The 63220-nt window shown below is 36.4% G+C and overlaps 2 protein-coding genes across 2 annotated transcripts; both read left to right on the forward strand.

Annotated features, from left to right (window-relative positions):
• The first annotated feature begins 54002 nt into the window (after window positions 1-54002).
• On the forward strand, window positions 54003-54566 carry LOC148943290 (protein CFDP2-like). The gene has a single exon (XM_089101083.1). The coding sequence runs from the start codon at window positions 54003-54005 to the stop codon at window positions 54564-54566; it is 564 nt and encodes a 187-aa protein (XP_088957209.1).
• Window positions 54563-55468, forward strand: LOC148943291 (uncharacterized). The gene has a single exon (XM_089101084.1). The coding sequence runs from the start codon at window positions 54563-54565 to the stop codon at window positions 55466-55468; it is 906 nt and encodes a 301-aa protein (XP_088957210.1).
• Window positions 55469-63220: the final 7752 nt, after the last annotated feature.

Below are 63220 nucleotides of genomic sequence, written 5' to 3' on the forward strand. Positions count from 1 at the left end.
CTAATTTTAACAAGCAATATGTGATAAAATTCTTTTGATTTATTCCAATGGGTCTAGTTGTAGCAGTGGAGGGAACAATATTTGCAGTCTCAGTCGCAATCAGAGTAATCGTAGGGTGCTAGCCGTAATATTTGTAGTCATAAGAAGTCAAAGTTACCGTCAAAAGTAGTTACAGTGACAATTGCAAGCAGTCCCAGATAAATGAAGTCAAATTCACCGCTACTAGTATTTGCAGTTGCAGTCGTAAATAGTTGCGGCCAAGAGTTTTTGCAGTTACGTTTATTCGGAGGCATAAGTAGTAATAGTCATGATTCGTCATAGTCGTAAGTAGTCCCAGTTAGTAGTTGTCGCAATCACAAGCAGTCAAAGTCACAAATAATCGCAGTTACTAGTCGTCCTAGTCTTATGTAGTCACAGTTGCAATCCCAACTGTGTTCTGGATATTAATATTTGACACCAGTAGCAAACTGGTGTAAATTATTGCATCTACCTTCTGGAATACATAAATTATGCAATACCATACTTATCGTGGTATTGTTTAGTATTCTTTTGAAAGCTAATGGTGAGATTCTCGATTGCATCCCTGGAAAAATACAAATCCTGTAAAAATTATGATTCAATTATGTTTAATGTAGTAAAATAAGACTACTATCCCGTCCCAGAAAAAAAACAAAAAACATTTCTCCACTCCCCCTAAAAAAATATTTTTCTCTCCTTTGTTTACCACTTCATAAGCATATTTGCAAACCTGGATGATTGTCGTCTCCAGGATCCCTGAGATCTCAAGGCTATCACCTACAAAAAAATTATTTCTTCAATTAGAAAGCTGCTGGCACCTAGCCAGAATGTGTACCAAATCCTAAACTCTTTTATTGCATCTAGAGTAAGAGTAATTCTTATGTGAGGCCATCCTTTTTCTTTCAAAAGCCTTTTTTTCTATTTTTAATGGTAGACAATTCACTCGAATATAAAACACTATCCCTAATATCTGGGGTGGTAAATCTAATTAAGAATAATATTTGAAACCAAAAACCTCCTTAACCCGGGAATTCAGCATTTCTTACCTCTTTACCGCCTGGATCCAAAAGCCCCCCAATTCCAAATATAAGATAGCTCTGTCCAATCATATACTTTTTTTATTATATATGGCCTTGATCTTTTCCATTTCGTCAGTAGCAACTCCAAATCAGCTGCCCGTGCTAACGTATAGCAAAGATTAGCAGCATACCTATCGTCCGGTAGGCTAACATCCTGTATCCAATTCCATATCATTTGCGCCTGTCTACTTAATCTAAGCGAAAATAATTCTAGTTTTCCTTTCATAGCCCGACTATGTGTCGTTAAGTGGACATCAATTATTTTTTAAAGTGTTGCAGCTGTATTGTATCTAACTGTGCCACAGGGTCATGCCCCATGAGCTCGACTTCGTAATGTAGTGTAGGACACATTTCTGTATTAAAAACCTTTTTATACATCTTTAAGTTTTTTTCTACTTGAAGGATTTGAGTTACGTAGGAATGTTGATGAAACTACTTACCTCTCCTAATCATCTCTGTATATCATCTGAATATATTTTTTTTTTCTCGAAAACAGCTTGATAATTTTTTCTTTGAAAATTGGCATACTAACATTTTCTGGCCTGATGAAAAACGATATAGATAGGTCAAGACTTTGGTAAAATTCGTTTTATTCCTAAGGGTGATCGTATCGAACACTGTTTGGTATATATGAACTCATGCAAAATTATATAAGCTCGAGGTCATAATGAATGACGCACAGTGAAATCCACAGCGCGAAAAAATCAAAATTACAATGGAATGAAGGAGCTTGTTATTTTAGTGCCGCTCAACAAATAAGTAAGTAAAAGGAATGCTAAGATTTTTGATCATCTTCCATGAGAATACAAATCCTATAAACATAGTTCTCCATCTCCTGATATTCGAAACGCTTGTATGTATAGGGTTCTTGTTGTCACTTTTTTTCTAACACAAGGTCAATGTGAACTTTTTTCCAGTCTTCTCTGCAGCAATAGTTTTATTTTAACTGCATTATTACATAATTCAGTAACAACCAGGCGCGGTCCATTGCAAGTGCCCTTAAAAATATCAAAATTACCTTTTAGCATAATTATCGTGTTATTCTTTAGTGTTGATTAATGGGATGGAAAATCACCAATTTCAATTGAATTAAGAAACTCTGGCGTTAATTCAATTTTTCATACCTTTTATCCTTACGGAGACAAAACAAGACTAATTCGCAAAGTAATCAACATTACAGTGGTATGAAGGAACGCTTTATTTTTGCTCTGTTTAAAACAGAAATAAGTAAAATAACGTTGAGATTGTCTATCGTCTCCCGTGAGATACCAAAAAGTATCCCATGAGATACCATTAGACATGATGTAAGCTGCTCTCTGAATGCACAGGAACGCGTCTTCATTCACATGAAAAAAACTAAACTTTTTTCCAAAATTAAAATTCTTAAAAAATCTTCCCTGACAAGTGACCTATCAAGATCGTTTTTCAGGTCAGAAAATCTCAGTGTACAAAATTTCTAAAAAATATGCAATTACAATTAGATTAAGAATTTCTGGCGTGAATTCATTTCCTTCCTCTTTGTCCTAAGCCAAAGCATAACTGTTATATATGAATTCTCCTGGGAGGAGTTCGGTAATATTTATATTTATCTTACTAACGTGTTTTTGAGTGGAGCTAAAATAACGCCTCCCTTCATTCCATAGTATTTTTGATTTTCTAGACAATATCCAAATACTTACTCAATTAGGTTCTTATTTGGAGATCTTATCTCCAAATAAATCAATTTTGTTCAAGTCATTTTCAGGAAGATTTCCATTTCCCAGGTCCTGGATGTACTTTGCAAATACTTACTGTTTAGGGTCAACACGCTTAGTTTTTCACAAGATTTTTTTTTTAAATACTTCCAGAAATGAATTTTTTTGTTGACAGATCAAATGTTTCACTTCGGCTGCTTCGGAGTTGAACAGATTAGCACTAACGAAAACGGCCTCGAGTAAACAGAATTTTTTTTGCAAAAGGAAAGTTTAGATTTGCAATAAGCCACAACAACTGATCTATATTTTTGTTAATTACACTTTGGTAAGATCTGTGAGCTTTGTTTAAAACATGATTTATGCTACATATTGAATCTGATGAAGACTGAATTTTTCACCCAAATGTCTGGTTTGTTCTTTGTTCTTAAGACAGTAGAGTTAGTACAATCCCAGTAAACTCCATACATTTTACATTCCATTTTTGTCAACAAAGAATGTGGTAAAAGGTTATATACACTTACCGGTACAGCCTGGCCCATCTATGAAAAATTTCTTTTTCCCAAAATAGTTAGAATCCCAAAATAGTTTTTCCCAAATATATGGAAGCGCGGAAAACATTATTCATAATCTCAATAAGTTTTCCTTGCAGAAGCCGATACAAAAGTGCTCCAATAGCTGCTGACTCATCAGAATTTAGAAAGTACATATTTTGGTTATCTTCATAAATCTTAATATTGTATATATCATATCATTCCGTCCAAAAACTACAATTTAGTCTTACTGTTGTGACCGTATTTAAGTTAGATGCAATAATACGATAAGTAGGTTTGAACGCAATATATTACTTCGTCATGCATCCAGTATAAAATTTTCTGCCAACTGATTTTTGAATCTTCCATAAGACCTTTTGGATCTGCATATACATGCATCACGCAATATATTACTTCGTTGAACGCAATATATTACTTCGTCATGCATCCAGTGTAAAATTTTCTGCCAACTGATTTTTGAATCTTCCATAAGACCTTTTGGATCTGCAGGACATCCAAAAACATGAAATCTGGACGAGGAGTATTTGAATTACAGCGAGTATTTTGGAAAGTACTGATTCTTCAAGGCCATCAATCCGCTGTTAATCTTTGAATGTGAAACCGTGAGCTATTCTGTACATGATAGAGAAGCACTTTCAAATATTCATGCAACTGCACATAGAATTTACACTTGCACATCCTGGATGAGTTGCACGGTTCATGTTGTGATTTCAACCAATGAAAAACAACCAAAGGATTCATGATTCCCATGTACATGTCATCCCATTCCAATTAAAGTGTTCCGGTATTAGCCAATAATAGCAAAATTTTTGGTGCGTTTGAATTTGCTTAAAAGCCTGGTTATGTATAAAATATGCTCATAACATACATCCTTTTTGTCCATTATGTAACGACCTTTATTGAGATTGGTTAATAATTAGTATTGTTTACATAAATGCATGTTCAAGCGTTGAATGACATGACTCTTTCTTTCGATGTCTTTACCAAAAATTACACAATATATAATGTATATATAATGCATATATATACATATATATATATATATATATATATATATATATATATATATATATATATATATATATATATATATATATATATATATATATATATATATATATATATATATATATATATATATATATATATATATATATATATATATATATATATATATATATATATATATATATATATATATATATATATATATATATATATATATATATATATATATATATAAAAAGTAGTTATATATATATAGTATATATATGTTAACGTGAATTTCCACAAATTGGTGAATGTCGAATTTCGCCGGTGAATGTCCAAAATACCTTTTTTTTTCTTGGATTTAGTCAGCGTTGCCAGTCAACTTTTTAAGTTTCATGCAAGGTTTGATGATAACAAGTAAGGTTAGAATAGATTAGGTTTGGTTATATAAGGTTATGTTGGGTTGGGCTAGCTTAGATCTGGTTTTTAACCCATTTCTATTATTTAGATCAAAATTTAAAGTAACCTGACCTAATCTAACTTGACCTAACCTAAACTAACATAATCTAACCTAACTTTTAACTTTTACCATCATAGCTTACATCAGACTGAAAAGGCTCACTCGTAAAGCTAATTTAATCCAAGCAGAGAAAAAGGAATTTCAAACATTCACCGGTAAATGTTGACATTAACAATATTTCGGACATTCACGGACAAATATGTATATACAAATAATTTACTGGACCTGCTCATCTTGCCAACAGATTCAACATTGATCTTGCATTGGTATTTTGCAATAGCTTTTGGGTGACATTAGACTAAATAAAAATCACTACTTGCATCTAGTTTTTCTGAGTGGTATATGTGTATTGTCTCAGGAAAGGCTATGGGTACTAGGTCGAATATTTCAGGGAATATTGATGGGGTTGCTAAAATATATCAAAAGGCGCCAAACGAGTCTGGATTGGCAAAATGTGTTTCTGCATCATCTTAGGAATGACCTTGCCTAGGGCATCAAGTGAAAACTTTAAGGACAATATCTGTATATGCTTTAAGGACAAATATTTTCAATAATGTCTAAAAGGCGTATAGCAATATATCGAGAAGAGCTAAGGTTTATTCTGCTCAAACTTTTGGGACATATGATTGCGGATTCTGAGGTAAATCAAAAGACAGTGCTTGCCACTGGGTTGTTATAAGGGTGTATCTGCAATATCTCATTAAAAATCTAAACACATTAAGTTGAAACTTTTGAGGCATATTGAATTGAATCAAAGCGCCAAGGGGCACTTTTGCATCCAGGTCGTCGGAATGGTGTATCTGTTATATGTCAGAAACGGTTTAGGATATCATGTAAAAGGTCCTGAGGAATCTTGAGGGTTGAACTAAACTAAAAGAAACTATATACAACAGGGTTCTCTAAAAAGGTGGATCTGCAATACCACAAAATGGCAAAAGGTATTAAGTTGCAATTTTAAATACATGTTGGAAAAGATGTTGAACAAAACCAAATTACACTATGTCCAACTATGTTGCTTAACAGGTGAGTGTACATTATCTTAAAAAACTACTAACAGTGTTAATTTCAAAATTTCAGGAAATACTGAACCAACAAGACACCATGCGTACCAAGGTTTTCCAAAGGGGCGTATCTGTAATATTTTAAGATCAACTAAGGGTATTACGTCGAGGCTTCCAAAGAGTGTTGTTAGGAATTTTTAAATAAATCGAAAGAGAATATGCGTATGAATTTCGTCGAAAAAATGGATCTGCAACATCACAGGGACAGCTAAACATATTAAGTTTGAGACTTTTGGGGTGTGTTGAACTAAATCAAATGAATGTTCAGGGGGGATACTAAAACAAATAAAAACCTTCTAGGAGTGCTCAAATTTAAAAAGGGCGTATCTACACTATCTCAGGAACTGCTAATGATGTTACGTTGAAAATCTTTGGGCATGTTGTCTGGGGTGTTAAACTAAGTCAAAAGACAATACATTCACTCAGATTGTGAAAAAATGTATCTGCAATGTCTCAGGAACACATAAACATATTAAATATATTAAAACATAAGGTAAATTTCTACGAAATCATATTATTGAGTTACGAATAAAGTGACTGAACCATTTGATGCCTTTTTTATGCTGAGACCAACTATAACAAGAATTACCATTGGAAATGAGTTTCAGCCCCCCCCCCTATATATACCAAACCTAACCCAACCTAACCTAACCTAACCTAACCTAACCCGGAATTGGCATATATTGGGGGGGGGGCTGAAATTCATTTCCGATAGAAATGATTATTATATTCGTAATCAGCATAAAAAAAGGCATCGAATGGTGTATTCACTTTATTCCTAACTGAATAATATGATTTCGTAGAACTTTACCAAACATAAAACATATTAAACATGTTAAATAATAGGTAAGTAAATACAGCTTATCATGATATGTTGCAGGATAGATGAAAAAGTTCGCGGTCTTTACAGGTGAGATCAGCTTTAAATGGTTTTTGGCCATCAAATGTTTGGAATGAACATATGGGGATAGCCCTGGGGATAGGAAATGTAGTGAAATTAGTAGAGGCAGTGGTAGAAGACGTGGAATTTGAAAAATGGCTGTGCATAACTGCAGTCTCAACGTCATTGGAGTTTACTGCCAATTAAAGGAGATCTGGGACTAAAATATTTATTTTAAAATAAGGTTGAATAGCGATAAAATTACCTGGTATAAGTCAGGGAGGAGTAATTTTCTAGCACTACGAGAAAGATGAAAACATTTTGGGATGGCAATTGGTAAGAGCGATAGATGGTCTTCAGTCACGCCCCCATGCGTTGAGAAGCTGGTGAGTATCTTATTCACTTTAGGACCCTGTCACGGACTGCTGGGTTTAAGGTAAGACTTATTGTGAACTGAGGTAGTATCTAATGACGGTTCATTTCAAAAATGGTTTTGAATAATTTAGGGACAACTAAAAGCATTAGAAAGTAAATGAAATTGAGAATAAAACATACGAAAATTTTTTATGGAAAAGAGAGAGGGCCAATCCTTAAATTTTTTGATGTGTGGATGGAAGTTGCTTTTTTTTAATGCGTTGTTGAATTGTTGTTTTGAGCAGCTTTTTGTTTGCTGCCATGACCCTGTTTCGTTCATTAATTAGCTTATGTATTAGGCTTTGACAGCAATTGGATGGTAAAAGTAAGTATGTACACAATTTTCAAAAACTAGCAACTTTAAGTTGACTACATTTATCCTTTGTTTCGGGTATGGAGCATAATAAGTAGAAGAGTAGGTAGACTTTTCAGTGCGCTGGAGCGAAGTCAGCTTTTCCTGTCCTTGGTGAAAAGGTCAATGAAGCTAAAGCAAGACATTATTTGGAGTTTTGAATTTGTTTGTGGGACTCTTTAGAGAAAATGTGACATCCCATTATAGGCCAAAAAAGTTCATATTGAAATTGTGACGGTGGCAATGCAATTCAACAAAGCAAGCAGCAACCTCCAAATCAACCATCTTTGTTGGCTAATCTTTTATCGAGAAAATGGAGGACTCCACAGTGAATATTTACAGCCTGGGTCCTACGGACTTTTAAGTAATACTTATATAGTTTTCGGATCTTAATAGATTTGTTCTGTGTTTTGCCCCAGAGTTCAATGATGTCGAAATTGCGATGACGTTATTCTTCGAACATAATATGTCTTTCTGCTTCACTTTTTCAGGTCGCCGTTTTGATCTTTTCTCATTTGGTGGTCCAGTTTATTTAATTTAAGCAATTGTTAATTTACATTTTGTCCTCTAGGCATTATAAAACTGCTGAAAACACCTTTCCTAAATACTCATTACATTGGGAATTTTATGCTTAGGTATATTTTTTTGTGTATATTTTTCTGCATCATAGACACTAAGAACAATACAACCAATCCTGAGGCAAAAATGAAGTATGTATGCTTTTGAAACGTGCTCATAAATATGACGTCACTCACGGGAGTCTTTTTTCCATAAATTATGGCTCTCAAAAAATTTTCTCAAAATCGTGACCTATCTAGATCGTTTTTGCAGGTCACAATATCACAAATTCGCCCCCCCCTAAAAAAAATATAGAGCCATTATCGAAAAAAACTTATAAATTCATACCTACCTAACTATTGCTCATTTAAAGAGATTAGATATACATTTATATTCATTTTTCTGGAGGGGGGGGCTCTACTTCTATTCCCAATCCTTAGTCTTCCCTTTTTATATATCATAAAAGTGCTCCTTCTTCTTTCTATTCTTTGCTTTAAAGAATTTTAAGTTTCTGAATCATTAAGTTTTGCTTCACTTATGAAATATAATAAATCAGACAAGGCTTTAGATTATCCAAACCAATAAGGAATATACATCTTTCTACTACACAATGTAAAGGATATGTCATAGCGGGTTGGCCTATTCAATGGTAGTCGTTACTTAGTTTACTTCCTAGTTCCATTTCTTGGTCCTATAAATGTCCTTCTATTATTTCTTTATAGCATAGGAAATCCGGTAAAGAAGATTTTTATAAGGAAATGGGACACAATTATCGATCTTTTTTTTCTCTCAAGACCCCTATGTTGATATATTGTAGATTAGACCTAAGTTATTGGAGTGACAGACAATCTGTCAATGTTTGTTAACAAGTAACTACTTTCCTGGAAGAAGATAGAAAATATTTCTGAGTTTCAAATGAGATGAGAGAATCTCTGTTTCCTGATAAAAATTGACAAGGAAATTATTGTAAACCCTGAAAATGCGGTATCTCTATTCTGTATGATTTAAATCTCTATTCTGTATGATTTATTTGGTAGTTTCAAATGTTGATGGTACAATACCAAAGTATATTTACTAACAGTTCACATACGCCTACTAACGACTTTAGAAATCAGCACCGTACCGAAACCACATTGTTGAAATTGTTTTAGATTCTAGTGTAGAAATACCTCATTATTGACTATTAAATCCATACAGAAATTTTTTGTGGTGATCAAATAAAGAACATATTTTGAGATTAAAAAAATAATACAGAGAAAAATGTTCCCAAAATGTGGAATGTTAAAAACTGCGCCATTGGCCGACGAATGAAACGTTTTCGGCAACTAAGTTTTACATTTTCATATTTGATAATAATCAAATTAAATATATAGTTTCAAATGAAAGTAAAGAGTGACATTAAAACTTAAAAAAAGTAGGAGGCCCTCCTCATGATAAGCTAAATAGAGTTTGACTTATTTTTTATTCAGTCTGATTAATATATTTGTATATACGTTGAAAACTTTATTTTAAAGCGTGTGCAGGGGGTTTGCTTCTCCATGAGGTTTCAGACCCTTCGTATTAAGTTTAATTACTGTTCATTTTAAGTTTTGTGCTTCAGTCTTATTTTCACCTGTTTTTTAAATTTATTTTTATTAGTTTTTATATCATATTTCGTCCATCACAATATGGAAGAGGGTTGATTCAATACATTCCTTAACCACCTGTTCTGTAAGCTGAAGTTATCTTTTTTAACAATGCCTCAAATACGAGAATTTTTTCTTGCAAACTTTAAATAACCATAAAGCCCTAACCATAAAGCCATTTATGCCCTAAATTTTTTCCTCGAGAAGAGGGTGTATGAAATCCAAAAATCCTTTCTTGGGTCTTAACTATTTTTTTACGAAGGAAAGACTCCAGGGAAAAAAAAGATACAACGTAAATGTTAAGTTATATCACGGTGAAAACATTAATTTTTATGAATTTGTAGATAGGAGCCTGATATTCCTGCTTCAAGTTCCCAGCAATTTTAGAAGTGATATAGAATTTTTACCTGTATTACACATTTTTATATATTCTCTTCCCATTGAAAAGGCTCACCCTCAGTTTGTGTACACAATTGATTACAAACTGTTTCATTCTATTGCATAGCACCTATTTATTCTACTAATATTTTAAAATGAAAGGTTCATCCTCTCAACTCAGTGGGTGGGAACAGAGAGTGGAAAAGAGTGAATTAAAGAGTGAAGTGAATTGAAAAGGGTGGTTGAGGAACTCATTCAACTTTGTCATTCTAAAATGGTGCACTTAAAAGTACACTTTATCGATCCTTCGTCCTTCCCTCCAAGAAGTTGATACCCCCTCCACTCAGGTCAATGTCTGACCTGAGCCTGAATCAGGTCAGACACTGACCTGAGTCAGCCTATGCTTGAACTAACAGTATTTTGACTTTGGCTATTTAGTTTGTTTTACGAGTAAGCGGTAGGACCAGATAGTATGGGCACCAATGGCAGAGGAAAATTTTAATTTTATCTTTGAGAAACTTGGTATGGATTGTCAGCCAGGTTTCACCTTAGGTCTTATGAGGTTAAAACCAAAATTAACTTGGGCGGTCCTGTTTTTAGATGTCTACTGTTAAGAAAAAACAAAATACTAAGTTTCCTTATGACAGTTTCCTTTAAAGGGAAAATAGTTTGATTCGTAGTTGGATTGTGACAAAGTCTCTTCGTTAACTCAATTTTCACAATTTACAAATTATAGGCTTACAAACAAAAATCAGGAAGTACATCAGGAAGTACAAACAAAAATCAGAGATGTAACATTCAAAGCATAAAAGTAAGCATAAAAGTCCAGCAATGAATTTTTGTTTGCAAGAATGAAGCTATTAAAAATAATATTACGTTCATTAAGAGCCAGAGTTAGATGAAGGCTATCTAGTCTCTTATGAATAAAATTGATAGTCATTTAGACCGATTTGCTGTAAAATGACAAGGATTTTTCAAGAATGGAGAGATACCATAAATTGCAGATCTAAATGGAGACAAGTTTGAAACGAGAATGAAGATATATTAAATTTGTTCCATTTCCTTCTAAATCTTTTACCCTGGATCTCCTATATCAGAGTGAGCCAGAGTAGTATGCGTCGTCTGGATTCTGATACTCCTATAGCAATCTCCATGTTATTTGCATAGACATATAGCAATTACCATGCTATTCTGGGCCTTTACGTTCATTCCTATGCTGTTTGGGGCCTTCGTTATACTATGTTCCGTCTTGTACTTGTTACATAACATGTTATGAAGGACAAGTTGTTCTGACGCAATTTACCAGATTTCTAATTCAAGGTATATACATGTCTTTGTGACATTTTTGCAAAAATGGATAATGAGATTCGCAAATTGGATGAGCGAGGATAGTACGAATTGCTTGTGAAAAACCCCGGATGAATTAGTTGAAAATAAAGTTTTAACGGACAAGTTTTTCTGACACAATTTACAGACCAGATTTCTAGTTCATATATTTTTTGATAACTTGATAGGTGATTTGAATAAAAGGAATTCAAATATTTTGTCTATGAAATAGAAGCTAACTCAATTTGCGGAAAGGTATTCCATTTGCAGAACTCTGATCTGATTGAATTGTCGCCGACAATGAGATTTAATCACTGCTAAGCATATTGTTATTGCGAAAGGGTTACCCAATTTACTTCTTAGTGTTAAATGACAGATTTCCAAATACGAACATTTTGAAAATCAGACAAAAAAATTGGACACTATAATCAGAATTATTTGATTAACATTTAAAAAGGGTAATGAGATATGTGATCTGTATAATACACAAGTGATGTTTGATAAGTATTGTCAATTTAAAATAGGATCTAACGTTCCCTTCGTCCCCCCCCATTTCTGAGGGCTGGGAGAGGAGGGGTCAATTTTGGAGACCCGAAGGAGTTGTTCACTCAGGTAATTTGTTATAAATTTGAAAAACGCCTAACGAAGAATCGGAAATGTATTTTTTTCTTTACATGGTATTCGTTCAAAAAGCGAGGATTTCTGTTAAATAAATAATTCTTAAATTTTTTCCGTTCAATTGAAAGCGAGGGTTTATGTTAAATAAATAATTGTTATACCTTCTAAATTAGATTTACGGGGCTTTAGGGACTCTGTCGTTTTATTCCGTGTTTTTTCTTTACATGGTGTTCTTTCAAAAAGCGAGGATTTCTTTTAAATAAATAATTCTTATATTTTTTTTCCGTTTAATTGAAAGCTAGGATTTTTTTTAAATGAATAATTTTTATAAATTTTAAAATAGCTTTAAGGGGTTTGAGGGGCTCTGTCGTTTTATTGTGTGTGATATTTTCTTTAAATAGAGTTCGTTCAAAAAGTGAGGATTTCTGTTAAATAAATTCTTGTTATACATTTTAAAATAGCTTTACGGGCTTTGAGGGACTCTGTTGTCTTATTCCGTGTGATTTTTTCTTTACATGGTGTTCGTTCAAAGAAGCGAGGATTTCTGTTAAATAAATAATTGTTATACCTTTTAAAATAGCTTTACGGGGTTTGAGGGACTCATTTGTTTTATTCCGTGTGATTTTTTCTTTACACGGTTTTCTTTACATGGTGTTCGTTCAAAAAGCGAGGATTTCTGTTAAATAAATAATTCTTATACCTTTTAAAATAGCTTTACGGGGTTTGAGGGACTCTGTTGTTTTATTCCGTGTGATTTTTTCTTTACATGGTGTTCGTTCAAAAAGCAAGGATTTCTGTTAAATAAATAATTCTTATATTTTTTCCGTTCAATTGAAAGAGAGGATTTCTGTTAAATAAATAATTCTTATACCTTTTAAAATAGCTTTACGGGGGTTTGAGAGACTCTATGTAAATATTTATCGGGGTTTTATTTTTTCTGTTCAATTATTTTCAGTGTAAGCCAATATAATTACCACATTCTTTTATTCTAACTTAACTTGTAGGAATAGGACTTCTAGAATAAGGATTCATTCCCTCGACTAAATCAGTTTATTCATGTATAATGGTGAACAAAAGACTGTTAATTCACCGTATTCTTCTTCTTCTTATCTAGCTAAACATTGCGCTGTGTTTGTCACACCAACTAGTAAATATTTATCGGGATTTTATTTTTCCGAAAGACTATTAATTCACCGTATTCTTCTTCTTCTTATCTAGCTAAACGTTGCGCTGTGTTTGTCACACCAACTAGTAAATATTTATCGGGATTTTATTTTTCCGTTCAATTATTTTCAGTGTAAGCCAATATAATGCTAGGGGGAGTAAAAATGGTAGTTATTTAGTACCCGGTCAACAGGTGACTTGATATGCTTTATTAGAAGTAGGTTATTGCTAATGATACCTCCCCGAGAGATATTTTTATGGCTCTAACAATTGCACTCTATGCTTGCCCAGAGACACGATGTGGCTTTCCCACTATTGCTCTATGGCCGATTATCGACACTACCTAGTTTATTGCATGTATTAAATCAGTATTTTTTACACAGTGGAACGATAAACATATAACTAATATCTCTAAAAAAGTGAAGATGGAGCATTTTAAGAAAGTATGTTCACATGATAGTGTTATTTTATCATTGACTGCTGACAAGGAGAAGTATTTATACTATGAAATAAGTACAAGTGGTAGTACTATCGGAAACGTAGGCGTGCATTGTCATGACAGTAAGGAATTGAATTTCTTTGGAGTACCAAAAAATTCAACTCTTATGATGGTGGATATGCAACATTGAGATCTCCGGAGATTATTGCACTCAAAGAGAATGCCATCGTAAAAATAATAGTTGATAAAGAAGGGCATCTTCTTGCTATTGCTTGTGGTAACATGTTACCCAGTTTTAAACCATATCGTCAACTTTCGGTTATTAGCATTCAAATGAAAGCAAAGACGAAAAGAAAAGCCTACTCTTCTACTAATATCATAAACCATATTCTGTCTACGTGCCGGAACTGTTACCTGTGTAAAAATAGTGTGATAATAGACAGTGAAATTGCTAGAAAAATAAAAAGGGCATTGGGAGAAAATATCACTAAGGAATATAAAGATGAATCGATGAAAAACAAAGTACCAGCAAACATTTTTGCCATTGATCAAACAGTCAATGAATCAAATAATACCAAAGACGAAAAGCATATTCACCCTGTCGATGGCACACCTATAAAAATTGTGTATGAGTCAAAATGGAATAATGACTATTCTACTGATTACGAACTACGAGAAGACAATAGCTATTCTATCAAGAGAGTACATGGTGAAGCATTTTATGGAACAGGTTCAAAATGTCCAAATTTGTTCAATTCTACATGACATTATTTCATTAAAAATATATTATGCCTTACATTGTTATGTGTTCATTATTATTAGAGTAAGCTAGCATATCGAACGTTTAGAATGTCTTTTAAAAGATCGGAGATGTAAGAAAAGGAATTTACATACATCATATATTGGTTAGATAGGTTAACATAGAAAAAATCTAGGTATAAGAATGAATAAATTCTCTATCAACATCTATTGACAGATACTTGGGATAGCATTGACAAAATCAAAGTATCGTATAGTAGCAAACTCATTCTTGAATTCAACTCATGGGATTTCTCGAATTAAATATCAAAACAATAAAGAGTTTATTACTTACTTGCGATTTTATCATGATTTCTCGACGTAAATATCTGTATTGTGTCCAGGAAGCGAATTCAAGAAAGCGATTGTTACTTACAATTTCTTCACAATTTAATGAAAAGGATAGAACAATTCTAAAGAATAAAGACGGGTTAAGCTTAAAGATATTTATTGCTTAAACGTATTAACAGATTTTTTTTGAGAAAAAAAACACAACAACAAATGTTTACATAAAAATAGCACTGAGAGTTCACTCTTAAACAACCATAAACGATGGTTTTTTGATACAAAATAGTTTATAACATGTCTTTTTGATTAATCACGATCCGGTATGTTCTTATATATCCACTGTGAGAAGAACTTAACCTCGTCTTCAAAACACTGATAACCCCCCTCAAATTTAGGACACTTAAACTCTTCTAGACTGAAAAGTGGAATCCTAGGATCACACTTTTGAATTAAAACTTTATCTGTAGGTACATTGCCCTTTACGTAGAGTGCTCCAACCCCGAAAAAGCTGCATATTTCACTAACTTCCTCCTGAACATTTCTCAGTTCCTGACCAGCATTATTAAGTGGTGTAATCACTATCGTAGAATCCCAGTCTGTTTATAAGACGTAATGTAGTACTCCACAAGCTTTTATCATACTCAAACATGTTGTAGTTCACTAGCCAATGATAACAGTCGATTTCTTCGAGTTTTATAGACAATAATAAATATGCACATTCAAATATAACACCACAAGATGATTTTTTCAAACTGATAAATTCTGTGTCATACAGTCCTATCATCTTGGAAGTTATTAATGTAGTTGTTAAGCAGAAAAATACTTCATCAAACTTTTATACCTTCGCTCAAGGTTGAATGGAGTTATGGCCATGGGGGATGAGCCCTTAAACCATCTGAATTCATTGTGGGGAGGAGTCATAAAACCCTTGGAAGTCATTGCGGGGAAGAGTCATTGAACTCTCGGTATCTATTGCATGTAAATGAAGTCTGGAAATTTCAATAACAGAACAATTCTTTTTTTCTCTTTGTCTATGAAAAAATTCTCAGTATACAGAAATTTCATTAAAGAAATTATCAAAAAATTGTAACTTAGTAGCAAATTCTTTCTTGAATTCACCTGCTGGATAAACAAAAAGACATTTCGTTCAAGAAATTATGACAAAATTCTAAGTAAGTAACAAACTCTTTATTGTTTTCACGAGTTAGATATACGATGTAGAAATACAATTTTCACTTAGCTACACGATGTAGAAATTTAATTCAAGAAATTATGAAAAAATTCTCAGTAAGTAACAATTTCTTTCTTGAAGTCAACTCTTGGATACACAATACGGAAATTTCATTCAAGAAAATATGAAAATATTTGTAAGTAAGTAACAAGCTCTTTATTGATTTCACCTCTTGAATATACAGTACAGATACTTCATTCAAGAAACGTGATTAAAAATGTTTTGAAACTACATGCTATTTGCATGCCTTTCCTTGGCACCTTTCCAAACGAGCGGGGATTCCCCACTGGTTCCTACACATTGCAAAAAGTGAGCAGTACGAAAAATCCACGTTTTCAACCAGACTGGTTTTTTAGACAACACCCATTTTTAGGGACCAATAAGAGACAGCGGAGGTTGCTCAATATACAATAACTTGATTGGTTACACACCGCGACGGCGCATACATAGTGAGAGAGACATGCAAAGTCAACCTAGCTTTATTTCATTTTTTTTAAGGTTAATTTAGACGAGGTTACGTGCGCGCACGTCATTTCATTTTTTTTAAGGTTAATTTAGAAGAGGTTACGTGCGCGCACGTAACCTCGGCTAAATTAACCTTAAAAAAATGAAATAAAGCTATGTTGACTTTGCATGTCTCTCTCACTATGTATGCGCCGTCGCGGTGGGTAACCAATCGCCAATCAAGTTATCGTAAATTGAGCAACCTCCGCTGTCTCTTACTGGTCCCTACAAATGGTTGTTGTCTAAAAAACCAGTCTGGTTGAAAACATGGAGTTTTCTTACTGCTCACTTTTTGCAATGTGTAGGAACCAGTGGGGAATCCCCGCTCGTTTGGAAAGGTGCCAAGGAAAGGCATGCAAATAGCATGTAGTTTCAAAACATTTTTAATCACGTTTCTTGAATGAAGTATCTGTACTGTATATTGAGGTGTAATCAAATGAGGTGTAAGGGAAGTATCTGAGGTGAAATCAATAAAGAGCTTGTTACTTACTTACAAATATTTTCATATTTTCTTGAATGAAATTTCCGTATTGTGTATCCAAGAGTTGACTTCAAGAAAGAAATTGTTACTTACTGAAAATTTTTTCATAATTTCTTGAATTAAATTTCTACATCGTGTAGCTAAGTGAAAATTGTATTTCTACATCGTATATCTAACTCGTGAAAACAATAAAGAGTGTGTTACTTACTTAGAATTTTGTCATAATTTCTTGAACGAAATGTCTTTTTGTTTATCCAGCAGGTGAATTCAAGAAAGAATTTGCTACTAAGTTACAATTTTTTGATAATTTCTTTAATGAAATTTCTGTATACTAATAATTTTTTCATAGACAAAGAGAAAAAAAGAATTGTTCTGTTATTGAAATTTCCAGACTTTATTTACATGCAATAGATACCGAGAGTTCAATGACTCTTCCCCGCAATGACTTCCAAGGGTTTTATGACTCCTCCCCACAATGAATTCAGATGGTTTTAGGGCTCATCCCCCATAGCCATAACTCCATTCAACATTGAGCGAAGGTATAAAAGTTTGATGAAGTATTTTTCTACTTAACAACTACATTAATAACTTCCAAGATGATAGGACTGTATGACACAGAATTTATCAGTTTGAAAAAATCATCTTGTGGTATTATATTTGAATGTGCATTTTTTATTATTGTCTATGGAACTCGAAGAAATTGACTGTTATCATTGGCTAGTGAACTATAACATGTTTGAGTATGATAAAAGCTTGTGGAGTACTACATTACGTCATATAAACAGACTGGGATTCTACGGTAGAGTGATTACACCATTTAATAATGCTGGTCAGGAACTGAGAAATATTCAGGAGGAAGTCAGTGAAATTTGCAGCTTTTTCGGGGTTGAAGCACTCTACGTAAAGGGCAATGTACCTACAGATAAAGTTTTAATTCAAAAGTGTGATCCTAGGATTCCACTTTTCAATCTAGAAGAGTTTAAGTGTCCTAAATTTGAGGGGGGTTATCACCGTCCTGAAGACTAGGTTAGGTTCTTCACACAGTGGATACCTAAGAACATACCTGATAAATCCATAAGACATGGGAAAAACTATTCTATATCATGAGACCATCGTTTGTGGATGTTTAAGAGTGAACTCTAAGTACTATTTTTATGTAAACATTCGTTGTTGTGTTTTTTTTCTCAAAAAAAAAAATCTGTTAATACGTTTCAGCAATAAATATCTTTAAGCTTAACCCGTCTTTATTCTTTAGAATAGTTCTATTCTTTTCATTAAATTGTGAAGAAATTGTAAGTAACAATCGCTTTCTTGAATTCGCTTCCTGGGCAAAATACAGATATTTAATTCGAGAAATCATGATAAAATCGCAAGTAAGTAATAAACTCTTTATTGTTTTGATATTTAATTCAAGAAATCCCATGAGTTGAATTCAAGAAAGAGTTTGCTACTTACGATACTTTGATTTTGTCAATGCTATCCCAAGTATCTGTCAATAGATGTTGATAGAGAATTTATTCATTCTTATACCTAGATTTTCTCTATGTTAACCTATCTATCCAATATATGATGTATGTAAATTCCTTTTCTTACATCTCCGATGTTTTAATAGACATTCTAAACGTTCGATATGCTAGCTTACTCTAAAAATAATGAACACATAACAATGTAAGGCATAATATATTTTTAATGAAATAATGTCATGTAGAATTGAACAACTTTGGACATTTTGAATCTGTTCCATAAAATGCTTCACCATGTTCTCTCTTGATAGTATAGCTGTTGTCTTCTCTTAGTTCGTAATCAGTAGAATAATCATTATTCCATTTTGATTCATACACAATTTTTATAGGTGTGTCATCGACAGGGTCAATATGCTTTTCGTCTTTGGTATTATTTGATTCATTCACTGTTTGATCAATGGCAGTAACGTTTGCTGGTACTTTGTTTTTCATCGATTCATCTTTATATTCCTTAGTGATATTTTCTGCCAATGTCCTTTTTATTTTTCTAGCAATTTCACTGTCTATTATCACACTATTTTTACACAGGTAATAGTTCCGGCACGTAGACAAGATATGGTTTATGATATTAGTAGAAGAGTAGGCCTTTTTTTCGTCTTTGCTTTTATTTGAATACTAATACCCGAAAGCTGACGATATGGTTTAACACTGGGTAACATGTTACCACAAGCACTAGCAAGAAGATGCGCTTCTTTATCAACGATTATTTTTACGTTGGCATTGTCTTTGAGTGCAATCATCTCCAGAGATCTCACTCTCAAATATCCACCATCATAACAGTTGAATTTTTTTTGGTACTACAGAGAAATTCAATTCCTTACTGTCATGACGGTACATGCATATGTTTCAGATAGTGCTACCACTTGTACTTATTTCATAGTTTAAATACTTCTCCTTGTCAGCATTCAATGCTACAATAACACTATCATGTGAACACACTTTCTTAAAATGCTTCATCTTCACTTTTTTAGAGATATTAGTTATGTGTTTATCGTTCCACTGTGTAAAAAATACTGATTTAATACATGCAATAAACTAGGTAGTGTCGATAACCGGCCATAGAACAATAGTGGGAAAGCCACATCGTGTCTCTGGGCAAGCATAGAGTACAATTGTTAGAGCCATAAAAATATCTGTCGGGGAGGTATCATTAGCAATAACCTACTTCTAATGAAGCATATCAAGTCACCTGTTTACCGGGTACTAAATAACTACCATTTTTACTCCCCCTAGCATTATATTGGCTTACACTGAAAATAATTGAACGGAAAAATAAAATCCCGATAAATATTTACTAGTTGGTGTGACAAACACAGCGCAAAGTTTAGCTAGATAAGAAGAAGAAGAATACGGTGAATTAATAGTCTTTCGGAAAAATAAAATCCCGATAAATATTTACTAGTTGGTGTGACAAACACAGCGCAACGTTTAGCTAGATAAGAAGAAGAAGAATACGGTGAATTAACAGTCTTTTGTTCACCATTATACATGAATAAACTGATTTAGTCGAGGGAATGAATCCTTATTCTAGAGGTCCTATTCCTACAAGTTAAGTTAGAATAAAAGAATGAGGTAGTTATATTGGCTTACACTGAAAATAATTGAACAGAAAAAATAAAACCCCGATAAATATTTACATAGAGTCTCTCAAACCCCCGTAAAGCTATTTTAAAAGGTATAAGAATTATTTATTTAAGAGAAATCCTCGCTTTCAATTGAACGGAAAAAATATAAGAATTATTTATTTAACAGAAATCCTTGCTTTTTGAACGAACACCATGTAAAGAAAAAATCACACGGAATAAGACTACAGAGTCCCTCAAACCCCGTAAAGCTATTTTAAAATGTATAAGAATTATTTATTTAACAGAAATCCTCGCTTTTTGAACGAACACCATGTAAAGAAAACCGTGTAAAGAAAAAATCACACGGAATAAAACAACAGAGCCCCTCAAACCCCGTAAAGTTATTTTAAAAGGTATAACAATTATTTATTTAACAGAAATCCTTGCTTTTTTGAACTAACACCATGTAAAGAAAAAATCACACGGAATAAAAGAATAGAGTCCCTCAAACCCCGAAAAGCTATTTTAAACGGTATAACAATTATTTATTTAACAGAATTCCTCGCTTTTTGAACGAACTCCATGTAAAGAAAAATCACACGGAATAAAACAACAGAGTCCTTCAAACCCCGTAAAGCTATTTTAAAAGGTATAACAATTATTTATTTAACAGAAATCCTCGCTTTCAATTAAACGGAAAAAAAATATAAGAATTATTTATTTAAAAGAAATCCTCGCTTTTTGAACGAACACCATGTAAAGAAAAAATCACACGGAATAAAACAACAGAGTCCCTCAAACCCAGTAAAGCTATTTTAAAAGGTATAACAATTATTTATTTAATAGAAATCCACGCTTTCAATTGAACGGAAAAAATATAAGAATTATTTATTTAACAGAAATCCTCGCTTTTTGAACGAACACCATGTAAAGAAAAAATCACACGGAATAAAACAACAAAGTCCCTCAAACCCCGTAAAGTTAAAAGGTATAACAATTATTTATTTAACAGAAATCCTCGCTTTTTTGAACGAACACCATGTAAAGAAAAAAATCACACGGAATAAAACAATAGAGTCCCTCAAACCCCGTAAAGCTATTTTAAAAGGTATAAGAATTATTTATTTAACAGAAATCCTCGCTTTCAATTGCAAGGAAAAAATATAAGAATGATTTATTTAACAGAAATCCTCGCTTTTTGAACGAACACCATGTAAAAAAAAATCACACGGAATAAAACAACAGAGTCCCTCAAACCCCGTAAAGCTATTTTAAAAGGTATAACAATTATTTATTTAACAGAAATCCTCGCTTTCAATTGAACGGAAAAAATATAAGAATTATTTATTTAACAGAAATCCTCGCTTTTTGAACGAACACCATGTAAAGAAAAAATACATTTCCGATTCTTCGTTAGGCATTTTTCAAATTTATAACAAATTACCTGAGTTAACAACTCCTTCGGGCCTCCAAAATTGACCCCCCCCCTCCCGGCCCCCAGAAATGAGGGGGGGGGGGACGAAGGGAACGTTAGATCCTATTTTAAATTGACAATAATTATCAAACATCACTTGTGTATTATACAGACCACATATCTCATTACCCTTTTTAAATGTTAATCAAATAATTCTGATTATAGTGTCCAATTTTTTTGTCTGCTTTTCAAAATGTTCGTATTTGGAAATCTGTCATTTAACACTAAGAAGTAAATTGGGTAACCCTTTCGCAATAACAATAGGCTTAGCAGTGATTAAATCTCATTGTCGGCGACAATTCAATCAGATCAGAGTTGTGCAAATGGAATACCTTTTCGCAAATTGAGTTAGCTTCTATTTCATAGACAAAATATTTGAATTCCTTTTATTCAAATCACCTATCAAGTTATCAAAAAATATATGAACTAGAAATCTGGTCTGTAAATTGTGTCAGAAAAACTTGTCCGTTAAAACTTTATTTTCAACTAATTCATCCGGGGTTTTTCACAAGCAATTCGTACTATCCTCGCTCGTCCAATTTGCGAATCTCATTATCCCTTTTTGCAAAAATGTCACCAAGACATGTATATACCTTGAATTACAAATCTGGTAAATTGCGTCAGAAAAACTTGTCCTTCATAACATGTTATGTAACAAGTACAAGACGGAACATAGTATAACGAAGGCCCCAAACAGCATAGGAATGAACGTAAGGGCCCAGAATAGCATGGTAATTGCTATATGTCTACGCAAATAACATGAAGATTGCTATAGGAGTATCAGAATCCAGACGACGCATACTACTAGCCAGGATTATCGTTTGGTGGGAGGGGACTGGGAAGTGATTGGCACAAAGACAAAGAATAGGTTTAACCCCCTGAGAGACATGCGTTTATTTTGTGTCTCCAAAGTTAACAATCTTTTATTCTATGTATAGACTTTGGAAATTTGTTCCTTCTTTCTTCTGTTTTTATATCTAGAGCTCAGGCACAAAACGTCTGAGCTACCAAATAAATCATTTTTTCCCAGTTATCTCCTTTTGCGAACCCCTTTAGCCTATTATCATCTTTTAGTTTGTTGTACGAATACGCAGTACGACCAGAAAGCTTGGGGCACCAATAACAAAGGAACCATGATTTCATCTTTGATAAAAAAAAGCAAAAAAACAACCAACCCAATTTAGCGTAACTAAGGAAAGTCAAAGGACTAATTATAAAAACTCAAACGAAAACAAGAGGTTATGAGGTGTATTTCCAATAAAAACAATACCTCAGCAAATATTTTGGCTGTATTACTATTTGTCTTCCACTAGAAAATAGAATATTAAAGAAAGGAACCAATAAAGACTCAATATCCAGTTCCTTGTTAGAGAGGGGGAAAAAATGAAAACCAAAAATCACTTCATCGCTTTACTGAATTATATCTAGGACTGACAGAAAAATATGTTCATTCATGCCATATCTCATTAAAAAAAACTAATTTTTTCCCCATGAGTTGGACTTATTTTATTTTTTCGCTTTACTTCTGTGCCCTTTTTCAGGGAGGACGGCTATTAATCACAATATTCACTTAAATTTAATTTTCACTTAATTTTATTAAAACAAAAAAAGGCCTCATTTTAAATGAATTTTCTTATGATGGCTCAGCAGCGTATACTTCACCATCATAGGCAGCATAATAGCGCTGCCTAAGTAAGCCTATGGAGCGATATGGGCACAGTGTGGTTACCAAGGCACTTCATATAGAAGCAGCTGTCGTAGAAACTTGAGAAGGAGCTTTTGACTGGAAATATAAAGTTCTAGAGTCCTTTTTAAGAGTCAAAAGTGATTTGAGGGTAACTAGCCCCCGTCCACGCCAATTAATTCCCCAAACACATCCAAACAAAGTTTTGAGATATCCATTTTGTGAGATACCCACTCTGATAATCACTTCCGCAACCAACTCGCTTCAAGGAAGGTCAAGTTTCCATTACTCTTAATCTAGTTGTTCTCTGTAATCCTGACCGTCTTATTAAGAATTTAATCACCACATCTGTTGGTAATAGCGACCATATCGTAATTAATTCAAAGTTATGTTAGCCTACTAAACAACCCTCTTCCAAGCAACGAAATTATGCCAATTACAAACTAGCCAATGTTGATTGGGAACAGCTTATCATAAATCATATTGATGAGAGTTTGTCTAATGTGAAAACTGTAGTTTTGCATGTGGAAAAGTCGTGCACTAGGATTTTTTGGCTAAACATGCCAAAACTCTATCTTTTTTAACTACTGAAACAAACAAGCTAAATAGAAAATGTCGATCATGGTTTGTTACAGGAAAAAGAAAACCTTAGAAAATTATCAACTCTTCAAAACTTTCTGTCATTTGACAACCAACCATATCAAGCAGTTGAAGAGAAGGTTTGAGGAACAATTGGCTGAGTAAGTTAGAGATAATACTAAATCTTTCTTGCATTATGGCTCTTAAAAATGTTGCAGCAGACGCACAGTCAAAGATATCCTGCAAGACAGTCAACCGGTTGCTGATCTTGAGCTGAACGTTGAAATTTTTCAACCAAGAATTTGCATTTGTTTTTTCCCCACTTTCTATATATGATGTATCAAATAATATGGACTTATGTCCCTCAAAATGAATAAATCTGCTGGTCTAGACTGCACTGATCTTCGTATTCTCCGTGAATGTCAAACAGGCTTGTTTTAACCTCTTTCCTTACTGTTCAAGTTATCATTAAATCTTTCCAGACTACCTCTGGATTTGAAAACTGCAAATATTGTTCCTACATTTAAGAAAGGCAGAAATGACCTTGCCGAAAATTACCGACCGATTAGCATGACATCAGTTAAGGTTCTTGAAAGAATAATCAATTCTGCAGTTATTAGACATCTTGAAGCAATTAATCTATTGCAAAGCTCACAGCACGACATTCGTTCTGGAAGATTTGTTAATACCAATTCCCTTGAATCTTGCGATCATATCACGAACTTACTTGATACAGGGATGCCTGCTGACATGATCCTGCTTGACTTTTCTAAAGCTTTTGATAAAGTTTGTCACAAGCGACTAGTAATCAAATCATGTTCTTTCAAGCTTGAAGAGAAGTCCCAGCTCTAAATTCTAGGCTTTCTTTACATGCGATCTCAATGTGTTCAGTTATTTGATGATTCTGGTAGCCGGATTCCCTCTTCAATTAGGTATTTTTTGAGTGGAGTTCCTCAGGGAAGAGTTTTCAGTCCAACACTTTTTAATATCTTCTTCACTGATGCTCCTTCCACTATCGTCAATAAACTATCACTCTATGCTGGTGACCTGAAGCTCATTTGATCCGCCTTGTTCTGTGAAAATATTGCCCTTCTACAAAACAATCTAGGACTGCTTGGTCAATGGGCTGAGGCTTGGCTTCTCGAATGCAATATTGTCGATGAATCTACAAACCACCTAGATATGAATGAATTTGTTTGGCTTATTAACTACCTTCAAGCACTTTATTACTCCCGTAAAAAAGAAAGGTAACATGCAAGATATTGATCGTGTCCATCCCATTACTCTTGCTTCAGTTTTTTCCCAGTTATAAGAAAGCTTTTTAACTAAATGGTTGAAATTAGAAGATAATACCAAATGTTGACCAAAGAAAATTATGAAACTTACGCTCTACATCTACAACTTATTATCTTGTTCACCTTAATGACACAATATATAACACACTTTAAAAACCAAATACCTGGCTCAATGTTATTGCAGCGGGCTTGCAAAAAGCTTTTTATTTAATTAACTGTGCTATATTGGTAGAAAAACTGCCTAATGACTTTGGAATTGACTCCTATTTAAATAGAATAATTGCGTCTTTCTTTCTAATAGAGTGTAAATCCTCCAATACCCGAGTGTATGTTCAGATCCCCTCCCAATCAATAATGGCGTGCCCCAGGGAACCCCCTTAGGCCCAATTTTATTTCTTGCAATGATAACCTTGGTGTCTATTTTCTGGATAGATGGAAATTTGTTGATACATTTTAATCAGAAGTTTATGCATTTTTTTTTATATTTTCAACTGGTAAGTATGTCTTTAGGTACAAAGTATCTTTAACCACAATTCAGTGTCCTCGGGAATGTAATTGTAGGCATTGTTCCATATCACCACTATCATATGTAAATTAATGGCTAACATTTTTTACACTTCCGAGGTACTTGCAAAGCACCGTTTACTAAGCTCCTCCAAACGGTAGAATTAGCCAAGGAATATATGTTTAAGCATCCCTTGATACTTCAGGTCTATGCTGTTCTGCCAATCTTGCTTTTGAGAACAGAGCAGCAAAAAGTTGTCGACATAAGTATATCTCAAAAGTGTTAAAATATTATGCATGGCTTTCAAGGATGACAGCGATGTTATGCTTCTTGATTTTGAGTTCGAACCCAAATCGAAGGGCAATTGACTCCTTAAGTTTGCTTTTTCTTAGTACTAATGAAAGACATTTTTATACGTCATGGAAGGTTTATGCCTCAGAAAGGTATTTATAGATCACGGAAAGCACTATGGTATTATCAATACGAGAACCACATGGTCTTGTGACAATAGCATTGTCTTACTGATGTTCCTCGTTTAAAAATAGCCTAATAAATAACTTTTGGTAATTATCTTAGAAATGTGAAAATATTCAATATGACCTTTAAGCTTGATAATGACTTTACCACTTCAGTTTATTTTAACCAGGGGTAAAGCAGTCATAAAAATCTTTAATTTACAGAGATTTCATAACCTTGACCGGGAGTAAAAGAAAGTAAGCTTGAGTTTCGAACATTCGGGTACCTTTTACTATCTGTTACTTTTCTACAATATTCTATCTGTCTACATCTTCTTCTGTCTGATGCTTTTTCTAAAATCCTTTTATTTACTATCTGGGTTCTCACTAAACTCTTATCAGGATGCAATTAATTTTTTAGAGAAAACCCCCCCTCTTCATCCTCTTCATCGACGCAAATTTAAATTGGAAAGTTGTTAAAAAATTATACTATCTTCATTTGACATCCTAGATTTACCATGGTGATGACTTCTGACTGATTTTTGTTTCCAGGGTGATAAAAGGATTATGATCAAGCTTCAAGGATCAAAACATGGATCAACGAATAAAACATAGCATTTCGAGAGGAAGTCTTTATAATCCGGTAAAATTAGTATTTTTTTTTTGTCACAGCAAGTTCCTCATTTCTGTTCTTATTTTTTTCCCTCGAATTGGTAATTGAAAAATAGGACAGTTTTCCACACAAACTGGAAACAAAGATAGTTGTTCCCTTAAGTTAAATTTAAGAAAATAAAAGCAAAGAGAAAAAAAAATATTACTTTTCTTTCCATCAGTCTTAAACAGTAAAACTGAAGTCGGTTTTTTGGTATGTGGGTGGTTATTATTTTCCAACGGTTGTGCTAGCAGATTACTAATATCTATGCCCAAGAAATTTCAAGATATCTGAGATCGGGGTTTTCGCTTGGAAACTTTGGTAGCCTACTCAAGAAAATCAAAATACTAGTTAGGTGTAATGATTGTGCCTCCACATAAAAGGGGTATTGATGACGAAATTACTTTTTAAGACCATAACACCGAGAAATCACAATTCATTAATATATAAGGAAGGAAATTTGAAAAATTTAAAACAATAAATACAGTGAAAACATTAAACACTCTAAGCACACAAAAAACATTAAATACATTGGAGCAAAGCTCCACCTTCTTTCCCCAAAAAGGAAAACTTCGAAGTCATAAGAATAAAAAAAAATTTAGATAAAGCTCCCAGAACCACCGCCCCTTCACAGGTAGAATACAAGGTGTGAGAAAATGCATTAGTTTGATGAGGATATTATAATTTCTTCAAATTTCGATCGTTCATAGATTTTATCCAAAGAACTTTTATGATCCACGGACCTTCTCTTTTTCCGCAAATGAAAACCAAAGCAAATCCCAAATCCACTTCATAGGCTATGACTTGGTAATAATTATATTACCAAGTCATAGTAATGACATAGTTATGTCAAGTTATAGTTGTTACCAAGTCAACAGTTATATACTACCAAGTCATAGTTATAGGTAATAGTTATGTGGAAACCCTAACAAAGAGATTTTCTTGCTTGTATATCTCAGGGACACAGTTCACCAAAACAACCAAAAAATATAATTTTATGAGAACATTAATATTTGTGCATCGAGAAAATTTTATTTAATGGGGAAGGGGGATCCGAAAATTCAAAAGTTTTCCTGAGAGGCCTCTGTAGGTCAAAGCGAAGTTTCTGGGCTCAGAAAATTTGGCATGGAGAGGTTTCAAAACCTCCCCTTTATTTGGAGAACAATTTGGAGCATAATGATGAAATTAAGATTAATACACCTGCAATAGAGTGGCTAAATAGGAATTTAATTCATCCCAAAATTATTCAAACATTCCTTCTGCGATTACATCTGAGCATGTATGCCTTGAACATCTTAAGCGCTATTGGGAAATATCTTTGGTCCAGCTTAAAATTTTGGCTTTCAGCTATGTGTATATATATTTTGGTAAACTCATTTCTCATTTTATTAAGCTGTTTATATCTGGCTTTAAATATAAATAAAGAATTATCCAAACAAAATGGAAAATCAAACCAAACTTTGCCCTGGGGAGTAGTATAAGAATACTTTTATAGGCTTCAATAATGTCAATCAAAATATTTATTACTTATGGTAAGATTTACAATACAGAAGCCTGTTGCAGTTTCATTTCAAAGAAACATCTTCATTTATGCTTTAACTCTTTCGTATCTCGATTATACGCCTTTGGTATGCTTCAAATCTGTTTTAAGGCTACATTTTCAATATGATAAATTGAGCAATTTTTTTAGACAATATAGTGGCGTTTGGTTGATTCAACATTCCTTTCACCATGCCCTTCATCATTAGATCAACCCCCTTATCTTTCCCTTTAAGTTCCAACTTAGTATCCTCAGTCATTCCTGAGTTTCCACCTTTCCAACCTCCAAGCACATAAAATGTTTTGATGTAGTTCAAAACTCCCCTCATCATTCTCTGTGTGCTTTACTTGAACGCAATTGGTCTTTTTGAACAGCAAGGTCAAACAGACTTTCTTTTCCAAATACAAATTCTATCTCAACAGCCCTTGCTCTAAGGGCTGTGGAGGGGGTGACATCTTCAACATCCCGAGAGACATAGCTACTGGACTTTTATACTATATTAAAAAAAATGGCTATCTCAAAATTCCAATTGGATGTGTTTGGAGATTCGATGGGCTTGGAAGGAATCCTGTTTGCCCTCCAATCTCTTTCGAATCTTCAAAAAGCTACTAGAACTTTTGATTTTCAATCAAAAAGGCCCCTTTAAAAGTTTCTATGATGGCGCTGCACTGTCTGTGATATGGCAAATTTGCCCTTTTAAAAACCTGCATGCATGTAGTTTTTTTGTTTCCCCAAAAATTTTCCCTAAGAGTTTCGCCTTAATACCCTTAACCTCATTAGTTACGGCAATATTAATGATAGCATAAGCAGTGTCGTTACTAGCCAAAATATTGGGGAGGGTGGGGGGCTAGGGATCTTAGCGGCTGGCTGGTCATTTCTACCAACTGTTTTTGTCAATAATTAACATAATGTCCGTTTCGAATACAATATGTAAAATCACTGCACAAGTTGGTAGAGCAGCGGCATTTACCAGCCAAGATTTAGATTTTGGTACATATCATATCACTATTTAAATGTTGTTTATTTAGTTGTAGATGTTGTAGATGGTGCCCAATAGAATGTTGTAGATGGTGCCCAATAGAAAATTGTGGCACCATCCATAAAATCATGGCAGGAGTTGGTAAAACTGATGTGTTTACCAACTAAGTTCAAAATTTCTGTAGATGACATGCCAGTATTCTCTTGATCTTTATTGAATTGAACAAAGAATTTTAGCGGCGTCCCAAAATTCCTGGTGCTTCTTGCCACGATTTTACCACCTTTTTTTTACCGAGTGACCAAAACATTGGGGGAGGACATCCCCCTCCCCCTCATATTTGACGGCTTTGAGTATAAGGAGTATACACAGTGCATTTGACTATTTCAAAATCCGTCACAACATACCCAAAAAGTTTCAACTTGATAATATAAGCCGTTCCTGTGATTTTGCTGTTGCACCCTCTTGACAATCAGTATGCTCATAGTTTGTCTTTATTTAGTTCAACATCTTACTAAAAATTCCTTTAAAGTCTTATCTTAGCACCCTTACCTTCAGCGGTAGCAATAGTTGTATTAATAGCAAGCAGCATTAGTAGCAGTATGGAGATACCATCTTTGCTTGTTTTTCTCAACAGCCCCTTCAACGCTTACTAAAAGTTTTACTTAATACCATGAACTGATCCTAAGGCATTGATGATATATCCTTTTGACAGCCTGTATGCGCAAAAAAATGTGTTTTGATTTTGTTCAACACTGTTTAAACGCTCCCTGAAATTTTCATTTTTATACCCTTAGTGTGGCTACTAGTGTGATAATACTTATTAGTGTGGTAGTAGTACAAGTAGTAATAATAGTAGCATCAGTAGAAGTAGCAGTAGAATTATTAGGAATAGCCTTAGCTATTGCAGCAGCAGTAATAGTAGAAATGGTTATAGTACTAGCAGTAGTAGTATTATTACTAAAAGTAGTAATAGTAGGATGCAAATATTGCCTTTGGGTTAGTTCAACAGCCCCCCCCCCCACAACAAGCCCTGTAAGTTTAAACTTAGGCACACCAAGTCGTTCCTAAGATCTTTCTGATACGTTCTTTTGACAATATCATTCAGACAGCGTTTTATGAATTATTTCATTTTTTTAGACAATAGAGATTTTTTAGACATTGAGAAATTTTCTTAGACAATAGATAAGCTGTAGAATATTTAAAAAAAAGTTTACTTGATTATGTTTTTTTACGATTTAAAGTTTAAATGTTCTTTATGTGCCGCACCCCAGATAAAACTCCCCATTCATTTCAACTCCCCCCTCAATATTCCCGTAAAATTCCATTTCTATGCCCTTAACCTTAGTTGTAGTAGTAGTAACAGTAGTAGTAGTAAGAGAATTAGTAGTACTAGCTGTAGGAATAGTAGTAGTATTAGTAGTAATAGCACTAGTACTAGTAACAGTAGCAGCATTAACATATTATCTTTTAGTCAGTTCAAATCCTTCTAATGAAGCCCTGTAAGTTTCAACTTAATACAATTAACCGTTGCTATTATATTGGCGATATTTATTTTTGATAACCTGTATTTTATAGTGTATTTGAATTTAGTTCAACTTCCCCGTCAACACTTCCTGAAATTTTCACCATAATACTCTTAGCCATAGTAGTTTTTGCAGTTGAAGCAGTAGTTAGGATGGTAGCAGTGGTAGTAGTAGTACTAGCAGTGGTAGTAGTATTTATAGTAACTTGCATATTTTTGTTAATGGTTCTTCCCCTTGAACCATTGCCTGAAAGTTAGAACTAATCGATAGTTACCCTAAGAAAGTTACCCTAATCCATTCCTATGACTCACCCTTTTGACAATCTGCATGCACTTAGTGTATTTTGAGCTAGTTTAGATTTCCCCTCAATATTCTCTCAAATTTTTACCTTCATACCTTTAGTCTTATTAGTGCTAGCATCGCAGGGGTAGTAGTAGCAGTATCAGTAGTACAGTTGTATTAGTAGCAGCATTAACAGTAGCATTAGCAGCATTAAGAGCAGTAGTAGCATGGACATGTTGCATTTAGTCACTGAATGTGACCTCATTAAGCCCTGGAAGTTTCAGCTCGATACGGTAAGCCGTTCCAAAGATATTACTGATGCGCCCTTTTGACAATCTGTATGCAAATAGTATTTCTCTATTTAGTTCATCTTTTCCTTCAACATTGCCTCAGTATTTCACTTGAATATTTTCTTTCTCGGTAGCACTCACTAAAGAAGTAGTAGTTGTAATGGTAGTTGTAGCAGTAGTTGTAGTAGTAGTAGTAGTAGCGTGCAAATTTTGGCTTTTTGGCCGACTGATCAATTTCTGAGTTACGTCCTTTTGACAAACCCAATGCACATACCTCGTTTTAATTTAGTTCAACACTCCTCAATATTCTCTTAAATTTATTTTCTTGAATTTTCTTCATCAATCAGACTCTAAAGGTCAAGCATGTCCGCTTTTTTCAATAACAAGTGCTATATGTAAACGATGGGAAAAATTGCATAGCTTACAGCCCTCGCCACGAGGGCTGTGGGGGATTCTTGAAATTCCCAGAGAAACAGCTACTGGCCCTTCAACTATGTTGAACAAAAGATGTATCTCAAAATTTCGATTGGATATAACAAATTGATGGACGTGGGAGTGGGGCTGGTTGCCCTCCAACTGCTTTGCACCAGAGTTTTTAATTTACAATGTAACGAGCTCCTTTAGAAGTTTCTAAGACAACTCCTTCTATACGAAGTGCCTTGGTGAAAAATACATAAATAATATATTGGGGCCATATCGCTCTTTACTTAGCACTGTCCTGTTGCCTATAATACAAGCAATCTCTGCGTTATGCTTGATTTGTTTTTCCTGTATTTGTTTGGCTTGTATTGCTACTCTAAAAAAAAGGCATTAATTTACATCAGTACATTCGGGTTCCCATTTCACAACAAAACAAAAATATATAAAACATAAAGAAGATATAGAACGAGTTGAGAATAAAAATTGAAAGAAGTTAAAACTTCAAACCAATCTTTAGCTTAATTAATTAAAAAAACTTTTTCCACAAAACAAGTTTTTCAAAGAAAAATAAAGAACTCCATTTATCAAAAAAACGAGCAAACATAAAATCAAATAATCTACCAACTGTGAAACTAACAAAAATCAGCATCGATAAATAAATGAAACCCAAAACAAACAGAAATTACAATAATTAACCAAGTCAAACTCAAAAACGAGCAGAAATTAACAAAAGTTGGGCGCAAAACCCCTATGCTTTCCCAAGGCCAGAACAAAATTTGCACTTTACTGAAAAAATATAAATGTTTTTACTTTTATAACGTTAATAAATCAAATAATATTACCATTTTAATTACTAAATTGTAGTATATGTATATTAAATTGACAATGCACATTCATTTGTATTTTTCAGTAAAGTGCAAATTTTGTTCTGGGCTTGGGTGTTGGGTCTGGGTGTAGCAATCCTCAAAGACCTAATTTCCAGAACTTAAAACTACTTTGAATAAAATGGCTATCTCAAAGTTTTGATTAGATGTTTTTGGGGAAAAGGCGGGCGTGAGAGGCGGGTTAGTTACCTTCCAATCACTTTTGACTATTAAAAAGGGCACTAGCCCTTTGAATTTGCAATCGACTGAGCCTTTTTTGAACTTTCTACGACAACGCCATCTATAAGAAACCGTATATGTCCCCAAGGCATAACTTACAACCCTTGCCCTAAGGGCTTTTGGGGACTGCCCTCAAAAACATAATTTCTATCTGGAAATCAACTACGCTGAACAAAATCGGTATCTCAAAATTTCGATTGGATGTGTTTCGAAAATGGTTGGCGTTGAAGAGGTGTTAGTCGCCTTCCAATCACTTTCGACTATTAAAAAGGGCACAAGCCACTCCAATTTCCAATTGAATGAGCCATTTTTCAAGTTTTCTCCGAGTTTCCTTTTTCGAGTGTCCTCCTCATTATTTAGTCCCCGTTTCTTGTCTCGTTCTCGAGTGTCCCCGTTCTTTACTCAGGCAGCGCGATCGCGCTGCCTGAGTAAAGCGCGATCTTTTATGCCCCAGGGCATTACTTACTACCCTTGCACTGAAGGTTCTGAGGGGGTTATCATCCTAAAAGACCTAATTTTCAGAACGTTCAACTACGTTAGAAACAAAATGGATATCTCAAAATTTTGATTTGATGTGTTTTGGAGAATGGTGGGCGTGAGAGTTGCGTTAGTCGCTATACAATCACTTTCAACTACTAACTAAAAAAGGCGCTAGCCCTTTCAATTTCTAATTGAATGAGCCCTATTGAAGTTTCTACGACAGCACTTTCAATAAAAACTTTATATGCCCCAGGGCATAACTTACAACCTTTGCACTGAGGGCTCTGAGGGCGTTATCATCCTAAAAGACCTAATTTCCAGAACTTTCAACTACTTTGAACAAAATGAATATCTCAAAATTTTAATTCGATGTGTTTGGGAAAATGGTGGGCGTGAGAGGGGCGTTAGTAGCTATCCAATCACTTTCAACAATTAAAAAAGGCACTAGCCCTTTCAATTTCCAATTGAATGAGCCCTTTTGAAGTTTCTATTACATCGCTTTCTATAAAAGCCTTATGTGCCCCCAGGGAATAACTTATAACCCTTGCCCTGAGGGGTGTGGGGGGAGGGGTTGTCATCCTTAAGGACATAATTTCCAAAACTTTCAACTACGTTGAAGAAAATGGCTATCTAAAAATTTTAATTGGATGTGTTTGGGGAAAAGGTGGGCGTGAGAGGGGGGTTAGTTGCCCTCAAATCACTTTCGACCGCTAAAAAGGGTACTAGCCCTTTGAATGTCAAATTGAATGAGCCCTTTTTCAAGTTTCTGCGACAAAGATCTCAATAAAAACCTTATATGCCTCCAGGGCATAACTTATAATGCTTGCCCTGAGGGTTCTGGGGGAGTGTCCTCCTCAAAAACATGTTTTCTATCTTGAAATAAACTACGCTGAACAAAATGGCTATCTAAAAAATTTTATTGGAGGTGTTTGGGGGAATTATGGGTGTGGGGGGGGGGGCTAGTTGCCCTCCAATCAATTTCGACTATTAAAAAGGGCAGTAGCCCTTTGAATTTCCAATCGAATGAGCTTTTTTTTGAAGTTTCTATGACAACGCCTTCTTTAAAAATCTTATATGCCACCAGGGCATAACTTAAAACCCTTGCCCTGACGGCTTTGGGGGATTTTCCTCCTCAAAAACATATTTTCTATCTAGAAATCAACTACGCTGAACAAAATGGCTATGCCAAAATATGATTGGATGTGTTTGAGGAAATGATGGGCGGGGGGGGGCTAGTTGCCCTCCAATTGCTTTCGAATATTAAAAAGGGCACTAGCTCTTTGAATTTCCAATGGAAAAAAAACACATTGTGCCCACATCGTTCTTTACTTAGGCTGCGCTAGCGCGCGGCCTATGATAAATGTAGCTATGCCAGGGTTACTATAGGGTTACTTACTGAATTAAGAGTTACTTTGTTTTACAGTTTTTTTAGTTTTTCTGAATTTCAAGGATTTATTTTTACTTTGTAAGAATTTTTATGGGGGGAGGTAATTTTCCATGAAAGGGGAACCGGATTTCCCGGTATTAACTAAAAACAACAGAAATAAAATAAAAAAATAAGTTTCTTCAAATAAAAGTAAGGAGCAACAATAAAGCTAAGAACTGACAGGCATTATTGCACATATAGGGGCGTTCCCCCTTCTCATTACCTCGCCCTTTACGCTAAAGTTTGACTTTTTGTTCAATTTCTTTAAGAGTAACTCCTGGAACACAAAGGCCGTTTTATTAGAACAATAAGAACCTTTTTTAGAAGTACTTAAAAAAATTAAAACATGAAAAGCGTGGGGTTGAGAAGAGGGCGACCCCGTTCATACACAAAATAATTTCTATTCGTTTTAAGTTTTAAGGTTGCTCCTTACTTTCAGTTGAAACACTTATTTTTTAAAAATTAATTCAATACAAGCCTATTTTTTTAAACTCTGCAGCTTATCGGTTATTTAGAAAAATATCTCAATTGGTTATGTTGAAAAATATAGCCTATGAAACGTATGTCGTATTTAAAATTGTATAATACAACAACGAGATTGTATATTAGGCATCCCTTTATAATACAGGGTGTTCCAAAAGAAACAGTGCAGTAGGAACATGCTAATAACCCAAAAAGACAAAACTCACAGAAACATACTATATATTGCAAATATTCACAAATCTAATACCTTATCAACTAAAGTACAATTGAGGATTGGCTCGTGCAGTAAAATATGATCTACAATAACTGTTGAAAGTGTGCGCCATTCACCTGCAGACATAAACGAGCGCGACGCTGCATGTTTTGAAAAACACATTCATATTCATCAAGTTTCATGTTTTGAATAACACTTGTTATTTTATGCTTCAGTTCATCCGTAGTTCGAGGATTGTCTGCATACACTGAGCCTTTTATTTTGCCCCACAAATAAAAGTCAGGAGGTGTTAAATCCGGTGATCGAGGTGGCCACAAACCACGAGAGATCACACGATCCCCAAAGACAGTCACCAACTGCAGCCATACTGACACGAACCGTATGTGCAGTTGCACCATCTTGCTGGACCCAGCCTTGTTGCTTTTCTTGCTCCGTCAGTTGATCAAAAAATGGCTCCAGGATGTTATGAATGTAACAATCAGATGTTATGGTGTTTTCAAAAAGATAGGTCCAATTATACGCCGCCTTGACAAAGCACACCAAACACCAACTTTTTGATCGTGGAGTGGCTTCTGAAACAGAGCAGTCTTGAACACTTCCAGTTTCTTTGAACTTATGCAACAAAGCGGAAACACAATTTCGATGTGGCAAACGTTCTGCACCAAATTTTTCTTTAAATGACTCTTGCACTTCTTTTGTGAATTTGCCACCATCTCGGAGAACATTTTCAACAATAAATATCCTTTCTTGTAAGGTAAGCACCATTTTCAAAGGGTCCCTGAAACATTTTAAATGGTCCAACATTTTAAACATTATAAAGGGTCCCTAAACATTTTAAATGTATAAATATCCTTTCTGGTGTTCAATGCACTGTTTCTTTTGGAACATGAAAGCTGTTTTAATTGGCATGATTAAAGCATATAAAAATATCTTGACTCTGTGTTGAGGCAAGTACACAGGTAATAGAATCTGAAAATCCTCAAAGAATTTGTCGTTTTCCTTTGCGTCTGAATTATCTATTACTTATCCCATAGAAGATTATTTGTGTATTGACAAGACCATTAGTCAATACAAAGTCTTTTGCGAAATTTCCGCTATTGATTCCTTAAAGTCAGTTCATCTATCAACGTTTCTCTTATCTTCGTATAGTAAGACTAAAAAATTATCAAACAGTTCGTGGTAACGAACTGTAAGTAAGGAGCGACGGGGCTCAATGGTAACCGAAACTCTAGAAAATCGTATTTTGATACAAATAGATACATTAAAAGAATCAGATTTTAATGCTAATTTCAAATATATACGTTTCATCAAGTTTAGTTCTACCTATCAAAAGTGACGCGCCTGAGAAAATTTTGCTGATTTTCGAAAAAAAGGGGGAAAACCCCCTAAAAGTTATAGAACATTACTGAAAATCACACCATCATATTCTGCGTATCAGGGAACCCTATTGTAGAGGTTTCAAGCTCCTATCTACAAAAATGTGGAATTTTGCATTTTTTGCCAGAAGAAAGATAACGGGTGCGTGTTTATTTGTTTTTTTGTTGTTTTTTTTCCCCAGGGGTGATCGTATCGACCCAGTGGTCCTAGAATATCGTAGAAGGGCTCATTAGAATGGGAATTAAAAGTTCTAGTTCCCTTTTTAAGTGACCAAAAAATGGAGGGCAACTAGACTCCCTCCCACGCTCATTTTTTCCCACAGTCACCTGATCAAAATTTTGAGATAGCCATTTTGTTCAGCATGTTTGAAAATATTATAAGTATGTCTTTTAGGATTACTTAATCCCCCGAAGTTCCCGGAGGGAGGGATGAAAATTATGAACTTTACCCAATGTTAACCTATAGTATTGGTTATTGGGAAGTATACAGACGTTTTCAGGGGATATTTCTCCTGGTAGTGGGGGGGCGGGAGGGTGGATCGGGGGTTATTTGGGAGGATCTTTCCATGAAGGAAGTTTTCAGTGGGGAAGGGACATTGCTATGAAGGGGACGCCGGACTTCCCAGCATTATTTAAAAAAAATCAGAAATTAAATATAAAAAACAAGTTTTTCAACTGCAACAGCAGCAACATCAAAACTTTAAACGAACAGAAAATATTACATATATGATTGGGTTTGAATACTAAACTTGAGAGTTTAAAATTTGATAATGTGGAAGATGGGTGGAATAATTTTAGAAAAATAATTTGTGAAGTTGCTGAAGGTGTATTAGGGAAGAAAGCTAGAACTGCAGCTAAGAATATTAGTGAAAAAGCCCTATGTTTAATAGAAAGGAGAAAGGACTTGCACAAGAATTATCTGAGTGATAGATCGCATGAAAACAAAAGAAATGTAAGGAAAGTGGAGAAAGCATTGAAATATGAACTAAGGAGGTGTGAAGTGGAGGCCATGGATAAAATTGCCGAGGATTTAGAAGATGCAGCTAGACGGCATAATAGTAAAATATTGTACTGGCACGTTAACAAATTGAGAGGTAGTAGTCAATCCGGACTTTTCAAACAGTTCGTGGTAACGAACTGTAAGTAAGGAGCGACCCGGCTCAATGGTAACCGAAACTCTAAAAAACAGAATATTGATACCAATAGATTCATACAAAAAATCAAATTTTTATGCTGATTTCTAATATATCAACTTCATCAAGTGTAGCCTTACACATTGAAGTTTACGCGCCGGAAGCAATGTGCATGCTTTTCGAAAAAAGGAGGAAAGAACCCTTAAAAGTAATGGAACCATAATGCAAATTACACCCTGAGATTCAGTATACTACAGAATTCTATTGCGGGGATTTCAAACCCCTACCTGCAAAAATGTGGAATTTTACATTTTTTGCCAGAAGAAAGATCACGGATGCGTGTTTATTTGTTTGTTTGTTTGTTTGTTTGTTTGTTTTTTTTTCACGGGGTGATCGTATAGACCCAGTGGTCTTAGAATATCGCGGGAAGGCTCATTAGAACGGAAATTAAAAGTTCTAGTGCCCTTTGTAAGTGACAAAAAAAAATGGAGGGCAACTAGACCCCCTCCAACGCTCTTTTTTTCCCCAAAATCACCTGATCAAAATTTTGAGATAGCCATTTTGTTCAACATGGTCGAAAATATGATAAAAATGTCTTTTAGGATGACTTGATCCCCCAAAGTCCCCAGGGGAGGGCTGAAAGTTATGAACTTTACTCAATGTTAACATATAGTATTGGTTATTGGGAAGTATACCGCCTTGGTCCGCGGAGTTGTGGTCGGGGAGGGGGGGGCCGGCGAGGGTCGGGGGCTAGATGGACGGCTCGGTCCAGGCCGGAAAGAGTCAGGGGGGAAGGGACAGGGCGACGAAGGGGGCGCCGGATTTCCCAGCATTATTAAAGAAAAAGATCAGGAATTAAATAAAAAAAACAAGTTTTTCAACTGATCAACTGATTGTGATTAAGCGGTCATTTTTCAAGAACTGGAAAAAATTCGAACATAGTTTAAAGAGTAGGGTATTGACTAGGGGGCGAACCCTCTAATATACGTGTTAAAAATTTATGAATATAGAAGTTCGTGACGTAAGTTAATTCTAAGTTACGTATATTTATTACTAATAAAAACGTTCGTAAATAAAATTAAACAAGTTTCGTGAAAGCCATTTAACCAAATATAATATGCAAATTTTGTTTTAATTATTCATGTACGGTGAGCCAAAATCAAAACCTGCATTAATTCAAAAACGTTCAAAAATTAAATAAAAAAAACAAGTTTTTTAACTGAAAGTAAGGAACGACGTTAAAACTTAAAACGAACAGAAATTATTTCGTATATGAAGGGGCTGTCCCCTCCTCAACGCCTCGCTCTTTACGCTAAAGTTTGACTTTCTCACAACTCTATTTTTTTAAACAATAAAAAAACTTTAGCGTAAAGAGCGAGGCGTTGAGGAGGGGACAGCCCCTTCATATACGGAATAATTTCTGTTCGTTTTAAGTTTTAACGTCGTTCCTTACTTTCAGTTAAAAAAACTTGTTTTTTTTATTTAATCCCAGTTAAAGATAGGAATGGGGTGGCAATTAGCGATAAGGAAAAAGCTAAAGCGAGATGGGCCGAACAATTTGAGAACTTGCTTAACTGAGATAGAGTTGCAAGAAAAGATATAGAGGAAAATGTAAAAAATTGTGATACCTTGGATGTGAAGGAAGATTTGTTTTGTGAGGAGGAATTAGCGACAGTATTAAAAGGACTAAAAAATAATAAGGCTCCAGGTGCTGATAGGGTCGTAAATGAGTTTCTTAAATATGGTGGCTCTGAGGTTAGAAATAAGTTACTGAAGATTATGCATATGATTTTTGAAAAAGGGGAAGTACCTAAAGATTTTAGGAAAACCTTAATTAAGCCACTTTATAAGAAAGGTGATACAAGTGAGTGTGGTAATTATCGAGGCATTAGTCTGATCTCTGTAGGTAGCAAATTGCTTAGTAATATGATACTATTTAGACTGAGAGATGCCGTAGACAAAGTTTTAAGAGAAGAGCAGTGCGGTTTTAGAAAAGGTAGAGGATGGGTTGACCAAATTTTCACTCTTAGGTTAATAATTGAGAAGTGCCTAAGTTTTCAAACGCCTTCGGTCCACAGTTTTATAGATTATGAGCTAGCGTTCGATTCTGTTGATAGAGGAGCTTTTGTAAAAGTTTTATCCTTGTATGGTATACCAGACAAATATGTTAAAGTGGTTAGTGCCATGCACGAGAATAACACTGCTGCGGTTAAGGTAGGAAATGAGGTTAGCAGCTGGTTTTGTATTAAATCAGGAGTTAAGCAGGGTTATGTTCTATCCCCCTCTATATGGATTATTTTGATAGACTTTGTTTTAAGGAGCACAGGAAAGGCAATGGGAGACCACAGAATCAAATGGGGAGGAAAAAGTCTCCTGGACTTGGATTATGCTGATGATTTAAGCATCCTAGATGAAAGTGTGAGCAAAATGAATGAAGTTTTAGAGGTTTTGCGAGTTCAGGGTGCTAGTATTGGTTTGAAAATTAATGTTAGGAATACTAAGTCACTAAGACTAGGAACAAATGAAAATGAAAAGGTGATGTTGGGTAATGAAAAGATTGATCAGGGGGGTAGCTGTACTTACCTTGTTAGTATTATTAACGAAGAAGGTGGGAGCAGCGAAAATGTTAAATGTAGAATAGCCAAGGCTCAGGGTGTTTTTTCACAGTTAAAAAAAGTCTGGAAGAATAGGAAGATAGGTCTGCAAACCAAGATTAGAATCTTAGAAGCTATAATGATGACAGTGGTCAAATATGGCTCTGAAGCATGGACGCTCCGAAAAGCGGAGGAAGATTTGCTAGATGTTTTCCAGAGAAATTGCTTAAGGATTGTTCTGGGTACCCGGCTGACTGACCGTATTTCAAACAATAGGCTATACAAAAAATGTGGTTCAATACCGCTTTCTAGGTCTATAATGAAAGAAAGGTTGAGGTGGTTAGGGCATGTTGTGCGGATGAAGGATGACAGATTGCCGAAGATTGTTCTTTTCGGCCAACCATCTATGGCTAAACGGAAAGCAGGTCGTCCCCGTCTGGGGTGGGAGGACATCATAAAGAAAGATTTAAAGGAAATGGGAACTTCGTGGGCGGGTGTAAAAAGGGAGGCTTTGAATAGATTAGGGTGGAGGAGGAGCGTGCGTAGCTGTGTTGGCCTCAGGCGGCTTGGTGCTGCGATGAGTTGTTAGTAGTAATAGCAGTAGATTGGGTTCATCCCGTAGTCAATGCCTCGCTCTTTAAGCCAAAGATTTTTTAGTACTTTCATAAGAGCTATGTATTCTAATTAACGGCCTTTGTGATTAAGAGGTAATCTTTAAAGAATTGGAACAAAATTCAAACTTTCACTTAAAGAACAAGGTATTGACTGGGGGGCGAACCCCCTAATATACGTATTAAAATTATATGAATATAGAAGTTCGTTACGTAAGTTAATTCCTAAGTTACGTATATTTATTACTAATAAAAGCGTTCGTAAATAAAATTAAACAAGTTTCGAGAAAGCCATTTAAACAAATAAAAATAAATTAATATGAAAATTGTGTTCTAATTATTCATGTACGGTGAGCCAAGATCAAAACCTGCATTTAATCAAAAACGTTCAAAAATTAAATATAAAAAAAACAAGTTTTTTTTACTGAAAGTAAGGAGCGACATTAAAACTTAAAACGAACAGAAATTATTCCGTATATGAAAGGGGCTGTCCCCTCCTCAGCGCCTCGCTCTTTACGCTAAAGTTTGAATTTCTTACAACTATATTTTTTTTTTAACAATGAAAATTTTAGCGTAAAGAGCGAGGCGTTGAGGAGGGGACAACCCCTTTGATATACGGAATAATTTCTGTACGGAATAATACGGAATAACTACTGAAAACATATAAATGTTTTTACTTTTATGACTTTAATAAATCAAATAATATTAACGTTTTGATTATTAAATATCAGTATATGTATATTAAGCTGACAATGCACATTCATTTGTATTTTTGGTAAAGAGCAAATTATGTGCCGGCCTTGGGAAGGCGTAGGGATTTTGAATCCTACTCATGTTAATTTCTGCTCGTTTTGAGTTTGACTTGGTTATTTATTGTAATTTCTGTTCGTTTTGGGTGTCATTTATGTATCGATGCTGATTTGTGGTAGTTTCACGCTTGGTCGAATCATTTGATTTTATTTTGGCTCATTTTTGGTCAAATAGATTAAACCAAATTCTGCTACGGATTATAATCTAAAGTAATGGTTCGTTTACACATTGCGGAAATTCACGCCGATTTAGCAATCCGTGCGGAAATTCCGTCCGTTTTCGTGCTAGAAAAAATCCACAGCTTTCCGCAACGTTTTGGTCAAATCAGGACGGAATCTTGGCAAGATTTTTAAATGAATAAAATCATGAGTACAGATTATCAAAAACTACACGATCTTATAACTTTGGTTCAAGGCTACCCCAGCTTCTATGATCCTGCGCACCCAGGCTATAAGAAAACTAAGAAAAACGGGTTCATTTGGCTCTTTATTGCTCAACAGCTTTCAGAAGATAGTAATAACATAGGCCACTCTGTTGAAGTAATTTGACATCTTTCCCTTAAAACGCAGCGTTATTATAGCCATAGTTCGAAAGGAAACGGACGGATTTCCGCATGGATTTTCGAAATGTGTAAACGAACCATAAACTTATTGATATGGACTAATTATGGATTGTTTGGATTTAATAATACGGTAGCAACAACAGGTACAACATTTCCGTGTCTTCAGCAATTTTTTTTAGTTCGAATTCTAAAAAGGAGAAGAGAGGAAGGAGAGGGAAAGAAAATAAATATTTGGCTAATAAAATAATTTAATAGCCAAATTTCATTTATTTTTCGCTAATTCAGTGAAAGCCTCTGCAGAAGAGAGCGGGAACAAACACAAGAGCCACATTTGTATCGGCTGGGTATTGATCCTTAAACTGTTGGGAAAAGGTGATTTGGGTACCGGGAACTTCCCACAGGTTTTGTTAGCTGTACCTCGCCAGCATTCATTGTGTGTAGTCGCAAAATTATGCCAAGCGGATTAAACGGTTGTGACGTCATCGTCTCTGTGTGAAAATAGACTGGCCAAGTGCATCTAGTGTCCGCTGTAATAGATTGAAATATTTGGCGTTTCAAATTAAGATAATTGGATACGACTTGTGGACGGTGTTCCGGGTGTCAGAGTACGGTGGTTAATTGTCAGCAGGTCTCCACGGTTCGTCGGGCCACCGACCAATAAAGTGATAGCCAATGCCATCCGTGGGCCTGCCCACTGAAAGATAAGTTTCTTTTCATCATCTTTATCTGTTGCTAGTCAAATTCTGCTGCTTCTTGATACTTCTTACTGCCATCATGGATCCTGCGAATGTTAAAATCGGTGATTTACTCCTTGCCAAGTTTGCTGGTTATCCCCTCTGGCCGGTTCGAATCCTAGAGGAAATGAAGACGAAAACCGGTGACTGCAAATTTGTTGTTTTCTGCTACGGGAAAAAACACGATCGTCAGCTTATACCAGTCACTACTTTACTTAGTTTCGATGAGAATATGAAGGATGTGTCAGTGAAGAAAACTAAGGATGTAAATCATACGTTTGATGAACTAAAAAATCATCCCGATGTTTACCGGCAGTTTTTTAATAAAGGGCAAGGTTCAGCAGCAGATAGTCAGTTATCGGATCCCACTGCTGATCTCCATAGTCTTGTGGTTGCTACAGAGAGTGAACTTGCGGCTACTAAGCAAAATCTAGCGAAGGAAATTGAGATGAAAATTAATGAAAATCTGAATAAATCGACCTCGCAAACTGCAGCTAACATTCATGCTAAATTTCCGGTTGAAACAATGGTCTCTGAAATTTATGATGCGGTTCATGTTGAGTTTCAGCCTAAGTTTGAACTGATAGAAAAGCATCTGAAAACCTGCATGCACATGATCGACTTGCTACAAAACCGCGTTAACCAGCTTGAGCTCAAACTAGACGACATTGAGCAGGAAGGGAGAAACGATTCCCTGCTTTTTAACAGGGTCAAGCAGATTTCCTCACAGAGTGTACGTGATGCTATGAAACACTTGTTGTTCGTGAAGATGGGTCTGACTAACGTTACTGATTCAGACATAGTCGGTATTCAGCGGCTTAGTGCTGCATCTACTAATGATCAAAGACCAGATAAAGTTGCCCCTGTTCTCGTGCAGTTTCAATCTAAAGAGATAACCCGTCATGTTTTTAAAGCAAAAAAAAGCTTAGTGGCACAGGGCTATTTGTAGCCGAGAATCTCACAAAACGAAAGCCTGATCTTTTGAGCGCTTCGAGAGATAAGTATGGAAATCGTAGCGTCTGGTCCGATCAAGACCGTATTTTTGTGCGTGAAACTGATACTGCCCCGATCCGGCGTATCTGGTCGATTGACGATCTCATATAGTGCTTGTTTTTTTGTATTTTTTTCTGTTCTTTTTTTTCTGTGATCGGAGGGGTTTTCCACGGTAACCGACATGCAACGCGTGTTTATATTTTGGTAAAAATTTTGTCTCGCGGATTCTAATTGTCTCTTTGCCGGTATTAAAGTATTTGATTAAAATTGTGTTGCAAGTCGATAAGTGGAAAACGCCTTTTATTGTAAGATTTCTGTTATTTTTCTTCAGTTGTCTGTCGGCAATATGAATAAAAATTATTCCAGCTCCCGAATGGAACTTCTACAAAGTAAACCGTTTCGTATTGAGAATATTCTTTTTGTACCTATAGCCAGTGATCTAACTGGCCATATTTTTGGTCCGCTTCGCCAAAGTAAATACCTGTATTCAGCTGCTAGTGATTTTGATATTCGTAGTATTTTAGGGCTTAAAGTGGCTCAGTGGAACTGTCATGTATCTTCTAACCACCATGATGTTAATAATTTTCTTGAAATTTTTAAAGGTAATATTGATATTGGGATTTGTGAATCTTTTTTTACTCAGGAGAATTTTCTCTCGTCACATTTTTTTCCAGGGTATCAAATTGTTGGCAAATCAAGGACAGTAATGAGGGGAGGAGGTTTGGCGTTTATTGTGAAGAATGGTATTAATTTTACAGTTCTGAATGATTTTTGTTATTGGAATGAAGGTAAGCTGGAAATATTATCTATTGAAGCCCAGATTGATAAAAGAAAGATTTGATATCTTCGGTTTATCGGCCACCTAGTGCTACTCCGAATGATTTTTTTGGGGATTTTGAGCAGTTTATGACTAATGTGCTTCGAAGAAACCGCGAGTGTGTTTTTATTGGTGATTTCAACTTCGATCTGCTGAAACTGACCGGCCCTAATTTAGATTTTTTGAACTTGATGCTTTGTCATGGCTACTACCCAACTTTTACTATTCCGACAAGGATTACAGAAAATTCGGCAACTTTAATTGATAATATATTTGTTTCGTCTGACCTCATTACGCAATGCCATTCAGACGTGTCAGTTACTCCAGGTTCGGATCATCTCCCATCAGTTTGTACGATCAGATCAATCTCGAAGCCTAAAATAGCTAAGGAGAAATATCTCTCACGGGAGATGAAGGCCGAAAATCTGAAGAAGTTCAAGGATGAAGTGAGTGTGCTGTCTTGGCCAGAAGTGACGGATATTAATGATGATCCGTCTCGAGCATTTGATAAATTTATGGATATTCTTGGTCCAATCTATGATAGGTGCTGTCCTGTTCTTTAGATCCAGAAAAGAAAGAGAACCCCCTGCAAGCCATGTATTACCAACGAAATTACTGACCTAATGCAAGTGAGGGATGACCTGTTTAACACATACCTGAATTGTGAGTCTGATAGTAGTTGGGAAGCATTTCGTAAGGTTCGTAATAAAGTAAATTCCCTTCGCAGAACTGCAATGAAACAGTTTCATTCTGATAAGTTTGAACAACAACAAGGTGATATGCAAGGTACGTGGCAAACTATAAAGAATGTGCTCGGTGCTGGCAAATCTTCAGCTTTCCCAGAAAAAGTGGAAATTAATGGTCGAAGTGTCCATAATGAGAAGGATATTACAAATGAATTTTGCAAATATTTCTCTAGAATTAGTAGTGATATTTCTAGCGAGGCAGGAAAGAATAGTGACCAGTTTTCGGAACAGGTATTCCTTGACAACCGAGGTGAATCCCAGTCCTTTAGTTTTGTTGAGTGTAATCTGAATGACGTAAGTAAGGCTGTCAAGTCGATAAAGTCAAACTCTGCTGGAACGGATGGACTTAGCCTTAAGATGTTTAAAGTTGTAAGTGCTTACCTCCTACCAGTTCTCCTATACCTAGGAAACCTATCAATGAGAAAAGGCGACTTTCCACGTGCGTTAAAACAAGCTAAAGTGATTATACTTCACAAAGGAGGTGACAAGAATGAGTTGTCAAACTATAGACCAATATCAATTTTACCTTTATTTTCTAAGATTTTTGAAAAAGTTATTTATTCCCAAGTTTTTTCTTATTTAGATTCTTTTGGATTTGTTAGTGATAGTCAATTCGGTTTCAGGAAGCGTCACTCAACGTTGTACGCAATGCATCACCTTTTAGATAATTTGAATAATGGATTTGAAAGAAATTTAGTTCCTTTAACGGTATTTATTTATTTGAAGAAAGCGTTCGATACAGTTAATTTTAATATACTTTTGAAGCGGTTAAAAAGTCTTGGAATTAAAAATAGTGCTCTAAGTTGGTTTAAATATTATCTTTTCGGTCGGTCTATAAGTGTTGTGCGCAAAGATATTGTCAGTGAATTGATGCCTGTTACTTGTGGTGTGCCGCAGGGTTCCGTTCCGGGACCTATCTTGTTCCTAGTTTTCGTAGATACATTGCGGTATTATATAAGTGTTGGTGTTGTTACTTCATTTGCTGATGATACAGCTATAACTGTTATTGCAAAGTCTGTTCAAGAAGCTGTTGAAAAAGCTAACCATGCACTTCAGTGTCTCCGCGTATTTGTGAGTGTGAGTTGCCTCGCTGTTAATGCAAAGAAAACTAGTTACATGATTTTTAACAGAACTGGGACTTTTTCCCCACTGGATTCGGTAGTTGTATATGCCTCTGAGGTTATTCAACAAGTACATGACCTCCGTTACTTGGGTTTTCATATCGACTGCAATCTCAGCTGGAAAAAAAACCAGTAACATAGTATCAACTAAAGCTGCCAGAGGACTCGGGATACTGAGAAAACTGAAGCATACCTTTCCTCTGACAACCCTCAAGCTCATTTACAGCGCTATTGTAGACCCTTATATTGGGTACGGATGCTCGGTATGGGCCAGTAACTTCATCGGCCACTATAAAAAGATATTAATTGTTCAGAATAAAGCAATCAGAGTACTCGGAGAGATGTGCCATTGTGAAAGCACTGCCCAATCTTGCAAAAAATTTGGCATTCTGAATGTTGGGCAGCAGCTTGATTATCAGTTATCACTGTTTGTCTATCAGTGTCTGAATATGTTATCTCCTGTGTACTTTTGGAAAGTATTTTCCCGCAATTCTCTCTACCATGAATATTCTACACGAAATGTTGACCATTTGGTCAGTGAGATCCGACATTCAACAAGGTCAAGTTTTTCTTTACGGAACATAGGTGTTTTGGTATGGAATGGTCTCCCGGATGGTATTAGAGCGGCCGATAACTTAGTTTCATTTAAGAAAAGTTAAATAATTTTTTTGTTGAAAAAGGAGGATAATTTTTTGAGATCGGGGGGAGGAAGAGGGAAGGAGGGGGGAGGAAGAGGGAGGGGGAGGAGGAGGGGAGAATGGTTAGAGTGTGACAATGTAAATTTTTTTCTTGATTTTTTTTCCTTACCTTCGATTTTTTTTTGAAAAAATAACAATTTATTAATAATTATTATTGTTTTTATTTATTTTTGATTAAAGGGCGGTTAGAAGATACAGCCACCAACAGGATTTTTTTTAATCTTAGTGTTTTTGTCTAGTTATTTCTGATGTTGGTTGAATGTTTTTTTTTGGTAAAGTAAAAATGTCTATGTCTATGTCTAGAGTTCTTAACTTTTCTTTGAAAAACTTATTTTGTGGAAAAATTTTTTTTTTAATTAATTTCTGTTCATTTTATATTGACATAGTTTTTTTGTCAGGGAAAAAGAAAATAATAATTTAAATCTTTTTTTTAAGACTTTATAGTTTGGCCTGCTATTCGTACGCTGGAGGAAAATTTTCAGTAATTTTTAACAACATACACCCTTTTAAAAATCTGGACACAAATAGTAGTGTTTAATTTAGTTTCATACCTCCTCTAGTTGATCTGAAATAAAAACTTGATACCATTTGCAAAAAAAATCTGTTTACTTTCTTTGATAGCTTGGATTTGGTTAAATTTTAAGAGCAGAAGTAGCCCCGACAGTTTGAACATAATACCCTCTGTCGTTCTTGGGATACTGCTGGGATGCCTTATTGGGAATTAGTATAAACACAGTGCATTTTGATTTATTCTTAAGGCAACATTTAGTTTTTAAACATAATAGGCAAATGAGAAGATGGGCGCGGGAGGGGGATAAGTTGCCCTCCAATCACTTTCGACTATGAAAAGGGCATCAGCCCTTTCTATTTTCAATCGAATGAGCCCCTTTCGAAGTTCCTACGACAACTCATTCGATACGAAGTGCCCTGGTAAAAAAAAATAATAATACATTGTACCCACATCGATCTTTACTATAAAATTGTTAAGCCTTCCAATCAATCGACTTTTAAAAAGGGCACTAACCCTTTTAATTTTGAATCAAATGAGCCATTTTTAAGTTTCTACGGAAACGCTTTCTATAAACACCTTATATACCTCAGGGCATAAATTACAACCCTTGCCCTGAGGGCTCTGAGGGGGTTGTCATCCTCAAAGATCTAATTTCCAGAGCTTTCAACCACATTAAACAAAATGGCTATCTCAAAATTTTGATTGCATGTGTTTGGGGAAATGGTGGGCGTGAGAGGGGCGTTAGTTGCTCTCAAATCGCTTTCAACTATTAAAAAAGGCAATAGCCCTTCAATTTTAAATCGACTGAGACCTGTTGAAGTTTCTACGACAACTCTTTCAATAAAATCCTTATATGCCCCCAGGGCATAGCTTACAAACCTTGCCCTGGGGGCTGTGGGGGGGGGTTCAACCTCAAAGACATAACTTCCAGAACTTTCAACTACGTTGAAAAAAATTGCAATCTCAAAATTTTGATTGTATGTGTTTGGGGAAATGGTGGGCAATGTTTGGTGGGAAATGTGTTAGGGGAAATCACTTCCGACTATTAAAAAGGACACTAGCCCTTTCAATTTCCAATCGAATGAGCCCTTTGTGAAGTATTTAAGACAACACTTTCTATAAACACCTTATATGCCTTGCCCTGAGGGCTGTTAGGGGGCTGTCATCCTCAAAGATATAATTTCGGGACCTTTCAACTACGTTGAACAAAATTGTTATCAAAAAATTTTGATTGGATGGGTTTGGTAAAATGGTGGTCAATGTGTGGTGGGAAATGTGTTAGGGGAAATCACTTCCGACTATTAAAACGGACACTAGACCTTTCAATTACCAATCGAATGAGCCCTTCTTGAAGTATTTAAGACAACACCTTCTATAAAAACCTTATATGCCTTGCCCTGAGGGCTGTTAGGGGGCTTTCATCCTCAAAGACATAATTTCCGGACCTTTCAACTACGTTGAACCAAATGGCTATCTGAAAATTTTGATTGGATGTGCTTGGGGAAATGGTGGGCATGAGAGGAGGGTTATTTACCCTCCAATCACTTTCGACTATTAAAAAGGGCACTAGCCATTTCAATTTCCAATCGAATAATTTCTTTTGGAGTTTATCGAGCTTAATCCCCCCAGGGCATAACTTACAACCCTTGCCCTGAGGGCTGTGGGGGGAGTGTCATCCTCGAAAACATAATTTCCGGACTTTTTAACTACATCGAACGAAATGACTATGTCAAAATTTTGATTGGATGTGTTTGGGGAAATGATGGGTGTGAGAGGGGTGTTAGTTATCCTCGAATTATTTTTAACTATGAAAAAAGGCACAAGCCCTTTTAATTTCCAATCGAATGAGCCCTTTTTGAAGTTTCTACAAGATCACTATCTATATAAACCTTATATGCCCCCAGGGCATAACTTACAACCCTTGGCCCGAGGGCTCTAAGGAGGTTATCATCCACAATGACCCAATATCTATAACTTTTAACTACGTTGAACAAAATGGTTGTCTTATAATTTTTATTGGATGTGTTTGGGGAAAAATCGGCGTAAGAGGGGGGTTAGTTGCCCTACGATTATTTTTGACTTTTGAAAAGGGCACTAGCCCTTTGAATTTCTAATCGAATGAGCCCTTTTTCAAAATTCTACAAAAAAAAAGCTTTCAATAAGAACCTTATATGCCCCCAGGGCATAACTTACAACCATTACCCTGAGGGCTGTGGGAGGAGTGTCATCGTCAAAAATAATTTCCGGACCTTTCAACTACTTTCAACAAAATGGCTATCTCAAAACTTTGAACAGATGTGTTTGGATTAATGGTGGGCGTGGAAGGGGTGTTAGTTTCCTTCCAGTCACTATGGACAGTTAAAAAGGTCACTAGCCATTTCATTGAGCCCTTTTTGAGATTTCTATGACAACACTTTCTATAAGAAACCTTATATGCCCCCAGGGCATAACTTACAAGCCTTGCCCTGAGGGCTGAGGTGAAGGGGTGTCATCCTCAAAGACCAAATTTCCAGGACTTTCAAGTACGTTGACCAAAATTGCTATATGAAAATTTTGATTGGATGTGTTTAGGGAAATGATGGGCAATGTGTGGTGGGCAATGTGTTTGGGGGAAATCACTTCCGAATATTAAAAAGGGCACTAGCCCATTCAATTTCCAATCGAATGAGCCCTTTTTGAAGTTTTTAAGACAACACTTTCTATAAAAACCTTATATGTCCCAGGGCATAACTTACAAGCCTTGCCCTGACGGCTGTTAGGGGGTTGGCATCCTCAAAGACATATTTTCCGGACCTTTCAACTAGGGTTAACGAAATATTTATCTAAAAATTTTGATTGGATGTGTTTTGGGAAATGGTGGTCATGAGAGGGGGGTTATTTGCCCTCCAATTACTTTGGACTATTAAAAAGGGCACTAGCCGTTTCAATTTCCAATCGAATAAGTCCTTTTAAAGTTTCTACGAAAACGCTTTTTATAAAAAAAAACTTAATACCCCCAGGGCATAACTTACAACCCTTGCCCTGAGGGATGTGTGGGGAGTGTCATCCTCAAAAACATAATTTTTGGACTATTTAACTAATTCAAACGAAATGGCTATGTTAAACTTTTGATTGGATGTGTTTGGGGAAATGATGGGTGTGAGAGGGGTGATAGTTATAATCCAATCACTTTCAATTATTAAAAAGAGCACAAGCCCTTCTAATTTCCAGTCAAATGAGCCCTTTTTGAAGTTTCTACAAGATCACTATGTATAAAAACCTTATATGCCTCCAGGGCATAACTTACAACCCTTGGCCCGAGGGCTCTGAGGAGGTTATCATCGACAATGACCTAATTTCTAAAACTTTTAACTACGCTGAAAAAATGGCTGTCTAAAAATTTTGATTGGATGTGTTTGGGGAAAAGGTCGGCGTGAGAGACGGGTTAGTTGCCCTCAGATTACTTTTGACTAGTCCTTTTTGACTAGCCTTAAAAAGGGCACTAGCCCTTTGAATGTCCAATCTAATGAGCCCTTTTTCAAAATTCTACGACAAAGCTTTCAATAAGAACCTTATATGCCACCAGGGCAAAACTTAAAACCATTACTATGAGGGCTGTGGGGGGAGTGTCATCCTCAAAGAAATAATATTCGGACCTTTCAACTACTTTGGACAAAATGGCTATTTCAAAACTTTGATTGGATTGGATGTGTTTGGATAAATGTTGGACGTGGAAAGGGTGTTAGTTGCCTTCCAGTCGCTATCGACTATTAAAAGGGCACAAGCCATTTCAATTTTCAATCAAATGAGCCCTTTTTGAGATTTCTACAACAACGCTTTCTATAAAAACCTTATATGCCCCCGGGACATAACTAACAACCCTTGCCCTGAGGACTGTAGGGGGTTTGTCATCCTCAAAGACCTAATTTCCAGAACTTTCAAATATGTTGAACAAAATTCCTATCTCAAAATTTCTATTGGATGTGTTTGGGGAAAAAGTGGGTGTGAGAGGGGGGTTATTTGCCCTCCAATCACTCTTGACTATTAAAAGGGCACTAGCCCTATGAATTTCCAATCGAATGAGCCTTTTTTGAAATTTCTACGACAAAGCTTTCTATAAAAATCTTACTTGCCCCCAGGGCGTAAATTACAATCCTTTCCCTGAGGGCTTTGGGGGAGTGTCCTCCTCAAAAACACAATTTCTATGAGAAAATCAACTGCGATGAACAAAATGGCTATCTAAAAATTTTGATCGAGTTTGTTTGGGGAAATGCTGGGTGTGGAGAGGGTGTTAGTTACCTTCCAATCACTTTCGACAATTAAAAAGGGCACTAGCCATTCCAATTTCCAATCGAATGAAACATTTCCAAATTTCTACGACAACTCCTTCGATACAAAGTGTCCTGGTCTAAACGAAAAAAAAATAATACATTATACCAACATCGTTCTTTACTCTGTACCTTATATCCCCCCAGGGCATATCTTACAACTGTTTCTCTGAGGGCTCTAAGGGAGTATTATCCTCAAAGACCTAATTTTCAGAACTTTAAACTACTTTGAAAAGAATGGATATCTCAAAATTCTGATTGGATGGGTTTGAGGAAATGGGGGGTGTAAGAGGGGGGGTATTGCCCTGCAATCACTTTCTACTATTAAAAAGGGCACTTTCAATTTCCATTGAATGAGCCCTTTTTGAAGTTTCTACAACTTCGCTTTCTATAAAAAACCTTATATGCCCCCAAGGTATAACTCACAAACCTTGCCTTAAGGTCTTTGGAGGGGGGGGGGGGCTATCCTTAAAAACTCAATTTCCAAAACTTTCAGCTACGTTGAATAAAATGGCTATCAAAAAATTTTGATTGGAAGTGTTGGGGGAAAAGGTGGGCGTGAGAGGGGGGTTAGTTGCCCTCAAATAACTGTTGACTATTAAAAAGGGCATTAGCCCTTTAAATTTCCAATCGAATGAGCCATTTTTCCGGTTTTTACGACAAAGATTTCAATAAAAACCTTATATACCCCCAGGGCAGAACTTATAACCCTTGCCCTGAAGAGTGTCCTGCTCAAAGGTATAATTACCAGAACTTTCAACTGCGTTGAACAAAATGGCTATATCAAAATTCTGATTGGATGTGTTTGGGGAAATGGTGGACGCAAAAGGACGGTTAGTTGCCTTCCAATCAGTTTCGACTATTAAAAAGGTCACTAGCCATTTCAATTTCCAATCGATTGTGCCCTTTTTGAAGTTCCTACGACAACACTTTTTATAAAAACCATATATGCTCCCAGGGCATAGCTTACAACCCTTGCCCTGAGAGCTGTGGGGGGATGTCATCCCCAAAGCATAATGGGAAAATTACATAACTGTGGGGGGTTGACCTACCCAATAACTGTAAAAATATAGTTACTAGACCATTCAGCTATGCTGAACAAAATGGTTGCCTTAAAATTTTGATTCGAAGTGTCGGGAAACTTATGAACTAAAGAGGAGGGTTGAATGCCCCTCCAATAACTTTCAACTCTTAAGAGAGCACTAGAACTTTTAATTTTCAATCAAATTAGTTCCTTTAAAATATCAATGATACTATTAGCTATGCTAGAGTATCACTGCCAATGTCCTTATATGCCCTATAGTACTTATATGCCAGAATCCAGGCCTAGGGTCGGTTGGGCTTGCAACTCTCCTCCCGAAACCCATTGCAACGAATAGCTTAGAAACTGCCTCGGATGGCCAACCTCCTTCTATCCCATCACGACCCTTGCTTGCCCCTGGACTGAGAAATGACCAGCGTTTGAATCTTATTGACCAAGGTGGCCTCTGAATTGCCACCTGGAATGTGTTGACATTAAATTTTCCCGGAGCTAAGACGCTTCTGGCGATGGAAGTGAAGCGATTCCGCATCTCTATTGCTGGAATAATAGAAACTCACCTAGTCGGGAATGGAAATGATCCCATAGGTGAGGGATACCACCTTCTCTGGTCTGGCCAGACAACCACCAGAAGAAATGGAGTCAGACTAGTTCTTGATGACAAATCCAAGAAGTGTCTATTGTCATTCACTCCCGTCTCGGATAGAATCGCTAATGCTCGACTCAATCACAAGCAAGGAAAAATGACGGCCCTTGTTTGTTATGCCCCGACAAACGAAGCTGACACCGAAACAAAGGACACTTTCTACTCTGCCCTGACGAATGAATTGTCTAAGATATCCCCGCACGATATTGTCATTCTCCTGGGTGACCTTAATGCAACTGTGAGCGACAACCACGACTTGTGGCGACAAGTCATTGAGCCAGTTACTCCGGATTCCCTAAATGACAATGGTCTAAGGCTTCTGCAACTCTGCAGCATGCACAACCTTGTGATTACGAATACCATGTTTGCAAGGAAGGACATTCACTCTATACATGGTACAGCAATGACGGCCATACTAAAAAAATGATCGACTACATCATCGTGTCACAGAGATCAAGGTCTTTGATCAGTAACTGCAGGACGTATAGGGCAGCTGAGATTGGCAACACTGACCATCGCCTCGACGTCTCTAACATGCGACTAAGGCTCAAAGCCCATCGCTCAGAACCAAGACCTGCCAAGATCGATGTCTCTCGCCTCTGTGATCAGAAGATACGGTCGAAATATGCGATTGATGTCTCGAACCGCTTCGACGCACTCCTGCCATTTGAAAGTTGTGAAAACGCACGGCTCTCGTTCGAAAAGAATGTCCTGCAATCAGCGACAGCAAATGTGGGTCGGAAAAAGCGTGCTAATAAAGCGTGGATTCAGTCGGATACGCTTGACATCATAGAGCAGAGACGCAAGGCGAGGTTACTCGGTGACATGCCCATCTATAGAAGTCTTAATGTGGTCCGCAACAAACCGATACAGCGAGACAAGAAACTGTATGTGGAAAGGAAGGCACATGAGATAGGGGGTGCAGCCAAGAAAGGTGACATTGGCAGTCTCTACAAGCATTTCCGCGATCTAACAGGAGACGTAGCCCCCTCGGTTGCATGTGTTGTCTCTGTGGAAGGTCAGCCGCTTAGTGACGAAGCTGCCCAGGTCAGTCAATGGAAAGACCACTTCTCGGGCCTCCTCAACGCCAAAGCCGTAACGCAGACTGACCAGGACCTCATCAGCCTGGCCACAAGCACCCAGGAACTGCTGACAAGTGACACAGAAACACCTTTCACGTCATCAGAAATCTACACAGCAGTAAAACGTTTGAAGAACAACAAAGCGGCAGGCGTATGTGGAATATCTGCTAAGCTCCTGAAGTACGCCAGACCGGCGATGCTACTTTGGCTTCATATGCTGTTTTCTGTGGTTTGGTGCACAAAGTGAATCCCAAAGGACTGGTGAGCTGGTATAATCCTGCCCTTATGGAAGAGAAAGGGGAGCAAGAGCATCTGTTCGAACTACAGAGGCAAAACGCTACTTTCAGTGCCTGGAAAGCTCTTTGCTTATGACCCTGCTGGATAGATGCACGAGTATCCTCAGAAGAAAGAGGAGAGTCTAGCAGGCGGGGTTTATGCCTGGGAGATCCACTATCGAACAAATCGTTACCATGCACCAGTTAATTGAGACGATGAAGGAATTCAGGAGGAAAGCATATGTAGCCTTTGTGGACTTCAAGGCTGCGCTTGACTCGGGGGATCGCAACTCACTCTGGCTGATACTTCGATCAACTGGTCTACCGGATAAATACTGCAAGCTGTTTGAAAAGCTTTACGACCTGGGCAGCTTCGTCACTAAGCGGCTGACCTTCCACAGAGACAACACATACAACCGAAGGGGCTATGTCTCCTGTTAGATCACGGAGATGCTTGTAGAGACTGCCAACGTCACCTTTCTTGGCTGCACTCTCTAGCTCATGTGCCTTCCTTTCCACAAACAGTTTCTTGTCTCGCTGTATCAGTTTGTTGCAGACCACATTAAGACTTCTATAGATGGGCATCTCACCGAGTAACCTCGCCTTGCGTCTCTGCTCTATGATGTCAAGCGTATCCGACTAAATCCACGCTTTACTAGCACGCTTTTTCCGACCCACATTTGCTGTCGCTGATTGCAGGACATTCTTTTCGAACGAGAGCCGTGCGTTTTCACAACTTTCAAATGGCAGGAGTGCGTCGAAGCGGTTCGAGACATCAATCGCATATTTCGACCGTATCTTCTGATCACAGAGGCGAGAGACATCGATCTTGGCAGGTCTTGGTTCTGAGCGATGGGCTTTGAGCCTTAGTCGCATGTTAGAGACGTCGAGGCGATGGTCAGTGTTGCCAATCTCAGCTGCCCTATACGTCCTGCAGTTACTGATCAAAGACCTTGATCTCTGTGACACGATGATGTAGTCGATCATTTTTTTAGTATGGCCGTTATTGCTGTACCATATATAGAGTGAATGTCCTTCCTTGCAAACATGGTATTTGTAATCACAAGGTTGTGCATGCTGCAGAATTGCAGAAGCCTTAGACCATTGTCATTTAGGGAATCCGGAGTAACTGGCTCAATGACTTGTCGCCACAAGTCGTGGTTGTCGCTCACAGTTGCATTAAGGTCACCCAGGAGAATGACAATATCGTGCGGGGATATCTTAGACAATTCATTCGTCAGGGCAGAGTAGAAAGTGTCCTTTGTTTCGGTGTCAGTTTCGTTTGTCGGGGCATAACAAACAAGGGCCGTCATTTTTCCTTGCTTGTGATTGAGTCGAGCATTAGCGATTCTATCCGAGACGGGAGTGAAAGACAGTAGACACTTCTTGGATTTGTCATCATGAACTAGTCCGACCCCATTTCTCCTGGTGGTTGTCTGGCCAGACTAGAGAAGGTGGTAACCCTCACCTATGGTATAATTTCCATTCCCGACTAGGTGAGTTTCTATTATTCCAGCAATAGAGATGCGGAATCGCTTCACTTCCATCGCCAGAAGCGTCTTAGCTCCGGGAAAATTTAATGTCAACACATTCCAGGTGGCAATTCAGAGGCCACCTTGGTCAATAAGATTCAAACGCTGGTCATTTCTCAGTCCAGGGGCAAGCAAGGGTCGTGATGGGATAGAAGGAGGTTGGCCATCCAAGGCAGTTTCTAACCTATTCGTTGCAATGGGTTTCGGGTGGAGAGTTGCAAGCCCAACCGACCCTAGGCCTGGATTCTGGCATATAAGTACTATAGGGCATATAAGGACATTGGCAGTGATACTCTAGCATAGCTAATAGTATCATTGATATTTTAAAGGAACTAATTTGATTGAAAATTAAAAGTTCTAGTGCTCTCTTAAGAGTTGAAAGTTATTGGAGGGGCATTCAACCCTCCTCTTTAGTTCATAAGTTTCCCGACACTTCGAATCAAAATTTTAAGGCAACCATTTTGTTCAGCATAGCTGAATGGTCTAGTAACTATATTTTTACAGTTATTGGGTAGGTCAACCCCCCACAGTTATGTAATTTTCCCATTATGCTTTGGGGATGACATCCCCCCACAGCTCTCAGGGCAAGGGTTGTAAGCTATGCCCTGGGAGCATATATGGTTTTTATAAAAAGTGTTGTCGTAGGAACTTCAAAAAGGGCACAATCGATTGGAAATTGAAATGGCTAGTGACCTTTTTAATAGTCGAAACTGATTGGAAGGCAACTAACCGTCCTTTTGCGTCCACCATTTCCCCAAACACATCCAATCAGAATTTTGATATAGCCATTTTGTTCAACGCAGTTGAAAGTTCTGGTAATTATACCTTTGAGCAGGACACTCTTCAGGGCAAGGGTTATAAGTTCTGCCCTGGGGGCATATAAGGTTTTTATTGAAATCTTTGTCGTAAAAACCGGAAAAATGGCTCATTCGATTGGAAATTTAAAGGGCTAATGCCCTTTTTAATAGTCAACAGTTATTTGAGGGCAACTAACCCCCCTCTCACGCCCACCTTTTCCCCCAACACTTCCAATCAAAATTTTTTGATAGCCATTTTATTCAACGTAGCTGAAAGTTTTGGAAATTGAGTTTTTAAGGATAGCCCCCCCCCCCCTCCAAAGACCTTAAGGCAAGGTTTGTGAGTTATACCCTGGGGGCATATAAGGTTTTTTATAGAAAGCGAAGTTGTAGAAACTTCAAAAAGGGCTCATTCAATGGAAATAGAAAGTGCCCTTTTTAATAGTAGAAAGTGATTGCAGGGCAATACCCCCCTCTTACGCCCACCATTTCCTCAAACACATCCAATCAGAATTTTGAGATATCCATTCTTTTCAAAGTAGTTTAAAGTTCTGAAAATTAGGTCTTTGAGGATAATACTCCCTTAGAGCCCTCAGAGAAACAGTTGTAAGATATGCCCTGGGGGGATATAAGGTACAGAGTAAAGAACGATGTTGGTATAATGTATTATTTTTTTTTCGTTTAGACCAGGACACTTTGTATCGAAGGAGTTGTCGTAGAAATTTGGAAATGTTTCATTCGATTGGAAATTGGAATGGCTAGTGCCCTTTTTAATAGTCGAAAGTGATTGGAAGGTAACTAAGACCCCTTCCACGCCCACCATTTCCCCAAACACATCCAATCCAAATTTTGAGATAGCCATTTTGTTCATCGCAGTTGATTTTCTCAGAAATTATGTTTTTGAGGAGGATACTCCCCCAAAGCCCTCAGGGCAAGGATTGTAAGTTATGCTCTGGGGGCAAGTAAGATTTTTATAGAAAGCTTTGTCGTAGAAATTTAAAAAAAGGCTCATTCGATTGGAAATTCATAGGGCTAGTGCCCTTTTAATAGTCGAGAGTGATTGGAGGGCAAATAACCCCCCTCTCACACCCACTTTTTCCCCAAACACATCCAATAGAAATTTTGAGATAGGAATTTTGTTCAACATATTTGAAAGTTCTGGAAATTAGGTCTTTGAGGATGACAAACCCCCTACAGTCCTCAGGGCAAGGGTTGTTAGTTATGTCCCGGGGGCATATAAGGTTTTTATAGAAAGCGTTGTTGTAGAAATCTCAAAAAGGGCTCATTTGATTGAAAATTGAAATGGCTTGTGCCCTTTTAATAGTCGATAGCGACTGGAAGGCAACTAACACCCTTTCCACGTCCAACATTTATCCAAACACATCCAATCCAATCAAAGTTTTGAAATAGCCATTTTGTCCAAAGTAGTTGAAAGTTCCAATATTATTTCTTTGAGGATGACACTCCCCCCACAGCCCTCATAGTAATGGTTTTAAGTTTTGCCCTGGTGGCATATAAGGTTCTTATTGAAAGCTTTGTCGTAGAATTTTGAAAAAGGGCTCATTAGATTGGACATTCAAAGGGCTAGTGCCCTTTTTAAGGCTAGTCAAAAAGGACTAGTCAAAAGTAATCTGAGGGCAACTAACCCGTCTCTCACGCCGACCTTTTCCCCAAACACATCCAATCAAAATTTTTAGACAGCCATTTTTTCAGCGTAGTTAAAAGTTTTAGAAATTAGGTCATTGTCGATGATAACCTCCTCAGAGCCCTCGGGCCAAGGGTTGTAAGTTATGCCCTGGAGGCATATAAGGTTTTTATACATAGTGATCTTGTAGAAACTTCAAAAAGGGCTCATTTGACTGAAAATTAGAAGGGCTTGTGCTCTTTTTAATAATTGAAAGTGATTGGAGTATAACTATCACCCCTCTCACACCCATCATTTCCCCAAACACATCCAATCAAAAGTTTAACATAGCCATTTCGTTTGAATTAGTTAAATAGTCCAAAAATTATGTTTTTGAGGATGACACTCCCCACACATCCCTCAGGGCAAGGGTTGTAAGTTATGCCCTGGGGGGATTAAGGTTTTTCTTATAGAAAGCGTTGTCGTAGAAACTTCAAAAGGAATTATTCGATTGGAAATTGAAACGGCTAGTGCCCTTTTTAATAGTCGAAAGTAATTGGAGGGCAAATAACCCCCCTCTCATGACCACCATTTCCCAAAACACATCCAATCAAAATTTTTAGATAAATATTTCGTTAACCCTAGTTGAAAGGTCCGGAAAATATGTCTTTGAGGATGCCAACCCCCTAACAGCCGTCAGGGCAAGGGTTGTAAGTTATGCCCTGGGACATATAAGGTTTTTATAGAAAGTGTTGTCGTAAAAACTTCAAAAAGGGCTCATTCGATTGGAAATTGAATGGGCTAGTGCCCTTTTTAATATTCGGAACTGATTTCCCCCAAACACATTGCCCACCACACATTGCCCATCATTTCCCTAAACACATCCAATCAAAATTTTGAGATAGCAATTTTGTTCAACGTACTTGAAAGTCCTGGAAATTTGGTCTTTGAGGATGACACCCCTTCACCTCAGCCCTCAGGGCAAGGCTTGTAAGTTATGCCCTGGGGGCATATAAGGTTTCTTATAGAAAGTGTTGTCATAGAAATCTCAAAAAGGGCTCAATGAAATGGCTAGTGCCCTTTTTAACAGTCCATAGTGACTGGAAGGAAACTAACACCCCTTCCACGCCCACCATTAATCCAAACACATCTGATCAAAGTTTTGAGATAGCCATTTTGTTGAAAGTTGTTGAAAGGTCCGGAAATTATCTTTGAGGATGACACTCCTCCCACAGCCCTCAGGGTAATGGTTGTAAGTTATGCCCTGGGGGCATATAAGGTTCTTATTGAAAGCTTTGTCGTAGAATTTTGAAAAAGGGCTCATTCGATTAGAAATTCAAAGGGCTAGTGCCCTTTTCAAAAGTCAAAAATAATCGTAGGGCAACTAACCCCCCTCTTACGCCGATTTTTCCCCAAACACATCCAATAAAAATTATAAGACAACCATTTTGTTCAACGTAGTTAAAAGTTATAGATATTGGGTCATTGTGGATGATAACCTCCTTAGAGCCCTCGGGCCAAGGGTTGTAAGTTATGCCCTGGGGGCATATAAGGTTTATATATATAGTGATCTTGTAGAAAATTCAAAAAGGGCTCATTCGATTGGAAATTAAAAGGGCTTGTGCCTTTTTTCATAGTTAAAAATAATTCGAGGATAACTAACACCCCTCTCACACCCATCATTTCCCCAAACACATCCAATCAAAATTTTGACATAGTCATTTCGTTCGATGTAGTTAAAAAGTCCGGAAATTATGTTTTCGAGGATGACACTCCCCCCACAGCCCTCAGGGCAAGGGTTGTAAGTTATGCCCTGGGGGGATTAAGTTTTTTTTATAGAAAACGCTGTCGTAGAAACTCCAAAAGAAATTATTCGATTAGAAATTGAAACGGCTAGGGCCCCTTTTAATAGTCAAAAGGGATTGGGGGCAACTAACCCTCCTCTCATGCCCATCTTTTCCCCAAGCACATTCAGTCAAAATTTTCAGATAGCCATTTGGTTCAACGTAGTTTAAAGGTCCGGAAATTGTGTCTTTGAGGATGAAAGCCCCCTAACAGCCCTCAGGGCAAGGCATATAAGGTTTTTATAGAAGGTGTTGTCTTAAATACTTCAAAAAGGGCTCATTCGATTGGTAATTGAAAGGGCTAGTGTCCTTTTTAATAGTCGGAAGTGATTTCCCCTAACACATTTCCCACCACACATTGACCACCATTTTACCAAACCCATCCAATCAAAATTTTCAGATAGCCATTTTGTTCAACGTAGTTGAAAGGTCCGGAAATTAGGTCTTTGAGGATGAAAGCCCCCTAACAGCCCTCAGAGCAAGGCATATAAGGTGTTTATAGAAAGTGTTGTCTTAAATACTTCACAAAGGGCTCATTCGATTGGAAATTGAAAGGGCTAGTGTCCTTTTTAATAGTCGGAAGTGATTTCCCCTAACACATTTCCCACCACGCATTGCCCACCATTTCCCCAAACACATCCAATCAAAATTTTGAGATAGCAATTTTGTTCAACGTAGTTGAAAATTCTGGACATTAGGTCTTTGAGGATGACCCCCTCCCCCTCCAACCCTCAGGGAATGGTTTGTAAGTTATGCCCTTGGGGTATATAAGGATTTTATTGAAAGAGTTGTCTTAGAAACTTCAACAGGTCTCAGTCGATTTAAAATTGAAGGGCTATTGCCTTTTTTAATAGTTGAAAGCGATTTGAGAGCAATTAACGCCCCTCTCACGCCCACCATTTCCCCAAACACATGCAATCAAAATTTTGAGATAGCCATTTTGTTTAACGTGGTTGAAAGCTCTGGAAATTAGATCTTTGAGGATGACAACCCCCTCACAACCCTCAGGGCAAGGGTTGTAATTTATGCCCTGAGGTATATAAGGTGTTTATAGAAAGCGTTTTCGTAGAAACTTAAAAACGGCTCATTCGATTCAAAATTAAAATGGTTAGTGCCCTTTTTAAAAGTCGAGTGATTGGAAGGCTTAACAATTTTATAGTAAAGATCGATGTGGGTACAATGTATTATTATTTTTTTTTTTACCAGGGCACTTCGTATCGAATGAGTTGTCGTAGGAACTTCGAAAGGGGCTCATTCGATTGAAAATAGAAAGGGCTGATGCCCTTTTCATAGTCGAAAGTGATTGGAGGGCAACTTATCCCCCTCCCGCGCCCATCTTCTCATTTGCCTATTATGTTTAAAAACTAAATGTTGCCTTAAGAATCAATCAAAATGCACTGTGTTAATGCTAATTCCCAATAAGGCATCTCAGCAGTATCCCAAAAACGACTGAGGGTATTATGTTCAAACTTTCGGGGTTAATTCTGCTCTTAAAATTTAACCAAATCCAAGCTATCAAAGAAAGTAAACAGATTTTTTTTTTTTGCAAATGGTATCAAGTTTTTATTTCAGATCAACTAGAGGAAGTATAAAACTAAATTAAACACTACTATTTGTGTCCAGATTTTTAAAAGGGTGCATGTTGTTAAAAATTACTGAAAATTTTCCTCCAGCGTACGAATAGCAGGCCAAACTATAAAGTCTTAAAAAAAAGATTTAAATTATTATTTTCTTTTTCCCTGACAAAAAAACTATGTCAATATAAAATGAACAGAAATTAATTAAAAAAAAAAAAATTTCCACAAAATAAGTTTTTCAAAGAAAAGTTAAGAACTCTAGACATAGACATAGGCATTTTTACTTTACCAAAAAAAAAAATTCAATCAACATCAGAAATAACTAGACAAAAACACTAAGATTTAAAAAA

Source organism: Artemia sp. Qi Xiang Cuo, chromosome 15 (genome assembly GCF_049724085.1).
Source record: "Artemia sp. Qi Xiang Cuo chromosome 15, ASM4972408v1, whole genome shotgun sequence".
Classification (NCBI taxonomy): domain Eukaryota; kingdom Metazoa; phylum Arthropoda; class Branchiopoda; order Anostraca; family Artemiidae; genus Artemia; species Artemia sp. Qi Xiang Cuo.

Excerpts from the sequence above, each read along its gene's own strand:
- LOC148943291 (XM_089101084.1), top strand. The coding sequence starts at position 54,563 with ATGATCGACTACATCATCGTGTCACAGAGATCAAGGTCTTTGATCAGT.
- LOC148943290 (XM_089101083.1), top strand. The coding sequence starts at position 54,003 with ATGGAAGTGAAGCGATTCCGCATCTCTATTGCTGGAATAATAGAAACT.